The sequence below is a fragment of the Lolium rigidum genome, chromosome 7 (genome assembly GCF_022539505.1).
Source record: "Lolium rigidum isolate FL_2022 chromosome 7, APGP_CSIRO_Lrig_0.1, whole genome shotgun sequence".
In the NCBI taxonomy this organism is placed as follows: Eukaryota; Viridiplantae; Streptophyta; class Magnoliopsida; order Poales; family Poaceae; genus Lolium; species Lolium rigidum.
Genome location: NC_061514.1, coordinates 277,998,096 through 278,070,184, shown reverse-complemented (window position 1 = coordinate 278,070,184; position 72,089 = coordinate 277,998,096). Strand labels below are relative to the sequence as shown.

The 72,089-nt window shown below is 45.1% G+C and overlaps 1 protein-coding gene across 1 annotated transcript; it reads right to left on the bottom strand.

Annotated features, from left to right (window-relative positions):
* Positions 1-22,835: 22,835 nt before the first annotated feature.
* Positions 22,836-63,271, bottom strand: LOC124675628 (probable trehalose-phosphate phosphatase 3). The gene is made up of 10 exons (XM_047211694.1): positions 63,026-63,271; positions 62,796-62,936; positions 62,614-62,705; positions 48,175-48,250; positions 24,258-24,311; positions 23,967-24,068; positions 23,736-23,881; positions 23,496-23,568; positions 23,265-23,357; positions 22,836-22,922 (listed from the first exon to the last, which is right to left on the bottom strand). Exons 1-10 carry the CDS (start codon positions 63,269-63,271, stop codon positions 22,872-22,874), a joined length of 1,074 nt encoding a protein of 357 aa, XP_047067650.1. The 3' UTR covers positions 22,836-22,871.
* Positions 63,272-72,089: the final 8,818 nt, after the last annotated feature.

Below are 72,089 nucleotides of genomic sequence, written 5' to 3'. Positions count from 1 at the left end.
AATGGCGAGAAGAAGAGGAATCCGAGCTGGTCATCTAATCTTTAGTCCCGGCTGGTGGGTGCAACCGGGACTAAAGGTGGTTTTCTATCATCTAATAAAGCGTCGGTGGCATAAGGACGTGCAGGTAAGCTTTAGTCCCGTGGTGGGTGCAACCGGGACTAAAGGTGGTTTTTGTGTCATCTATGAAAACTTTCGGTGGGATAAGGATGTTTGGGTAAGCTTTAGTCCCGGCTGGAGGTTGCAACCGCGACTAAAGATGTCGACAGGATTTTTTGATATATTATTTGTATTTTTAACATTTTGAATTGGATTGGTTTTATTTTTATGATTTTTTGATATATTATTTGTATTTTTAACATTTTGAATTGAATTGGTTTTATTTTTATGATTTTTTGATATATTATTTGTATTTTTAACATTTTGAATTGAATTGGTTTTAATTTTATGATTTTTTTGATATATTATTTGTATTTTTAACATTTTGAATTGAATTGGTTTTATTTTTCTGATTTTTTGATATATTATTTTTAACATTTTGAATTGAATTGGTTTTATTTTTATGATTTTTTGATATATTATTTGTATTTTTAACATTTTGAATTGAATTGGTTTTATTTTTATGATTTTTTGATATATTATTTGTATTTTTAACATTTTGAATTGAATTGGTTTCATTTTTATGATTTTTTGATATATTATTTGTATTTTCAACATTTTGAATTGAATTGGTTTTATTTTTATGATTTTTTTGATATATTATTTGTATTTTCAACATTTTGAATTGAATTATTTTTATTTTTCTGAATTTTTTGATATATTATTTGTATTTCTAACATTTTGAATTGAATTAGTTTTATTTTTATGAATTTTTTGATATATTATTTGTATTTCCAACATTTTGAAAATAAAAAGAAATTTTGAAAAGGACCTTTAGTCACGGTTGGCCTGGCCAACCGCGACTAAAGGTTATTTCCGCGGAACGCTGGAATTCGGGCGAAAATGCCTTTGGTCGCTTCGATCTAACACCAACCGCGACCAAAGGTCGCTTCCTATAAATTTCGCGCCCGAACCGCCGCTCCCATCTCTTCTTCTCCGCCGCTTCGATCTTCTTCTTCTCCGCGCCCGAAGCCCTGCCGCCGCGCCCTGCCGACGCCAACGCCGCGCCCGAGCCGCCGACCGCGCGCCGCCCCGTTCGACCGCCGATGCCAACGACGCCGTCGCCCCGCCCTTCGACGACCGCCGACGACGTACGTGCCGCATGCGCGCGCCACGCCCCGCACGCGCCGCCGTCGTCCCCGCATGCGCCACCGCGCCCCGCACGCGCCGCGCGCCGCGCGCGCGCGCCGCCGGCCGGAGGCGCGCGGCTGGCCGCGCCGGCCACACGCGTACGAGAGAGAAGGGAGAGGAAGAGATAGAGAGGGCCGCCCGCCGGATTTTTTTTTCTTTTTTTTATGTTATGTTTGTTATTTTTAATTTTAACTATACTTAACAAAAAAAACTTAAAATTTTGTAATTAACTATAACTTCATATATAAAAACTTAACAAAAAAACTTAAAATTTTGTAATTAACTATAACTTCATATATAAAAACTTAACAAAAACTTAAAGCTGCGGGTAAGTGTGTGTCGCGGCATCGGCCGTAGAACGAGCCCGGCCTCCGCGCCGTCGCCGTGCGTGTCGCGGCATCGGCCATAGAACGAGCGCGCCCGGCCTCCGCGCCGTCGCCGCTCTTCCGGCAAGTGGTCACATCCGCCTGCCGCACGACGAACGGCGTGCGCACCGCCGCCCGCAGCTTTAGTTGTACGCGGCCGAGCTTGGCGTGCAAAGCAGCATCGACACGCGCACGACGGCGCCCACCTCGGCATGGGAACGCGCTGCCGCGGTGACCAGCTACCAGCGCGCGCGAGGCCCTCGGAATATTTCTCGGGCTAAAACATTCACAACGCATCCCTGGTTCCTTGGGCCGATTCATCGATTAGTACCACCTCGCGGATTTGCGAACGATGGTTTGTTGGGAAGAGCTATAAGGAGGAGTGTAGCTCGTCTGCGAAAGAACTCAAAATAACTAAAATTTGACTTAACCACCGCGCGTATACGGAGGGGGCCGGCAGCGCTCGTCGCCTCCTCCGTATACGCGCGGTGTTTTTTTGGGATCGAGAGGGCGGCGAGGGTTATGTGTCGTCGGCACCGCCACCGCCCTTTCGCCACCGGTTCGCCACCGCCACCGGTCTCTCGGTCACGAGGTCACTGCGAGGTCGATCGTCCGCATATAACACGCGTCCCCCCTCTCGCCTCCCTCGTCGCTCTCTCTCTTTATATGTAGAAGAGATGTGATAATGCTGGCATATACACAATTAATTTGTTTTTACTACATGTTTTCAGGACTGACATATGGCGGACGATAGAGCTGACCCGATTATGGCCAGCTATGATCCGGACGCTGAAGACCATATGTTCGGCATCATAAACGGCGATATTATATATGTGCCGACCGAACAAGAAGAAGATGATATCTCTTCTTATCTGAACCTTGACGGTCAAGATGAAGGCCGTCAGCAAGATGATGCCGAACAAACGTCGATAAACGACGATCTTCAATTGGAAGTAGCAACCACCTCCGGCGCCGAGGTATATATATACATTGAGCCTCTGGTGATACAAACTAACTGATTTGAATAAATATGTGTGTACTAACGCGCGCGACTCTCTTTCTTATTTTAGCCCTCGGCCGGATCGTCGAAACAATCGAGTACGTCGTCAAAGCGTGGCGCAACCAAGACGATGAAACAAGGAGAAACATGTACCATCGAGGTTGTCGACGGTGCAACCGGCAGGCCGCTGGAGCCCAGCAAGAACGCCACCAAGTTTATCAACCAATGCGGAGCCGTTGTTAGAGAAAAGGTCTCGATCACCGTTCAGGAGTGGAATGAGCCAAAGAAGGCACAAATTGGTTTCACTTTTGTCGATAAGAGAAAAAAAAAAGATTGCTTCAAAAAGCTTATGGAACATTTCGTTCTACCTCCGGAATACAACAAATTCGATGAGGAGGGTAACAAGATTGAGGAAAACAAGGAGAGGAGGAGGCTAGTCAAACAGTTCGCTCTTCATAAGATGGCCGGCGCATTCCGGAAATTCAAGCAAAATCTAGCCCGTGACTATGTCAACGAGAACAAGACTCCGGATTTCAAAGGACAATATGAGAAACTGAAACATGATTGGCCAGAATTTGTGAAGCAAAATAAATCGGAGCAGTTCATTCAAATATCGAAAAAAATAAGGAAAATGCGGTTAAGAAGGAGTACAATCATATTATGGGGCCAGGAGGGTATCGCCTTTGGGAGCCTAGGTGGGAGAAGATGGAGAACGAGCTGAGGGCGCGAGGAATCCGTCCAGGTACGGAGGGATGGGACCCAAGGGCCAAAAGCTGGTGGTACGGGCATGGGGGAACGCTGAACCCGGAGACAGGGGAGTGTGTTTAGAGGGGCAAAATAATTAAACCCACCCAAGCCCTTATTGACGCAATGAGGGATGCTCAGGAGGGGAAGATCAAGTTCAACAGAGAGAACGACGCACTGACAAAAGCCCTCGGGAATCCTGAACACAGAGGACGTGTACGAGGCATGGGGCACATTCCGTGGAAAATAGGGTTCTCCCAGAACGATGACCCGTACGGTTACAGAAGCCATAAGAGAAAGTGTAGCGACCCGAACCTGGTAGGGTCCGAATCTCTGTGCTTACAGTGCTATCCCTGGATCATAGCTAGCACACACAGTAACAAATGAATATCAAGATATAACATACGTCATTTTATTAATCAAACGATGAATCCAGAGTTTAATTACATCATTGCACAGTATAGTGGCTGGCTTACATAACAGCGGAAACATAAGCATAACATCAAACTTGGGCTCCATCAACGCCACATGGCTTGTTGAGTGTAGGCCCTGCGATCCTATCGTCCTTACTCGTCATCTGCAACAGGTAAAGTTACAGCCAAAAACATTTGGTCAATACTTTGAATGTATTGGCAAGTTACACAAGTTGCAAAGTGGTTTATATTTTTATACATGCAAAGGTATGTCAAAGGAAGGCTCATGGTTTATTTTGCGTAAAGCCAATTTTGTTTTGTAAAAATCTTTTTAGAAACTTTCTTGTCTTTATATATTTTTAAAACAAAATAATATAGGACTAGACAAACTCAAGGAATCCACCAAGGTTCACCATCCTACATCCCATCCCCAAAACAAGCTAAACTAACTCCAGAGCCACTCACTGGATAGAGTTAGCATGCAATAAGTTTTTAGGCAACACTAAATTCAGAGCCACTCACTGGATGAAAGTAGTAATTGCAAAACAGTTCGGACAATCCTAAGTTCAGAGCCACTCACTGGATAAGCTTAGCATGCCAAAACAATTTTTGAAAAGGTTTTGAAAACATAGGAGATCCTTCATCCGCTTCAATCTTCAGTTGCTCAAATTGCTCATATCCGGGAGCACGGCTAATCGATTAGATCATACACTCTGCAGAGGTTGTACACTTTCCCCACATGTCACAATCCATCCTTTTTGTTGTATCCTTCATTTGGCTTAACCGTGCATGGATCATGACGAAGTTTTCCATAGAAGCCCCCTATACATAATCCCAGTCCGCCCGCAACTATGATCCGAAGACCCCTCTCCAATGGCGGTACCGATGCAAGGGTTTCCCTCTATGTACGACTAAGCCAGAGCCCATATAGCATGTGGCTGTACTGGAAGCTTCTTTAACTGAAACTTTGAAGATCTCTTTGACCCTGGGCGGCGGTCCCCACCAAAACCTGAGTCTGCAGAGCCACTCACTGGATGCAGCTCTTGTAGACGCTCCCAACATACCACTCCGCCCAGAGGAAAACATTTTGATAAGTTTTTATTTCAAAACTATTTTCACCATACCACCCCAGAATGGGCGCATGTCAATTTTCATAAATGGTTTTGTTCTTTGAAAACCCATATCCCACGTCTACCAAGCAATTGGCTAAGCACTCATATAATATACGCATTTTAATAAAAGGGCTACAAGGAACATGGTAAGAAATCCTATGGCTCTCTACTAGGATAGCAAAGCATAATTTTCCTACACATGCATATCTACAAAAATATTTGTAAAACCATGCATATCAAAAATAGTAGGACAAAAGTCATGTGTAACTTGCCTTTAATTGATGAAGAATAATTATCTTTGTCAACACCAATATTAATTTCTTGACAATTTGTCCTCGTCACTCGTCGTGAAATCTATCGCAACGAAAAGACAAACAATACTATACATAAACGTACAAACACAAGCATAACATTCCAAAATGAAAATAATTCGGCGATTATGAAAACATGAAAAATATGCATAAACTCCAAATAAAACATCGAATCATTCCACAACAACCAAAATAAAATAAGGACTAGATTATGAAATATATAAAACAAACACATACATAAGCTATTTTTCAATTGGTTATTTCCAAATTTTAACCATATGAAACTAGGGTGATTACAAGTTAATATAAATATTAAGTTATTCAAATTGGTTTTAATAAAAAAAAATGACAGTACTAACATATGGTTATTATCATCAAATTAAAAGCGTTTGTAGAATTTAAACTATGGCCAAATTACTCCGTTTCTTTATTTCACAACTTGACTAAACAAAACTTTGCCAGAAAGAAAAACTGAGTGTTCCAATGTATTCTACTCCTTCCAAAGTTTCCAGAGATATTTTATTTTCGAAATTTGGCCAAGTAGAACTATGGTTACGAATTTCTGAATTTTCACGTACAGACTGTCTGGAAACGAAAATCTGCTGTAACTATCTACACGTGACTCCGGTTCAGACTAAACTGTTTAACTGAAAGCAAATTATGTGAAAACGAACCTTGCTAAAACTATACTGCCGGGTTCATATTTGAATGCCGAAATTGAAGTATGTTCACTGAAATCCTGATGAAGCTATGATCTATGATGACCTGACGAGAGCATGCTGCGCTTCAGAAAAATAAGAAGGGGAATAGAGAAACAAGTGCAGCTCACCGGCCGGACTTGACGGAAAGATTGCCGGGAAGCTGACAACGGTGATGGCAGGCTCAGTCAGAGATGCTGTCGACGATGTGGGTGTACCCGGAGAAGGAAAAGTATCATATGTCGTTCCTCTCTTCACGCTGAAGACGGCGTGCTGCTCTTCTGCCGAAACTCGTTAAGACGGTGACGGACGGTTGCAGTGTCGCGGCGTCGGGTGCTCGTCGTGGTTAACCTTCGGCTAGGAAAACGGGCGATGAGAATATTCAGCAAGTGCCAACGGAAGAAAGTAACAAAGACATGGGGAGTAGAATGAGGTCCTGGTTCCCAGCGACTACCTCGCTACGGACCTTGGTATTGCGGCGGCCGGCGGAAATTTCGGAGAAGAAATCCTGCCGCAAGAGGGGCAGAGCTTGGGCGTGGTTTGAAGGGAGGTGTGGGGAGAATGGAGATCTCTTTCTTGCCATTTATATGCCGGGGAGGAATTTGAGCGACGGGAGCCGGAGTGAATGGCTGCGGCCGTTTCTCGTGAAACTTGATGGCAAATTGTGGCGATTTAAGGTGCACTGATCTGGAGTTTTAATACCCTGAATGGAATCGTGGTTGAGTGGGCAAAAAATTCGCATTCATAGCAAGACGTTTCGAGGTCTGGAACGTCCTAGAGACGGTGGGGAACACAGGACAGCCATGGCCATTACTGCTTTTGTTCATGTACGTACTGCTTCTGTTCGTGTACGTATAGGTGTAGGAACAAGATGACTCGCTCCTGGGCTGCCTAGTGTTTTCTATTTAAGATTTGATTCTATATGAGCTCAAACAAAAATCCAGAAAATCTAATAAAACAAAATAATATAATGGGCATGAAAATATATTTTCCACCCCATTTTTGTTTTGCAAAATAGTGTTCGTTACAAAACATATGAAGAAAATATTTAAATCATTTCCAACTCAATATTCAAGGATGTCATGTTATCCCCGTCTCATATTCCTTTGTTTTATTTTGGAAATGAAATAAGATATATATAAAATGCAATAAATGTCAAATAACACCACAAATCGAATACTTTCCAGAGCATTTATATATTTTGGAAATGTCATGTTATTTCCTCTCTCTTGGGAAAGTCATATTATTCCCTCTCTAAATAATTCAACATGGTTGGGAAAATGTTTTATACGCCACTTAGATCCACGTGTTAAAACACAACACACAAATCAGATTTGTTTAAAATTTCCTCAACCAAGATTTATAATTTGGATAGTCATATGTATCCGCTCATGTATAATGTTTTGAGCATGGATGAGAAAAGTTTAAACAAGTCATAAAAATTTCAATTTCATCGAAAGTTTCAACAAAGATAAAAAGTTCAAACAACATATTTTATTTTATTTAACATTCCAAAATTTGGAAAATTTTGGGATGTTACAGAAAGATGGATCGGGAAGTAGATGTTGTGGCGCGGTTGGCATCGGAAATGGTTGTGATGAAGAAAACCGTGAGTGTACTAGTAGCCGAAAGAGATGCAGCTCGGGCGCAGCATGAAGATCATCCATTGGATCTCGGAAGCCAGCAGCGGAGAAGCAGCGTGGCTTCCACGGAGGCCCCACCGGCTAGTGCACATGCACCGACGATCGAGATTACTGCACCGGAGCCACGTCGCTACCCCGTGGATGATGTAAAGGAGATGAAAGAATGTCATCTGTATTATCCAATTGGGAACATGTCCATGAAGGTAGCCATCGGCAGTGGTTTACCATGTGAACCTGGAGCACTCCACCACAACAAGCCCATTCAAGATGGCTATGCTCGTGTCACGGTGGAGGACATAGTCCCAGGGTTTGAGGACCTGGAGATTGACATTGCTACACCTGAAGGGGAGAGAAGACTTGGAGATGTGAAGCGCCATTTCATTCGATGGCAAAAGAAGTTTATCAAGTTTCCAGGCGAGGCGCCAAGGCAAACAAGTCCACCCCCCTACGGTGGTGGTGGTGGTGGCGGCGGTGGTGGTGGTGGTGGTGGCGGCGGTGGTGGTGGTGGTGCTTCACCTACACCTCCTTCACGTGAGCCGACGCCGCCCCCCAATTCACCTCCGGCGGGTAAGCAGCCCCCGCCCCCCAGTCCGCCCCGGGCGGGTAAGCGCACGCCGCCCCCAATCCACCTCCGGCGAAGAAGCAGAAGAAGTCCTGGACTATCAACCCGGACCCTTATGTACCTAAGACGACAAAGGTACCGGAGCCATCACTGAAGCCTCTCCCCAGAAGGCCTTGGGAACGTAGTGCCGAGGAAGTCAACGCGGCCGCGACTGCTGATTATGAGAAATGGAAGGCGGAGTGCAAGAAGAAAAGAGAGCCCGAGCCCAAGCCAGTATTTTCTGATGAGCAAAAGAAGTGGGCTAAGTCATTTTTGAGCACACCGTCCCAAGCCGCGAAGAATCTGCCTGACAACTATGCACGTGAATTTCGTAGGCAGGCACTCATGTTGAAGGATAAGAAAGAGCGGGCGGAGAAGCAGGAGAAGAAAGCCTTGGAGGAGGCCGAGAAAGAATTAGCAAGTACAAAAAGCGGGAAACGAGTTGCCCAGCTCGGGGAACAAAGTAAACAATCGATTGCCCCGCTCATAGTGAAAGCCGCCGGTCCGGATGCCCCCGATATCATAGCAGCTGCGGCAGCACAGGGATTGACTGTAACGAGTGCCAGAGAACAAGCGGCCAACTTAGGTATGACTCTTCGTGCAGTGTTAGGCCTTGATGAGGCGCCAATGAGTAAACCAGTAATTACATATGTGCGGAATGGGCCCGCGTCGAGCCTGCGCAGGAAGAGGATCTACCTCAACAAATGAAAAATCTACTAAATTGGTACAAGCGTTACATAAAAAATAAAAACGCCAAAGAATATATTTATGCGGAAGTTAGACATGAGCATCACTTCAAACATTACTATGTAACAATTCATTTGAGTGAATTGTTCCAGCTTCTCAATCTGCGCGAGCTCGACAAATCTATCATCAGTTGCTACGTTCTTTCTACGTTCTGTAAGTGATTTATTTCTACCCCATCTCGTTCATTGCCTGCACTATATATATGTCCTAACTATATTTTTCTGTACTCTATAATGCAGAATGAAGATCAAGGAATGCGAAGTAAGGAACATCCATGATGTTGGGTTCATTGACCCACACATCGTTAATGGATATGTGTTAAAACATCACCCCGCCGACGTGGAGGAAGACCTGTGGCGGTTTCTTGATAAGCAGGAACTCAAAAGTGATATTCTATTTCCTTACCATTTTGGGTGAGTGTTTCTGTCTTGAGCACATTCTCTTTTGTTTACTCCATGCATGGTATGTGGCTAATAGATGAGTTATGCATGACTGTGCATGTATCGTGTCCGCAGGTTCCACTGGATTCTGCTAGTAATTAAATTTCACGACTTCACAGTTCTCATCCACGACTCTCTGAATATGGATGGAAAGCTTTGGACCGACATGAGAAAAATGATGCAGAAGTAATTATTTTCATTCATTTGCGCTCTATATCGATCGGCCTATTTCGTTCATTTCCTAATATCAAGTAACTAATAACTCTCTTGTTCATTTAATTTTCTTTGCCTCGTAGGGTTTGGAGACGGTTCGTAGATGCCAAGGTCGGTGAGTTCAAAAAAGAGCTACATTTTATGCGGTCAAAGAGTGGGACCGGGGATATTCAGCCACCGGGGACCAATCTATGTGGATACTATGTTTGTGAGATGATCCGGAGATACACCTCTGAGCGGGTTCCGTGTGATAACAATGTCAAGAGGAATAACCTCCGGAAGATGCTTACTCCATAAGCTCGCTTCCGACCACTTCAAGAGGAACTAGCTGGATGGTTCGTGAGGGAAGTCGTCGATCCTAAAGGAGAACACTATGTAGAGGACGTAGAACTTTATATGCACTAAATTGTGTATGGAAACTTGTTCAAAATTGTATATGTTGGTCATCCGATATTGAATATATATTGTATATTCCTCTTGAATTCTTTTTGGTTCTAATTTCAAATTTGTTTGAAATTGTACATTCATATGCAGGTATGTAGTACCGTAGAATATGTGAAACTCCTTCAAAATTAAAACCCAAAAGAAACAAAACAAAACAAATTAAAAAGAAACATGGTTTAGGGGGGGGGGGGGTGATGCGTGTAGTTGACACGTCCGTTGGGAACCCCAAGAGGAAGGTGTGATGCGCACAGCGGCAAGTTTCCCTCAGTAAGGAACCAAGGTTTAATCGAACCAGTAGGAGTCAAGAAGCACGTTGAAGGTTGATGGCGGCGGGATGTAGTGCGGCGCAACACCAGAGATTCCGGCGCCAACGTGGAACCTGCACAACACAACCAAAGTACTTTGCCCCAACGAAACGAGTGAGGTTGTCAATCTCACCGGCTTGTCTGTAACAATGGATTAACCGAATTGTGTGGAAGATGATTGTTTGCAGAGAAAACGAGTAAAACAAGTATTGCGAGCAGATTTGTATTTCAGTATTAAAAGAATGGACCGGGGTCCACAGTTCACTAGAGGTGTCTCTCCCATAAGATAAAAGCATGTTGGGTGAACAAATTACGGTCGGGCAATTGACAAATAGAGAGGGCATAACAATGCACATACATGACATGATAAGTATAGTGAGATTTAATTGGGCATTACGACAAAGTACATAGACCGCCATCCAACTGCATCTATGCCTAAAAAGTCCACCTTCGGGTTATCGTCCGAACCCCTTCCGGTATTAAGTTGCAAAGCAACAGACAATTGCATTAAGTATGGTGCGTAATGTAATCAACAACTACATCCTCGGACATAGCGCCAATGTTTTATCCCTAGTGGCAACAGCACAACACAACCTTAGAACTTTCTGTCACTGTCCCAGGTGTCAATGCAGGCATGAACCCACTATCGAGCATAAATACTCCCTCTTGGAGTTAAAAGAAAAAACTTGGCCAGAGCCTCTACTAGTAACGGAGAGCATGCAAGATCATAAACAACACATATGTAATAACTTGATAATTAACATAACATGGTATTCTCTATCCATCGGATCCCGACAAACACAACATAGAGTATTACGGATAGATGATCTTGATCATGTTAGGCAGCTCACAAGATCCAACAATGAAGCACAATGAGGAGAAGACAACCATCTAGCTACTGCTATGGACCCATAGTCCAGGGGTGAACTACTCACTCATCACTCCGGAGGCGACCATGGCGGTGTAGAGTCCTCCGGGAGATGAATCCCCTCTCCGGCAGGGTGCCGGAGGAGATCTCCAGAATCCCCCGAGATGGGATCGGCGGCGGCGGCGTCTCGGTAGGTTTTCCGTATCGTGGTTTTTCGCCTCGGGGGTTTCGCGACGGAGGCTTTAAGTAGGCGGAAGGGCGAGTCGGGGGGCTGACGAGGGGCCCACACCACGGGCGGCGCGGGCCCCCTTGGCCGCGCCGCCATGTGGTCCGGCCACCTCGTGGCCCCACTTCGTATGCTCTTCGGTCTTTTGGAAGGTTCGTGGCGAAATAGGCCCTCGGGTCTTTGTTTCGTCCAATTCGAGAATATTTCGTTACTAGGATTTCTGAAACAAAAAACAGCAGAAAACGAGAGCTGGCACTTCGGCATCTTGTTAATAGGTTAGTTCCAGAAAATGCACGAATATGACATAAAGTGTGCATAAAACATGTAGGTATCATCAATAATATGGCATAGAACATAAGAAATTATCGATACGTCGGAGACGTATCAAGCATCCCCAAGCTTAGTTCTCGCTCGTCCCGAGCAGGTAAAACGATAACAAAGATAATTTCGAAGTGATATGCCATCATATCCTTGATCATACTATTTGTAAACATATGTAGTGGATGCAGCGATCAAAACAATGGTAATGACATGAGTAAACAAGTGAATCATAAGGCAAAGACTTTTCATGAATAGTACTTCAAGACAAGCATTAATAAGTCTTGCATAAGAGTTAACTCATAAAGCAATAAATCAAAGTAAAGGCATTGAAGCAACACAAAGGAAGATTAAGTTTCAGCGGTTGCTTTCAACTTGTAACATGTATATCTCATGGATAATTGTCAACATAGAGTAATATAACAAGTACAATATGCAAGTATGTAGGAATCAATGCACAGTTCACACAAGTGTTTGCTTCTTGAGGTGGAGAGAGATAGGTGAGCCGACTCAACATAAAAGTAAAAAAGAATGGTCCTTCAAAGAGGAAAGCATCGATTGCTATATTTGTGCTAGAGCTTTTATTTTGAAAACATGAAACAATTTTGTCAACGGTAGTAATAAAGCATATGAGTTATGAAAGTTATATCTTACAAGTTGCAAGTCTCATGCATAGTATACTAATAGTGCCCGCACCTTGTCCTAATTAGCTTGGACTACCGGATCTTTGCAATGCACATGTTTTAACCAAGTGTCACAATGGGGTACCTCCATGCCGCTTGTACAAAGGTCTAAGGAGAAAGCTCGCATTTTGGATTTCTCGCTTTTGATTATTCTCAACTTAGACATCCATACCGGGACAACATGGACAACGAGATAATGGACTCCTCTTTAATGCATAAGCATGTGGCAACAATTATTATTCTCATATGAGATTGAGGATATATGTCCAAGACTGAAACTTCCACCATGAATCATGGCTTTAGTTAGCGGCCCAAAGTTCTTCTCTAACAATATGCATGCTCCAACCATGAAGGTGGTAGATCTCTCTTACTTCAGACAAGATGGACATGCATAGCAACTCACATGATATTCAACAAAGAATAGTTGATGGCGTCCCCGAAGCATGGTTATCGCACAACAAGCAACTTAATAAGAGATAAAGTGCATAAGTACATATTCAATACCACAATAGTTTTTAAGCTATTTGTCCCATGAGCTATATATTGCAAAGGTGAATGATGGAATTTTAAAGGTAGCACTCAAGCAATTTACTTTGGAATGGCGGATAAATACCATGTAGTAGGTAGGTATGGTGGACACAAATGGCATAGTGGTTGGCTCAAGGATTTTGGATGCATGAGAAGTATTCCCTCTCGATACAAGGTTTAGGCTAGCAAGGTTATTTGAAACAAACACAAGGATGAACGGTACAGCAAAACTCACATAAAAGACATATTGTAAACATTATAAGACTCCATACCGTCTTCCTTGTTGTTCAAAACTCAATACTAGATGTTATCTAGACTCTAGAGAAACCAAATATGCAAACCAAATTAGCAAGCTCTAAGTATTTCTTCATTAATGGGTGCAAAGTATATGATGCAAGAGCTTAAACATGAGCACAACAATTGCCAAGTATCAAATTATCCAAGACATTTTAGAATTACTACATGTAGCATTTTCCAATTCCAACCATATAACAATTTAACGAAGAAGAAACTTCGCCATGAATACTATGAGTAGAGCCTAAGGACATATTTGTCCATATGCTACAGCGGAGCGTGTCTCTCTCCCACAAAGTGAATGCTAGGATCCATTTTATTCAAACAAAACAAAAAACAAAAACAAACCGACGCTCCAAGCAAAGTGCATAAGATGTGACGGAATAAAAATATAGTTTCAGGGGAGGAACCTGATAATGTTGTAGCTTAGACGCTTGAGTCTTCTTAAAATATGCAGGGGTGAACCACCGGGGCATCCCCAAGCTTAGAGCTTTCACTCTCCTTGATCATATTGCATCATACTCCTCTCTTGATCCTTGAAAACTTCCTCCACACCAAACTCGAAACAACTCATTAGAGGGTTAGTGCACAATAAAAATTAACATGTTCAGAGGTGACACAATCATTCTTAACACTTCTGGACATTGCATAAAGCTACTGGACATTAATGGATCAAAGAAATTCATCCAACATAGCAAAAGAGGCAATGCGAAATAAAAGGCAGAATCTGTCAAAACAGAACAGTCCGTAAAGATGGATTTTATTAGGCCACCAGACTTGCTCAAATGAAAATGCTCAAATTTAATTAAAGTTGCGTACATATCTGAAGATCATGCACGTAAATTGGCTTAATTTTCTGAGCTACCTACAGGGAGGTAGACCCAGATTCGTGACAGCAAAGAAATCTGTAACTGCGCAGTAATCCAAATCTAGTACTTACTTTACTATCAAAGACTTTACTTGGCACAACAAAACTCAAAACTAAGATAAGGAGATGTTGCTACAGTAGTAAACAACTTCCAAAACTCAAATATAAAACAAAAATACTGTAGTAAAAACATGGGTTGTCTCCCATAAGCGCTTTTCTTTAACGCCTTTCAGCTAGGCGCGAAAGTGTAACTCAAGTGTTATCGAAGGGTGGTGCACCTACAGCGGGGTTTGGAGTTTTCTCAACCATGCATAGTATATTGGATACATAAGTTTCAGCGTCTCCTTTCTCATTAGTCTTGGGCTTGCTACTCTCATCGAACAAATTTTCAGGAACAAGCCAAGCATAATTATGTTCTAGTGCATCATTCATAGCTAGGAGTTTACATGGTATTGGTGCTTTGATCTCCCCACCATCATTAGCATTATTAGTGTACCTTATTCTATCCATACCCATTTTTTCAAGGAGACCAACAAAATTAGTATGAGAACCAAGCATATTAAATTTAGCAAAGATCTTTCTAGCCTCTCTTGCTAGACCACCAAATTCTCTAAGAAGGGTTTCTAAAACAAAATCTTTCTTTTCCCCTCTTCCATATCACCAAGTGTAAGAAACATGTGTTGGATTATAGGATTGAGATTAACAAATTTAGTTTCCAACAGGCGAACTAAATGCGCAGCAGCAATTTCATAAGTAGGAGCAAGTTCTACCAAGTGTCTATCTTCAAAATTTTCAACGGTACTAACATGATTGAAAAATTCTTCTATATTGCTTCTCCCAATGATAGACCCGCGTCCTACCGGTATGTTCTTTGTGGTAAAATTAAAAGGAAACATGATGAAATAAGTAAAGTAAATGCAAGTAACTAATTTTTTTTGTGTTTTTGATATAGAGTGCAAGACAGTAAATAAAGTAAAACTAGCAACTAATTTTTTTTTGTGTTTTGATATAATGCAGCAAACAAAATAGTAAATAAAATAAAGCAAGACAAAAACAAAGTAAAGAGATTGGGAAGTGGAGACTCCCCTTGCAGCGTGTCTTGATCTCCACGGCAACGGCGCCAGAAATTTGCTTGATGCGTGTAGTTGACACGTCCGTTGGGAATCCCAAGAGGAAGGTGTGATGCGCACAGCGGCAAGTTTCCCTCGATAAGAAACCAAGGTTTAATCGAACCGAGTAGGAGTCAAGAAGCATGTTGAAAGTTGATGGCGGCGGGATGTAGTGCGGCGCAACACCGAGAGATTCCGGCGCCAACGTGGAACCTGCACAACACAACCAAAGTACTTTGCCCCAACGAAACGGTGAGGTTGTCAATCTCACAGACTTGCTGTAACAAAGGATTAACCGAATTGTGTGGAAGATGATTGTTTGCGAGAGAAAACGGTAAAACAAGTATTGCAGCAGATTTGTATTTCAGTATTAAAAGAATGGACCGGGGTCCACGAGTTCACTAGAGGTGTCTCTCCCATAAGATAAAAGCATGTTGGGTGAACAAATTACGGTCGGGCAATTGAAAAATAGAGAGGGCATAACAATGCACATACATGACATGATAAGTATAGTGAGATTTAATTGGGCATTACGACAAAGTACATAGACCGCCATCCAAGCTGCATCTATGCCTAAAAAGTCCACCTTCGGGTTATCGTCCGAACCCCTTCCGGTATTAAGTTGCAAAGCAACGAGACAATTGCATTAAGTATGGTGCGTAATGTAATCAACAACTACATCCTCGGACATAGCGCCAATGTTTTATCCCTAGTGGCAACAGCACAACACAACCTTAGAACTTTTCATCCTTGTCCCGGTGTCAATGCGGGCATGAACCCACTATGGAGCATAAATACTCCCTCTTGGAGTTAAAAGCAAAAACTTGGCCGAGCCTCTACTAGTAACGGAGAGCATGCAAGATCATAAACAACACATATGTAATAACTTGATAATTAACATAACATGGTATTCTCTATCCATCGGATCCCGATAAACACAACATAGAGTATTACAGATAGATGATCTTGATCATGTTAGGCAGCTCACAAGATCCAACAATGAAGCACAAGAGGAGAAGACAACCATCTAGCTACTGCTATGGACCCATAGTTCAGGGGTGAACTACTCACTCATCACTCCGGAGGCGACCATGGCGGTGTAGAGTCCTCCGGGAGATGAATCCCCTCTCCGGCAGGGTGCCGGAGGAGATCTCCAGAATCCCCCGAGATGGGATCGGCGGCGGCGTCGTCTCAGTAAGGTTTTCCGTATCGTGGTTTTTCGCCTCAGGGGTTTCGCGACGGAGGCTTTAAGTAGGCGGAAGGGCAGAGTCGGGGGCCGACGAGGGGCCCACACCACAGGGCGGCGCGGGCCCCCCTTGGCCGCGCCGCCATGTGGTCCGGCCACCTCGTGGCCCCACTTCGTATGCTCTTCGGTCTTCCGGAAGGTTCGTGGCGAAATAGGCCCCCGGGTCTTTGTTTCGTCCAATTCCGAGAATATTTCGTTACTAGGATTTCGAAACCAAAAACAGCGAGAAAACGAGAGCGGCACTTCGACATCTTGTTAATAGGTTAGTTCCAGAAAATGCACGAATATGACATAAAGTGTGCATAAAATATGTAGGTATCATCAATCATATGGCATAGAACATAAGAAATTATCGATACGTCGGAGACGTATCAGGGGGCTAAAACCCTAAACCTGCGGCGGCCTTTAGTCGCGGTTGGCCAGGAGAACCGCGACTAAAGGTCCTCCGCCCCGACGGACTGCTGGCGGCCACGTGGACGTGCCTTTAGTCGCGGTTCGTAAGGAATCGCGACTAAAGGGGGGGGGGGGCCTTTAGTCGCGCTTAATTGGTCGCGGTTGCGCAACCGCGACTAATGGAAGTTGCTAACCGCGACCAATGGCCATTTTTCTACCAGTGCAGTATTCCTAAACTTTTACATGGTATCAGACCAGGCTCTTCCGCCTCGTCTAGCTGATCGCAGCTTCGACGGATTTTTCATCCCCTGTGCCGTTCTAGGATCGGCATCGCCCTCCACCTACCCCGTTGCTATCCTTCAGCTCGATAGCCATGGTGTCCTCGAGCAGCTTCACCCCGATCAATCTCGGGAACCCTCCGTCTGAAAAGCTTACCAGGAACAATTTTCCCCTGTGGCGCTCCATGGTGCTCCCTGCTATTCGAGGGGCACAGCTCGTCGGCCTTCTAGATGGTTCCGACCCAGAGCCACCAAAAGAACTTGCGGCAACCGCGGCCGAGAAGACCGCAGATGATCAGGCGAAACCGGTGCCCAATCCGGCATACGCAGCCTGGCTTGCACGGGACCAATCTGTCATGTCCTATCTTCTCCAATCTCTCTCCCTTGAGATCTTGCCCCATGTCCACCGGATTGAAAGCGCTGCCGGTGTCTGGCGAGCTCTAGCGGAGATGTTCGCGGCTCAGAGTGAAGCCCGCGTCACCAATCTTCTCGTGGCGCTCGCGAACACCAAGAAGTTGCAGATGACTACTTCTGAATTCCTTACCAAGATGCAGGGTTTCGCTGACGAGCTTGTCTCCACCGGTCACCCCCTGCAAGATCGCCAGCTCGTGTCATATATCCTCGTCGGGCTTGGTGGCGGCTACAATTCTCTTGTCGCCGCTCTGGGTGTTGCTACAACACCGATCACGCTGAGCATGCTTTACTCCCAGCTTCATGCATACGATCAGCGCCAAGAGATGCTCAATGCATCGCCATCTGATGAGTTTGAAACTTCTGCCAATGCCGCATCACGCCAGCGTCGCCCTCAGTTCTTCTCCAACTCTGGTTTTGTCAAGCCTCGTGATCGTGGTGACCGACGGGACGACCGCCGTGATGAGCGCCGGGATGGGCGCCGTGATGACCGTCCTAGTTATCAAGGCCGTGGAGGTGGCCGTGGCCCTCAGGGAGGGGGTCGAGGACGTGGCCGTGGTCGCCGCCGGACTACACCATGGGTCAATGTCACTTGCCAAATCTGCAATAAGGAAGGACATTATGCAAAAGACTGCTGGTCCCGTTATGAGGAGGATGATGGATATGGTGAGAAAGAGATCAACGCCGCCTATGGGGTGGACACTAATTGGTACCAGGACTCTGGTGCAACTCATCACATCACTGGAGAGCTCAATAACCTGTCTACGAGGGACACCTACAAGGGCTACGACAAGGTCAACACTGCCAATGGACAAGGTATGACTATTTCCCATATTGGTCAATCAATAGTTCATAACCATGCTCGAAATTTTCATCTTCGCAATGTTCTATATGTTCCCAATGCATCTAAGAATTTTCCTTCCGTTCATCGTTTCACATATGATAATAGAGTGTTCATCGAGTTTCATCCTTTCTTCTTTTTGATTAAGGATCAGGTCACCAAGAAAATAATTCATAAAGGACGGTGTGTTGGTGGACTTTATCCCCTTATTCCCTCATTGGAGTCATCAAGTTCTCAGAAGCATGCCTTTGTTGCCACTACTCCATCTCAGTCTCGGTGGCACAGTCGTTTAGGTCATCCCTCGTTCGTCATAGTTAGGCATATTGTTAGCACAAATAAAATTCCATGTATTCAATAGTCTAGTCATGAGTTAGTGTGTGATCCTTGTCAGCAAGCTAAAAGTTATCAGTTACCCTATCCTATATCAACTAGTGTATCTACAGTACCTCTTCAGTTAGTGTTCTCTGATGTATGGGGTCCTGCACCTACTTCTGTTGGTCGTCATGATTACTATGTAAGCTTCATTGATGATAATAGCAAGTTTACTTGGATTTATTTGCTTAAGAAAAAATCAGATACATTGGCTGCTTTTGTGAATTTTCAGAAGCTTGTTGAACGAAAATTTGGCAGAAAAATTCTTACAGTACAATCTGATGGGGGGGGGGGGAGAATACATCAAACTCAACTCTCTCTTCCAAACACAGGGAATTTCCCATCTTATGTCCTGTCCCCATGCTCACTAGCAAAATGGAGCTGCTGAACGAAAACACCGCCACATTGTTGAAGTTGGTCTATCTCTTCTCGCTCAAGCTGGCATGCCCTTAAAATTTTGGGATGAAGTTTTCCTCACTGCCACATACCTCATAAACATGCTCCCAAGCAAAGTTATCAATAATGACACACCTATGCATCGTCTCCTAGGCACACATCCAAATTATTCATCTCTTCGAGTTTTTGGCTGCGCATGTTGGCCAAATCTTCGTCCATATAATAAGCGTAAACTCGCTTTCCGCTCTACACAATGTGTCTTCCTAGGTTATAGTCCATGATGGTCGAGTCTATATATGTCGTGATGTTGTCTTTGATGAAACTGTTTTTCCCTTCAAAAATTTACATCCCAATGCTGGTGCTCTCCTTCGAAAACAGATCCTTTTGCTTGATCCTTCACTTCACAATTTTCATGCAAGGGCAAAACATATTGAGATAGATTTTCATTTTGTCAGAGAACGAGTAATGAAGAAGCAACTAGAGATTCGGTTTATTCCCTCAAGAGATCAAGTTGCAGACGGGTTCACAAAACCACTTCCTTATCAAGCCTTCGAGAATTTTAAACATAATCTCAACTTGACCAAGTTGTGATTAAGGGAGGGTGTTAGACGTTAGAGGTTTAGTCAGATACGATCTGTTAGTTGTAATCGTGTCTGTCTCTTATAAGATCCAATCTGTAACCTGTACCAATATAAATATGAACCACCAGGGGCTAGGCAGATTATCCGAGTAGACCCTAATACCAGTATTCCTAAACTTTTACATTACATACTACATGCCGTAAATTACATTGAACAAGCATTCATGTAACCCTACCAAAGGAACAGAAACTTGTTATGAGTCGTGGACAAGGGCTTTCTCACGGTTGCTCACGGTTGGCATTTGCATAGCTCCTCATGATCACGTCATCAAAATTTGTAAGAGATGTTTTTCATCTCTAGCAGAAACATTATTATAGACTGCATGTTTTAGTAAATTGTTACAGTATGAAGATAAAAGTTTTGCAGGAGGCACAAATACATATTTGCCGTTGGTGTCTCCTGCCATACCGTGTATCTTTGTGTTGCCGTATACCTAGCTGCGCGACAGAAGCCAGAGGTTGCCTTTTCCGTGTTCCACGGTTTTTGGTGCATGGGAAAGATCCCTATATATGGCAACGTTGGATTTTCCGGTAGTGATTGATACAATAAATAGGGATTTGTATCTTAAATCTTAAATTTACTAATTTGAGACTCCCAATCAGCATCCACGTTAATCCTCATGATTAACAAAATTTAGCCATACGATTTACCAATGATTTATCTACAACCATTGGCTGAACTTAAACTTTAGAATCCGGATCAATCGTTAATCCGGTTTAGAGATAGCACATTATGGCGTTTTCGCCATAGTCTTGGCCTACCGGGGGCCATCCCCACGACACGTAGCATCATCTACCACCCCATTAATTCACGCGTACCCATTAATTCACTTCACCTCTCAACTTCCTCGCCCCTGGTTAATAAGTAGTGATCATCAACTTCATCTTCTTCATCTTGCCTCAAACCCTCTCCTCAAAACCCGGGAACTCAAAAACCCTCGCCCTGCTGCCATGGCCCCGCCCTACTCCCCGTTTAGCACCTCCTCCGACGAGGTTAGCGACGAGGATAACCACCCAGAGAGGCGCCATTGGTGGGAGCGCGCCGGAGGAACCTCCCCGCCGCCGAAGGCGAAAGCGACGTACTGCCGCCGACTCTGACACCCCCGACGAGTTGGTTGACACCTTCGTCCACCGCCCCGACCTCGACGAGGTCCAGTGGCTCAGCAACCTCTCTGACGCGGACGTCGAGAGATACTTCGCCAAGGCGATGAAGAAGGAGGAGGCTGCTGAGGGCGACGCAGATGAAGTAGCGTGCCGAGGCGAGGAAGCAGGCCGAGCTGGCGGAGAGGGCGGCGAGGAATGCCCGGGTCGAGGCCTAGGTGGCGAAGATGGCAACGGCGGCGGAGAGGAAGGCCCGGAAGTCGAAGCAGGCGAGGGTTAGATTATATATAAATGTATTATTAACTATTACTATGTAAATATTAGGATGTCCACTAAATTTGACCTGCAAATATATTGCGTTTAAGACCCAAACCCATTTGCCCACCTCGACTAATGACCCTTTTCTGAGCCTAACTAACGAATGTTGAGCTATTTTAACTAGCAGACGCATCGCATGGGAGCCATTTCGGCGAACAACATCATGTTTCAGTCTATTCCCTCAACGGTGTCCCACAGAAGTTATTCGCCCCACAACAGTAGGGGGGGGGGGGGTAGACCCCACCACGATGATCAGTCACTTGTAGCGCCTCCAGAAACTGTTACCGTCTAGTGATTGAAAATACTCCCTCCGATTCATATTAATGGACTTCAATATGGATGTAGATACATCCATATTATAGTCAATTAATATGAACCGGAGGGTATGTTTTCACCGTGGAGAAACACGCACCTACCGCCCCCCAGCTAGGCTAGCCCGTGACCGTGATTCAAGTTAAAAGTACCTGGCGGGAGGTAGATGTATATATAGGTCGGTGATGCATGTGTAGTAAACGGCCGTCGTAGTGTACGTGGACGTGTCGGACTGGTACTCCCAAAGACATGAGGCGGCTGGTGCGCTCGATCGACAGAAGCATGGTCGCAGGCTGCCATAGCTTTCCTTGCACCGGCCGATCGCCGAAGTTAATGAGACACTGCAGCAGCCTGCCGCGACAGATCGAAGCGCGCGCGCGGTGCCGTGGGGGCGAGCCGGCATCGGCATCAGCGCACTGTCTCAGCTGCGATCTGCTGCATGCTCGTCGTCTGCCTTGCGCGCTCGCCTTCAATGAGGAGAGGAAAACTACCGGCCGGTCTCTTCTTTTCCATATGCATGCATGGTCCCTCTTTCGTAGAGCTCGGGCGATCAGAAAGTTTCAGTCGCCCCACTATATATGCATGTGGATCCTTGCTGTTTCTACCCATCGGAATCCATGGAAAAGTGGTGCGATCCAACAAGTACCTACACCTCTACTCCTCCTTTCGACCAATGGAAACGTACGTTTTGGCACCACCCCATTGATGATCGACAAGGAGAGCGAGTTGCGTTGCATGCGAGATCCGCCTAGCTTCTCGGTAATCGGTCGTATGTTCCGTCAAATTTACTCCGGCACCGGCCGGCCAGCCGCCTGCCTGCCTGCATTGATCTGAAGCTGTACAGCAGGCATGGCCGTACCGGGGCAAGCAAGCAAGCCGGTGCAGTCTAACTAGCTCTGACTTCTCACACATGCGTTCATCAGTCAACTAGGTACCTCGCATGCCATTTTTTAGGTTCACTAAACTGCAAGATTTTGCACAAACCACAGTAATTCCGACTAAAGTATACACTATACAGTAATAGATGATGGGCACACAATGCAAGCAAGAACATTTCTTTTATACTAGTGCGGGTGAGAAAAAGGAGGGCTACTTTGTCACTCCCATTTCTGTCATAGCTAGGGAGGCTAATTACAAGACCTCGGCAGAAGGATACAATAATAGACACCTTCAGAGCCAAGGCCTTAAAAACTTATATGCCCATTCCAACACACACAGATGCATGCATTCTTCTACGAATTAACAAGAGACAAACAAATACTCCAAAAAAGAAACAAGACTTGCTCTAGCATAATTATATAGCTTGCTCTCCATTTCGAGCTATCAGATGGTTGATGATGCATGAATTAGCCCTTTGTCACACTGCTCTTCACCAGCTTACGCAGGAAGTCTTTCACCTGCAATCATGTGATACAACCCAATGAGTAACAAAAAATTAATTACATTTTTTTCGATAAAGAAAAAAATCTATGACTAGAAGAAAAGTTATCTCAACTAGCTTTGCATTGCTTTATTTCTTCGAACAATAACCTTTACGGTGAAGCTGTTCGAGAGCATGCATATATGGCATGCACCTACCTCTACTGCTCCCACAGTGACTACAACCTATAGTTGCTTTCAATCCATGCTAGCTAGACACGAGGCACTCCACAAGAATAGGCATGCAGCTAATATATTCCCTATGCATGCAACAATGCATAATTAAAGTAACATATATTTGTGTTCACAGGTATATGTACCTCTGCAGGCTCACGCAGAGAGTAGGATGCTGTGGTCTCCTTTGGAAACTTGGTGACAAGGACCCCGATTCCCTGTCCCATGTCGCGCAGCACCTATAATTTCATTTTGGCAAAAAGGTATATATATATAAGCATCAGTTCATGGTTCCTAGATCTGCTTTTATTTTCCAAGTAGCATCAGAACAAAAGCTAAGGTGATTTATATTGTGCAGGGCGCACTAGACGTTGTACCTTGAAGGCATCCTCATCGGTGCGGTCATCACCGATGTATATCAGGAAAACATCTCCACGTCCCGCATAGCCGTCAAGAAAAAATGAACCAAACAAATATGTTATTAGCACCTCTACTTAATAATAGCAATAACAACAAGCTAATTAATTTTTTCTCAACAAAATAAAGAAATGAATAGCAAGTAATTAAACATGGACTAGCAATTTTTGCATATGTGTATGTGATGTAGTAACTCACCAAGAGACTCGAGCAAAAACTCGAGGGCGTTGCCCTTGTCCCACTTGATGGATGGCCGAATCTCTAGGACCTTTCTCCCCTTGGTGAGGCAGAGATCCGGGTAGCCTTCCAGCACCGCCCTCACCTCCTCGCCGAGAACATCCCATTCCTGCACGCATAAGCCAAAGTTAGGCAAAGTTAATCAAGGCGATTAAAACGTGTACATTTGTATTTTCTTCATTTAATTACTTCACCTTCTCGTCGACGCAACGGAAGTGCACGGAGAGGCAGAACTTGTTGTTCTCCACCATGGCGCCCGGGATGGACTCCATCTTAGCCGTCAGCGCCTCATACACCTGAACATATATGAAAGGGAACTTGTCAGCAAATCGTATAGGAGTATCTTGCTTTCAGTATTTTACTCAAGTATTTTATGTCGTAGTACTCTAGAAGTCTAGGAGTAGTGTGGACTGCTTTGCAAGAAAGTTCACCAATTCAAGATTGAAAATTCTCAGGAAGACAAATAATGATCTCATGCAGCCTACCTCCTGGATGACAGGCAGAAACTCGGTCGCCGGTTGGCACAGAACTTCGTCAGCCTGCGTAGACAAAATCAAACAACCACTAAATCATCAAATTGGCAGCTTATACAATATACAAAAATGCGTGCAAATCATGACCAAGGAACAGTCTCTTTCATCATCTTTTTTTCGATAATATGCTTTATTACTTTTGAGAAAGCAATTACATCCAGCCTCTGCATAACCATGAAGCACACAGCCGTTTATATGTTTCAAGTCAACAGTTGGAAAAAAGAGGCGAAATACATATCGGAACAATGAAACATATGACGCCTAGAGTGTGGGTGGGGCTGCAATCTGTAGACTATGTTGCTACCCATGTAGGGAAAACGTATCTCTCGCCGTAGCCTCCAACCGTGTACAGACCTCCGTAAACAGGTCTCGGTTCTCCACTCGCTGAAGAGGTAACTATGAACGGAGAATACTTGTACATCTGTAGATGACCTGCAAAATGGAACAGTTTTTATCATTAAAAATCTTGTCATTTCCACATAGCCAAAGCGCCCATATAACTGCTAGCGTCCCCACCCTAAGGAGCAACTTAACTTGAATCGATACCATGAAGCCAATTGCCGAAGACATTGGCTACACTAGTCGGAGGACTACTTGGATGACCGACCATATAGATCTCGCAAATTGGCATTGGAAGAACAGGTGTTTAATAGTTTCATCATGATGACAGAAAACACACCGTGTACTCTCGTGCCAATTCCGCTTAACAAGATTATCTTTGGTGAGAATAACTCCTCGATGAAGATACCATCCAAAAAAAATTAATTTTTAATGGTATTATCATCCTCCAATTTTTTTATGAGTGTGGATTTGTTGCCACCGGGTGGTAATGCCCCCCTACTGGCTGCCATCCGATTACTTCCTAGAGATTTGGTCTGATGTTTGTCGCGTTGCAGCAAGGACCGGACGAATCCTAATATAAACTGAATTAAGACCTAATTATACGTTGATATGCCAGACAACCAATAGAGATGTGCGGCGAAAGTTTCGGCTAGCTGACCCCCTCATGTCAGCTCTTGCACATGCATGCGTTTAAGAGAAAATACTCATGGCGCGCCGTACAGGCGACTTGCATTCATGGCTGGCCACGCTAAGCTGCCGAGTACTGCATGCATGTCAGACTGCATACATGTCACGTTACATTGTTCATTTCGCCAAAACTTACGCGGTGCTGCCAGTTTGGTTCGGAGGCTGCGATGCTCACATATATTGTCCCAGCAGTGTTCTAGACGTGTTAACAACCCATTTCGATGCAACGGGTCGCGTTGTTTGAAAACGAAGTCGACGTGTGCCATGGCCCAGGGATGTATAGAACTGAAAATTTAACTCATTCACGGTTTTTCCAAATCACTACTCATTTTTGCTGCCGTGCATTGCATTTTGCTTATTTTATTTGGAATACATACACGTATTTCTAAAGAAAAACCACGGAGCATCTCCAACGGTCCAACTGAAACGGAGGCACACCGAGCGTTTAAAACCACCGGTCAAAAAATGCGTATGCATCCAAAATCAGCGATCCGACACATAGTAGCTGGCCAGTCTGTCGAGGCGCAAACGTGGCCTCCGCCCTGGCCTTCTCCACCTCCATCGTAGATGTAGCCTCCACAACCTCCGCCACCTTCGTCGCCGCCTCAGCCTCCAGCTGCTCGGCTAGGAGGTCATACGTGGTCGTATGCTCCTCCGTGAACATCTTTGTCGTGTGGAGCGCGGCAAGGTCCGGATCATCCTGGTAGGCGCAGGCGCAGTGGGCCATCTCAACAAAGCGAGCCCAGATGTGGTTGCTCTCGGACATAAATTAAAGTGTGCCGTTCTCGCCCGCCAACGTCAACTTTATGCCATTACCGGGTGGGAAACGTCGATCGCGCGCTACCCGCTTCCCGCGCGCGTGGGACCGAGTACAACCCTCTAAGCTCCGACTCGCCATGCCCTGATGCCCCGGTCCAAGGCATTCTTCACTTCCCAAAAACAATTAGTTGCCGTGGAGAAACTCAGTTGCATGCACATGCGAATTAGAATTAGAAGTGAGAGAAAAATGGTTGGCCCCAGAAGAGCGCGTGATAGCAGGCTCAGAGAGTACCTGATTAGAGCCCATGCACATTTAATTTCTTACCTGGGTATGCATGCCTCGTTTTCTACACTACTTAAAAAGGAGGAAGATGTTCCCTATTCTGCCACTACAACCAACCTTTCATCGTCGCTCCGTCCCGCGAGCGGACGCATATATGGGCCAAGCCCAGAAACAAAATGATGGACGTCTAACTCAGGGTCTATTCCTCTTCCTTCACTCCAATCGAACATAATCCACACCCAGGGTTTCTCTTCCCCTCTACCGAACCGCCGCAGGTTGATCTCCCGTGGCACCGACGAGCCCTTATCCTCTCTCGCTCCCAGTCTCCCTCCCCACGCACACCTCTCCGCCTCGCCGGCGACGGTGCCGAGCGCCCCTGCTCCAACACCGCCCCTCTGACCTGCTGCGTCGCGGACTCCTACGCACCCTGCCACCTCCCACTGTCCGCGCCATTCTCTCGCGCAGATTCCGCGTCCACGAGCTCCGGCCGCCGCTACGCGGAGCGCTCATGGCGGCCGACATCCCGCTCGGTCCTACTACCAGGTGCGCCATCAGGCCCAGATCGATCCAGTGGACAGAGGAGGTGGAGCGGGTGATGGGATGGTCAGATCGATCTAGGTGGAGGCGGAGCATATGGCTGATGTAATTATCCTTATTTTTTCTCCATATTTTTTCAGATTTTTATCTCAGCGTGCATGAACTGAACTATTGGTTGGATTTCTATTTCGGTAAGTAACTTTGTGAAGTATGTGGGCAGAAAGATACACAACTGAAGCTTCCTTGTGCTTCGCTGCTACCGCATGTGTCAATTTATACATGTATAGGTGCTTATCTTTTAGTGAAATTGATATGTTCATGTTCCTTCTGGTAAGTCTCACCAGTTTGCTCGATGAAGTTTGCACGTACGCTAAAATGCTAACCAGTTGTATAAAGTAGAACATGTATACCCAGTGCAAAGCACGGGCCTTTTCATGTTACTAAAAAAGATCCACTGTATTCTAACTTCTAGATCCATTATGGAAGCGATTTCACACAGATGTACGTATTTTATTTTGGCCTCCACTACTATAAAGTATTCCTTCTGAAATACTTTACAGTGAGCTCGGTAATATATTTTAGCAGCTTGTTGAGATATGACATTAGGAAAATCTTCATTAGACAATAGGTTATCTTCCAGGTAAGTATACAGTAATTTTCGGATTCCTCATTTTGGTGATAAAGATCAGCGAGGTGATTAGCCTACTACACTCAGCAAGCGAGGTGATTGCTGGAGTATTAGGCCTATAGAAGTGGCTTGACTCCATTTTTATTTTTAGCGGATTCATGCCTTAATGGTTACTTCAGTTTGTGGTTCGACCCTTCCAGGTATATCTCATGGTTACTACAAAATCTTATTTATAAAAACCAAACTTGCATATTCTTGTGTACTTGTATTGTTTTTTATGTGTAACAGTACCATGTGTAATATGTATGGTGGCATGAAAACTAAAATCTGGAGAGAATCTTCGAGCTCGAGCGCCACACTCTCAATAAGTGCCAATGCGATTCTTCTGTACTGGCAACTGCGCTAGAAGATCTGAAACTACAGCTTATACTTGGTTCTCCAGTTGTGAGGTCTTAGCTTGTAGGAGAGAGAGGTAAATACACCGGCACATGAGATGGAAAGATAGGAAGCCAAACAAGCAGCATATAATGTTTTAGTTTATGCCCGGTAAATGCCATTGATATTAGCATTATTACTGCACTTCATCATTTTGATGGTGCTTAAAATTAGAGTTGCTACTTGCAGTTTTTCCCTCTGGATTACCGAAAATTCTTAGATGTTTAATGTAAAGATTCTAAGTATATTATACTTCAGTGGAGGGCACTATGGCAGTTAGTTGCCATCTATAGAGGATTTTCTTGAAGAACAATGTTTGTTCACTTTCCAGGGTGATCTCCGTGGATCATCTCCTTCATGTTCGGTTTCTGGGAGAACACTATGAGCCAGCAGTGTATATATATGGCATATCGTTGGCAGGTCAGTTGCTATACCCCTAATGAAGTATTTTCTCTAAGGGAAAGTGCTCTTCTCTTCATGATGGTACCAATTAGAGAGTTCTTGATATTGACCATTCTAATGGCGGCGACTTGTGTACATGTATAAAACTGAATTTAATTAATATCGTGAAAAATTTCCCTTTGAGGCTCACATACTTTTTCCTACAGAAGTTCAAATATTCAGCTGATATCCCCCAAAACTCTATTTGCTGAATAAAAGTACCGAAAAACCTATGTTGATCCCCATTCTTTTATTATGGACAGTAAAAATACAATGGTTCGTTTGTGTAGAACCAGTTGCATTTTAGAGTGGAGTATGCTCAAGGTGTTCCACTTTTGGTTTTTGCATGTACATGTCAAATTGGGAGTGTCAAGAAAAAGATGTAATGTTGTGTAGGAAAAATAAGCATTAGCACCACGCCTTTAGTTGGCCAATTTGTTAAATTTTCCAGAACAGATCTAAATAGACATGTGATACTATAATTTCCATCAAATTGTTGGCAATTTCATAAAATAAGAACATAAATATGTAAGAAGCAGAACTTACAAAAGGGAATATTGCAGAAATGATTGTGTATCTGATTTGTGTAACTTGCTTATTAACTATTCCCCAATAGTCCCACTGGTGTATGTATTAACTATTGCATGTCATCTGCTTCTACATAGATATGTTCATTTTAAGCACTAGCAGAAACTCTATTTGATCTGATGGCCGCACTCAGCTTTAATTTAGGGTTCACAAGATTCGGTTGTACACCATTTTCTCTGATAATTTTGGGCATTTCGATAGATTTTTTTACTTAGTAGTTACTCAAAAGGCTTCCGGGTTTTTTTTGTATTAAAACAGTTCGATGGATTTTTTTTTACCTCCTGACTGATTGGAGCCCAAATATGTATCTCTCCTCCTCAGGTAAATCATGCGGATATGTGGCACTGAAGCAGATCTACCTCAGGTTGATAGAGGATCGGTGTAGTACCAGTTAACCCCACCGACGATTCATGCTCTTCCTTCAGTTGACAATGGCACATGGCAGCGGCATTAACACTATGCAATGATGGCCTAGCATACACTCTAATTTGTGTTGAAAGGATTTACAGTTGTCAATAAGTTGTGTTATCACCTAGAGAAGGCCCTGCAATGCTATTCTCACTCGGCGCCCATAAGTTTGATTCTGCTAATTTCTTTCAAGGTGATCAGACTGATTGTTGGTGGGGTTCTTTTGTTTTCCTGTACAGTTTGTACTAGGGATGTACCGAGATGGCAATTAAAAGTAACTACATGGTCTTTTAATGTGATATAGCATGTACTTCTTTGTATTCATTGGTAAAGTTATTGCACGCTTTGTTTCTTCTGGAATTATTAGGGTTGCCACTCAATTCAAGACTTAGATAACTAGGGAAGATTTGGTAGCATGTTAGCTTCCTAATCTTGACACAGTTGGGAATTCATATGCCAAATGTTTAGTCCTAGACCTACTGTCTCAAATCTCCTCAAATATATTTCTATTATGTTCATCTGGTATAGCTTCAAGATAAGAAAAGAAAATAAGAAAGCCAAGCTATTTATTAAGATTTTACTTTGGACTTCAGAACAAGAGATATCTCTACTACTTAAAAAAGGGCGAATTCCCTCTATTTCATCCAACACTTTTTCAAATACCACCATTTTGCCTTCATCCTACTTCTCCTCAGCCTCGCCTCAGCTTCGGGGCTCTATTCTCGCCTCCGGCCGGGCCACCTCTGCATCGCCATTGTCGGGTGCTGCTATGGCATGTACCTCCCACAAAATCCATTGCCGATGGGCCAGCTGGCGTCGTGGAGTCTGCGGGTCAGGCTACGAGCGGCACCTCCTCCATTGTCTTCCGCGTCCCCAATCTCGCCCCGCAGCTCCGTTCCTAGGCTCGCCTTGCATTGCTTTCGCAAACACCCCATCAAGCACACAAACGTCCTTGTAGGTCAAAGAGACCAGTGGTGCCACACCAGTCCCGCAGGAACAAAAAACCGAGACACGCCGTCCCCCGGTAGTCTAGGGTGGCCGGAGGGAAATAGGAAGGCGATGACGATGACCGCCACTGCACCATTGGAGCACCCCCTCCCAACCACCGATCCCCACCACTCTCCAGCCAGAGCAAACCAGACATGACACCTTGGTCCCTGCAGGCCTGGTCAGTCGCCGGCGACGGCCTCGACCCTCTAAATCCTCTGCCCTCGGGGGCACAGGGCAACACCCTGCTGCCCAGGGACTAGACCCCTCAGGCCAATCCAGCCCGAGACAGTCCAAATCCGGCCCAGACCTAAGCCCGCCAGCCTAGATCTAGGCCCGCCGCCGCCACCCATATTCCTTCAGCAGGCGGAGGAGGGCTGCTGATGGCCGCCGCTGTCCGCAGGATGCACAGGTAGCACGGCGCAGGAGAGACCAATTCTTGGATGTTACAAGATCCAGTTATATGGATTGAATATGTGAATGGTTGGTAGGTTGCTACTCTGACGATGACATGCAGTGCATGACGATGAGTCCCTAGATTGGGCGGTGTCATGCGGTGCATGTTGACGAGTCCTTGTGTTGGGCGGCGCATGGGAGAATTTGAGGAAGGGGATGGGGTGGTGCCACATAATTATAAAATGGGGCGGAACAAGGGGTTGGTGAGCAATATTGTGGCGGGATTCTATGTTGGTGGCACGAAGACGAGGTGCGGATAAAAACGGGTTGTTCGCTATGATAATTCATGTGTGGTTGGTAGGGCGAAAGGAGTAGATGACTGATTGCTATTGATTTGTCTCTTCGTAGTAATCTATATCTTATAATAATATACTATACAACACATAATTTCTTTTTTCGAGGGTCACACTATCCTTATTATCATTGTGTAATTAAACATTCTAATATACCCTTTACAAGATCACACGAGGATAAATACTCTCATTCTCGTAATAAATACTCCACAGCTCTTATAGGATACATCGCTGCCAAAACTAAATACTCTCCAGCTCTTATAGGGTACATCGCTGCCAAAACAATTAGCATCCGCACCACCGGCCTGCTGACGAAGTTTTTTACCCTAGCTGTTATTGAAAATTTGCTAAGCCCTTTTTATATGTTGAACACAGAAGGCTGCGATTTAGGGTTGTCTCCAGATATTTATGAATATCAATGTGTTGTTTGATAGTTATGACTGTCCAGAACAAAGGTGTGGGACTTGCCGCGGAAGAGTAACGAGAAGATCTAGAACTTGGAACCACGTAGATGCAAAACAATGTTTATCTTGTTATCGTGTTCGGTATTATCATGATGTAGTACATTATGATATCTCTGATATATTTTTAAATTTTATTGTAAATTATATATGCATTGAGAAATAAAATTTGATTACCCGTGGCAACGCACGGGCATTTGTACTAGTCTCTCCACTTAATTCTCTCGCTCCAGGACCCATGCATGATGCAAGCTTAACACAGGAAATGGTTGTTCACTGGCACAAAAATAGTCAGATAGATTTTGACTAAACGGTCCACCTCAGGACAGCCTGCCGCTCTCTGGCCCCTTTTCCGCTTGCAGCGGGCGTTAACAGTGCCATAGGCTGCAGTTTGGACAGATGTTTTGCAGGTAGTGTATCTGATTAGAGCTTGACAGGTTATACCTCATTTGCATCCAAACCGAATCTACATGATGGATCAGACGGCATCCAGATGGGGGGCATTGCCACCGGGTGGCAACAACATATTTACCTTTTTTTATTATTATCAACTGGTATCACTGGTGGAAAAACAGGCTTCGGGTGAGCCCCATAAGTCGCGAAGGTAAAGGAACCGCGACTAATGGGGTCTTTAGTCGCGGTTCGTGTGGCGAACCGCGACCAAAGGCCTGGGCCCAGGGCGCTCGGTGGCCAGCCGGTGCACGTGGGGGGCTTTAGTCCCGGTTGGCCGGGCCAACCGCGACTAAAGGTGCCCGAAGGCCTTTAGTCGCGGTTGGCCGAGCCAACCGGGACTAAAGCCCCTCCCTATATATACCCACCCAGCAGCCAACACTTAGCCATTTGGTGCCATTCTCTTCACAAGCTTCACAAGTGGGTGTTAGGTTTGCTTTTGGTTCCTCTTATGCACATAAGGTGTTTGATGAAATGCCCCAAGAGCATGAAACAAACATGATATGAAGTGTTGGAGCCACACTTGAGCTTTCTCATTTATTTTTTCCTCCTCGATCGCGGTTAGCAACTTGAACCTTTGATGTGTCGTTGATAAAATGTGCATGTGTGTGTAGTTCATTGTTTAATTTATATTGTTTATAGCTAGTTAGTTTAACAAATGCATGATGGTTAATTATATATTTTATATTATAATAATGCAGATGAATCGACAATGGATGTACGGTAACCGACTCTCCGGCGAGTTCAGTGCGGGTTTGAAATATTTCCTCGTAGTGGCCAATGCGAACAAGCAGTGGGGGTTTTGTTATCTGTCCATGTGTTAAATGTAAGAATCGGAATGGTTACTCTTCCTCAAGAGATGTTCACATGCACCTGCTTCGGCACGGTTTCATGCCAAGCTATAATTGTTGGACCAAGCATGGAGAAAGAGGGGTTATAATGGAAGAAGATGAAGAAGGGGATGATTTCAATGATGAAAGCTATCTTGCTCATTTCGGTGATACTTTCATGGAGGATGTCGAAGGTGAAGGGGAAGGTGAAGGGGAAGGTGAAGAAGAGGCACGTGATGATCCCGTTGATGATCTTGGTCGGACCATTGCTGATGCACGGAGACGCTGCGAAACTGAAAAAGAGAGGGAGAATTTGGATCGCATGTTAGAGGATCACAGGAAGGCGCTGTACCCCGGATGCGATGATGGTCCGAAAAAGCTGGGCTGCACATCGGATTTGCTGAGATGGAAGGCACGGGCAGGTGTAGCTGACTCGGCATTTGAAAACTTGCTGAAAATGTTGAAGAATATGTTTCCAAAGAATAACGAGTTGCCCGCCACTACGTACGAAGCAAAGAAGGTTGTCCGCCCTCTAGGTTTAGAGGTTCTGAAGATACATGCATGCATCAACGATCGCATCCTCTACCGCGGTGAATACGAGAATTTGAACGAATGCCCGGTATGCACCGCATTGCGTTATAAGATCGGAGGCGATGACCCCGGTGACGATGTTGAGGGCCGTAAACCCGGGAAGAGGGTTCCCGCCAAGGTGATGTGGTATGCTCCTATAATACCACGGTTGAAACATCCGTTCGGGAACAAAGAGCATGCCAAGTTGTTGCGATGGCACAAAGAGGACCGTAAGTCGGACGGGGGGTTGAGACACCCCGCGGATGGAACGCAATGGAGAAAGATCGACGAGAGAGTTCAAAGATTTTGCAGCTGACGCAAGGAACATAAGATTTGGTCTAAGTACGGATGGAATGAATCCTTTTGGCGAGCAGAGCTCCAGCCATAGTACCTGGCCCGTGACTCTATGCATCTACAACCTTCCTCCTTGGTTGTGCATGAAGCGGAAGTTCATTATGATGCCAGTGCTCATCCAAGGTCCGAAGCAACCCGGCAACGACATCGATGTGTACCTAAGGCCATTAGTTGATGAACTTTTACAGCTGTGGGGCAGACCTGGTGTCCGTGTGTGGGATGAGCACAAAGAAGAGGAATTTGACCTACGAGCGTTGCTTTTCGTAACCATCAACGATTGGCCTCGCTCTTAGTAACCTTTCGGGACTCGTCAAATAAGGGATACAATGCATGCACGCATCTGCTTACATGAGACCGAAAGTGTACATTTGCCAAATTGTAAGAAGAACGTGTACCTTGGGCATCGTCGATTTCTTCCGAAAGGTCATCCAAGAAGAAAGAAAGGCAAGCATTACAACGGCAAGGCAGATCACCGGCCGAAGCATGCGGAACACACTTGGTGCTGAGGTATTTGATATGGTCAAGGGTTTGAAAGTCATCTTTGGAAAGGGTCCTGGCGGACAATCGGTTCCGAAGGGAGCTGACGGGCACGTAGCCATGTGGAAGAAGAAATCTATATTCTGGGAGCTAGAATATTGGAAAGTCCTAGAAGTCCGCTCTGCAATCGACGTGATGCACGTTACGAAGAATATTTGCGTGAACATCCTAAGCTTATTGGGCGTGTATGGGAAGTCAAATGATACAAAGGAAGCACGGGGAGGACCAGCAAAGTTTGAAAGACCCTGATGACCGGCATCCGGAACGGTTTCAAGGTCGTGCCAGCTACGCTCTGACCAAAGAAGAGAAGGTCATCTTTTTTGAATGCCTGAGCAGTATGAAGGTCCCGTCAGGATTCTCGTCCAATATAAAGGGAATAATAAACATGGCGGAGAAAACGTTCCAAAACCTGAAGTCTCACGACTGCCACGTGATTATGACGCAATTGCTTCCGATTGCTTTGAGGGGCTCTGTCGGGAAAATGTTCGAGTAGCCATTGTGAAGCTATGTGCATTCCTCAATGCAATCTCTCGGAAGGTAATCAATCCGGAAGTTCTACCACGGTTACGAACGATGTGATCCAATGTCTTGTCGATTTCGAGTTGGTGTTCCCGCCATCCTTCTTCAATATTATGACGCACCTCCTGGTTCACCTAGTCGATGAGATTTCCATTCTCGGTCATGTATTTCTACACAATATGTTCCCCTTCGAGAGGTTCATGGGAGTATTAAAGAAATATGTTCGTAACCGTGCTAGGCCAGAAGGAAGCATCGCCAAGGGCTATGGAAATGAGGAGGTAATTGAGTTTTGTGTTGACTTTGTTCCCGACCTTAAGCCGATTGGTCTTCCTCAATCGCGGCACGAGGGGAGACTAAGTGGAAAAGGCACGATCGGAAGGAAATCAATGATATGTATGGACGGCCATTCTCTTACCGAAGCACACCACACGGTTCCGACCAATTCCAGCTTGGTGGCTCCGTACTTTGAGAAACACAAGAATATTTTACGCTCGGACAACCCTGGGAAGCCTGAATCCCGGATTAGGAAGGCCCACATGGAGACTTTCGGCAGTTGGTTGAGAAAACATTTAATGAGTGACAATAAGGTTGTAGATCGGCTGTACATGTTGGCCAAGACACCATCTTCGACTATAACGACTTTCCAAGGGTACGAGATAAATGGGAATACATTTTACACGATCGCCCAAGATAAAAAGAGCACCAACCAAAACAGTGGTGTCCGCTTTGATGCAAGCAACCGAGAATGGGCAAAAGGTCACATATTATGGTTACATAGAGGATATATGGGAACTTGACTATGGACCCTCCTTTAGGGTCCCTTTGTTCCGGTGCAAATGGTTCAAGCTAACAGGAGGTGGGGTAAAGGTGGACCAGCAATACGGAATGACAATGGTGGATTTCAACAATCTTGGTTATCTTGACGAACCATTCGTCCTAGCGAAAGATGTCGCTCAGGTTTTCTATGTGAAGGACATGAGTAGCAAACCGAGGAAACGGAAAGATAAGAAAACGATCGAGTACATCATGCGATGATCCAAAGCGCCACATTGTTCTTTCAGTGGAAAAGAAACATCGTGGGAGTGGAGGACAAGACGGACATGTCGGAAGATTATAATATGTTTGCTGAAATTCCGCCCTTCAAAGTGAACACCGACCCAAGCATTAAGTTAAATGATGAGGATGCTCCATGGATACGGCACAATCGTAAGCAAGCGGGGACACAAGGGAAGAAATGATGTGTAATAATTTATTGTACCAAACTTTGTTGAATGAATCATGTGAATTATATTACCCGTGATGTGTTTGGTGTCCATTTTCGAATGATTCAATTGACTCAAGATAGCACCGATGATACATGAAATTTGGAGTGACTAAGTCATACTCCTGCATACATGAAATTTGGAGTGACTAAGTCATACTCCTGCATATAGGAAATTTGGAGTGACTAAGTCATACTCCTGCATACATGAAATTTGGAGTGATTTAGTCATACTCCTGCCTAGGCGTATAATATGCATACTCGTAGTCTTCATAGCCGCCGCCGTTGTACTCGGTAGTCGTCGCCTTCTAAGTTGCCGGCGTCGTCGTCGCCGCTGTCGTCGCTGTCGTCGGGCGGCGCTCGTGGCTCGAACCGAGGGTAGCGCAGGCGGGGGATATCGCCGGCCGTGATGTAGTCCATGATGCTCGCGGAGTCCGGCCGTACCACCATAGCCGACGGCCGGCCTCGTGGAAGTTTCCGGGAGGCAGACCGTCCTCCTCATACCCGGCGAGCGCCCTCTCACGCCGATTGATGAAGAAGGCGTCCCAAGTATGCTCGGTTATCGGGATGCCGGCGGGGATTCATCCGCTGCTCCGGCGTGAGGTCGAGGTAGTAGTGGTTCGTGATGGCCGCCCGGCGCGCGCACCCCGAGGGACGGGAGGGACCGGCACGCCGCCGGCGCTTAGGCTCCAGCCGGCAGGGACGCGGTAGCCCGGAGGGCAAGGCTAGTTCGAGGCGCAAAGCTCCTCCACTCGCCGGTAGGTTAGAGTGGGTGCGGTGGAAGCCATGAGAGAGTGATGAGAGATTGTAGAGATGTGATGTCGGCCAAGCCGGGCTACCTATATGTAGTGACAAATGGCGGGAAAAATGGGAGCGGGAAGACAGGAGGCGGGAAGAAAGAGGCGGGGAGAAAGTGGCGGGAAGAAATTGGCGGGAAAAAATTGGCGGGAAGAAAGAGGCCGGAAGAAATTGGCGGGAAACAATTGGCGGGAAGAAAGAGGCGGGAAGACGGGGAAGAAATGGCGGGAAGACGAGGAGGGAAGAGGGGGTCGGCGGAAAGAGGCGGGAAGAGGGGGCCAACGAACTTTTGAATTGAATTAGTTTTATTTTTATGAATTTTTGATAATTTGTATTTTTAAATTTTTGAATTGAATTAGTTTTATTTTTCTGAATTTTTTGATATATTATTTGTATTTTTAAGATTTTGAATTGAATTAGTTTTATTTTCATGAATTTTTTGATATATTATTTGTATTTTTAAGATTTTGAATTGAATTAGTTTTATTTTTATGAATTTTTTGATATATTATATGTATTTTAAACATTTTGAATTGAATTAGTTTTATTTTTATGAATTTTTTGATATATTATATGTATTTTTAACATATTGAATTGAATTAGTTTTATTTTTCTTAATTTTTTGATATATTATTTGTATTTTTAACATATTGAAATGAATTAGTTTTATTTTTCTGATTTTTTTGATATATAATTTGTATTTTTAAAATTTTGAAATGAATTAGTTTTATTTTTCTGATTTTTTTGATATATTATTTGTATTTTTAAGAATTTGAATTGAATTAGTTTTATTTTTCTGATTTTTTTGATATATTATTTGTATTTTATGATTCTGAAATGAATTAGTTTTATTTTCTGAATTGAAAAAGAAAAGTAATTTGAAAAAAGACCTTTGCCAACCGCGACTAAAGGGTCCTTCTGCGCGGGAACGAAAAACCCGGCGAAAAAACCCTTTAGTCGCGGTTGGTCTGGCCAACCGCGACTAAAGGGTACCCTTTAGTCGCGGGTCGCGTCCCCAACCGCGACTAAAGGGTCCTCCCTATAAAAGGTCGCGGCGCGAACGGCCCGCTCATCTTCTTCCTCCGCCGAACAGAACGCCCAGACGAACCGACGAAGACGACGCGCCCAGACGCCGTCAGGCTGCCCAGACGCGCCCTCGCCGACCGCCGACCGCCGACACCGCCGCCCCCGCCGAACTCGTCGTACGTCGCCGCGCCGTCGGCCGCCGCCTCCTTCTCTTCTTTCCCGCGCGCGCGTCGCGCGCTGCTCCGGATCCGAAAGAAACCGCCGCCGGCCGCTGTGCCACGCCCGCCCCGACTGTGCCGCCCCCGGCCCACTCCTCCCTCTCGCCCACGGCGCCGCCGCCGCCTAGCTCGCTCGCCCGCCGGCGCCGGCGCGCCTGCCGCGCGTGCACGCGCGCGCCCCTCTCTCTGTTGACAGAGAGATCGTGCAGTGTGGGGCGCCGGCCGCTTTTTTTTTTAGTTTTTTAGTTTTTTTTTTTAATTTTAACTAGTTAATTAGTTTTAGAAAACGGTAAAATTTGATAATTAACAAAAAAGTAAAACTTGACAAAAAAGTAAAACTTGACAAAAAAGTTAAAAGTTAAAAAAAGTAAAACTTAATTGACATGCACCCCGCGGGTATACGGAGAGGGGGCAGCGAGGGGGGCGGCGATGCGCCGCCCCCCTCGCCGCCCCCTCCGTATATGTGCGGGCTTTTTTTTGTTTCGCAGCGACGGGGCGGCGCCACCGCCACCGCCGCCCCTTTCGCCACCGCCACCGTGCCGGTCTCTCTCTCACCGTCCGTGCTCCTTGCCGCCCTCCTCCTCTCCCCTTCCCGCGCGCCGCCGGCCGGCCCTCTCTCTCTCACCGCGCACGCGCCGGCCTCGCGTGTAATATGTAACAAATATGTAATATGTAACAAAATTTAACAAAAATTTACACATGTAATAGACTTAATGTAACTAAAATTTTACTTAACAAAATTTAGACTTAATGTAACTAAAATTTTACTTAACAAAATTTAGACTTAATGATCAAAATTTTACTTAAGAAAAATTAGACTTAATGATCAAAATTTTAACTTAAGAAAAATTAGACTTAATGATCAAAATTTTAACTTAACATTTTATTTGGTATCGAGAGGGGGCGGCGAGGGTTATGTGTCCTCGGCACCGCCACCGCCCTCTCGGTCACCGCCACACCGGTCTCTCGGTCACGAGGTCGATCGTCCTCATATACACATCTAATACACGCGTCCCCCCTCTCGCCTCCCTCGTCGCCCTCTCTCTTTATATGTAGAAGAGATGTGATAATGCTGGCATATACACAATTAATTTGTTTTGACTACATGTTTTCAGGACTGACATATGGCGGACGATAGAGCTGACCCGATTCTGGACAACTATGATCCGGACGCTGAAGACCATATGTTCGGCATCATAAAAGGCGATATTCCATTTGTGTCGACCGGAGAAGAAGAAGATGATATCTCTTCTTATCTGAACCTTGAGGGTGAAGATGAAGGGCGCCGTCAGCAAGATGATGCCGAAGAAACGTCGATAAACGACGATCTTCAATTGGAAGTAGCAACCACCTCCGGCGCCGAGGTATATATATATATACATATTGAGCGTCTGGTGATACAACTAACTGATTTGAATAAATGTGTGTGTACTAACGCGCGCGACTCTCTTTCTTATTTTAGCCCTCGGCCGGATCGTCGAAAAAATCGAGTACGTCGTCAAAGCGTGGCGCAACCAAGACGATGAAAGCAGGAGAAACATGCACCATCGATGTTGTCGACGAAGCAACCGGCAGGCCGCCGGAGCCCAGCAAGAACGCCACCAAGTTTGTCGGCCAATGCGGAGCCGTTGTTAGAGACAACGTCTCGATCACCCGCCAGGAGTGGAATGAGCCAAAGAAGGCACGTGTTGGTTTCACTTTTGTCGATAAGAGAGAAAAAAAGATTGCTTCAACAAGCTTATGGAACATTTCGTTCTACCTCCGGAATACCGCAAATACGATGAGGAGGGTAACAAGATTGCGGAAAACAAGAAGAGGCGCAAGCTAGTCAAACAGTTCGCTCTTTCTAGGATGGCCAACGCATTCCGGAAATACAAGCAAAATCTAGCCCATGACTTTGTCAACCAGGGCAAGACTCCGGATTTCAAAGGACAATATGAGAAACTGCAACATGATTGGCCAGAATTTGTGAAGCAAAAGAAATCGGAGCAGTTCCTTGAACTATCGAAAAAAATAAGGAAAATCCGGCCAAGAAGGAGTACAATCATAAAATGGGGCCAGGAGGGTATCACTTTTGGCAGCCTAGGTGGGAGAAGATGGAGAACGAGCTGAGGGCGCGAGGAATCCGTCTAGGTACGGAGGGATGGGACCCAAGGGCCAAAAGCTGGTGGTACGGGCATGGGGGATCGCTGAACCCGGAGACAGGGGAGTGTGTTTACCAGGGCAAAATAATTACACCCACCAAAAAGCTTATTGAGGCAATGAGGGATGCTCAAGAGGGGAGGATCAAGTTCAACAGAGAGAACGACGCCCTGACAAAAGCCCTCGGGAATCCTGAACACGGAGGACGTGTACGAGGCATGGGGCCCATTCCGTGGAAAATAGGGTTCCCCCAGAACGATGACCCGTACGGTTACAGAAGACGTAAGAGAAAGATGGATCGGGAAAAAGATGTTGTGGCGCAGTTGGTAACGGAAATGGATATGATGAAGAAAACCGTGAGTGTACTAGTAGCCGAAAGAGAGGCAGCTCGGGCGCAGCGTGAAGATCATCCAATGGATCTCGGAAGCCAGCAGCGGAGAAGAAGCAGCGTGGCTTCCACGGAGGCCTCACCGGCTGGTGCACCGACGATAGAAATTACTGCACCGGAGCCTCTGGTGGTCGAAATTACTGCACCGGAGCCTCCTCGCTACCCCGTGGACGATATAAAGGAGATGAAAGCATGTCATCTGTATTATCCTATCGGGAACATGTCCATGAAGGTAGCCATCGGCAGTGCTTTACCACCTGGAGCACTCCACCACAACAACCCCATTCAAGATGGCTATGCTCGTGTCACGGTGGAGGAGATAGTCCAAGGGTTTGAGGACCCGGACATTAACATTGCTACACCCGAAGGGGTGAAAAGACTTGGAGATGTCAAGCGCCAGTTCATTCTATGGCGAAGAAATTTATCAAGTTTCCGGTGCGAGGCGCCAACAAGTGCACCCCCGTACGGTGGTGGTGGTGGCGGTGGCGGTGACGGTGGCGGTGGCGGTGGCGGTGACGGTGGCGGTGGCGGTGACGGTGGCGGTGGTGCTTCGCCTAATACACCTCATTCACGTCAGCCGACGCCGCCCCCCAGTCCTCGTCCGGCGGGTGATCAGACACCGGTACCGCCCCCCAATCCACCTCCGGCGAAGAAGCGGAAGCAGTCCTCGGGTTATTAACCCGGACCCTTATGTACCTAGAACCACAAAGATACCAGAGCCATCACTGAAGCCTCTCATCCCGAGGCCTTGGGAACTTAGTGTCGAGGAAAATGCAGCGGCCGTGGCTGCTCAGCATGAGAAATGGAAGGAGGAGTGCAAGAAGAAAAGAGAGGGCGAGCCCAAGCCAGTATATTCTGACAAGCAAAAGCAGTGGGCTAAGTCATTTTTGAACACACCGTCCCAAGCCGCGAAGAATCTGCCTGACGACTATTTACGTGAACTTCGTAGGCAAGCACTCGCGTTCAAGAGGAACCAAGAGTTGGCGGAGAAGAAAGCCTTGGAGGACGAGGCCGAGACAAAATTAGAAAGGGGAAAGAAGTTGCCCAGCTCGGGGAACAAAGTAAACAATCGATCGCCCCACTCATAGTGCAAGCCGCCGGTCCGGATGCCCCCGATATCATAGCAGCTGCGGCAGCACATGGATTGACTGTAGAAAGTGCCAGAGAACAAGCGGCCGACTTAGGTATCACTCTTCGTGCACTGTTAGGCCTTGATGAGGCGCCAATGAAGGACGTAGTATTTACATATGTGAAGAATGGCCCTCTCATCGAGCCTGCGCAGGAAGAGGATCTACCTTGACAAATGAAAGGTCTGCTAAATTGGTACAAGGGTTACATAAAACATAAAGACGCCAAAGACTATATCTATGCGGAAGTTAGATATGAGCATCACTTCAAACGTTACTGGGTACAAATTCCTCTGAGTGAATTGTTCCAGCTGTTCAATCTGCGCGACCTCGACAAATCTATCATCAGTTGCTACGTTCTGTAAGTGATTTATTAATTTCTACCCCATCTCGTTCATTGCCTGCACTATATAGGAAGCTCAAATGGGGCACCAAGGAGCATGGGCACCAAGCATCCTCACTGTAGATCAGGTATCAAGATTGTGCCACTCTAATGGGTATCAGATTGTTGGGTCGACCCGTTAGCAGAGATTGTTGTAGAAAAAATTGCATGCATGATATACTATAGGAGAGAGAGAATGATCTTTCCAATTTAAAATATTGTTGCCTTGTTTGTCGTTCACTAGGTATTAGGACGCTGGTTTCCTTTTTTTAAAAATCGCCCATGATCACTATGATACGTAATTCAAGGTATGTGTCAAATTCAGCCTTGAAGAAAGGTGGAATGTTTAGTCATACCGATACTATTAAATGATTGTTAATCTTTTAGCCATATGAGCTGGTTATTAATGAGACGTGACTGACAAATAAAATGAGGTGATTATGTTCGTTTGAAAACATCTGACTGGGTATGTTAATTAATTTACCTAATTCATAAATTTTCACATACCTAATTTTGCATACCTCATTATGTTAAGTAAGCATAAAAATGGATACCAGAATTTTCGGCATGATGACAATATTGATCGTTCGGCCATATTAATTTGACATAAACCAACCTAATTTAAGGGTGCCAGATTATTGAGCTTTAAGACGTTAGTTAATGGCTGATTGGTTTTTGGTCTTTAATATACCGTTCTATGAAAAAATAAATTATGAAGTTTGTCAATGAACGTGTCTACCTTCTTCCTATCATTGCATCTGAAAAATTTAAGTATAAACAGGTATAGGAAAAAACAAGTTACTAATGTGTTCAAGAAATCAGTCACTTAAATGCATTAGAGTTCCTTTCGCTGCCTTGTTCTGAGCATCGATATCTTGACTATAGTTTTAATCTGGGTATATGGGTATGTGATACCTGTTGAAATGTTGGTAAAAGATAGTATATCTCAAAACCAAAACAGAAATTGCGTCAAATGGTTACCATTTCCAGGTATCGACATTGCATACTCAGGTCGTATGATACCTAGTCGCTTAATTATTAGATGAATTCAACTATCGATACTTGAAGGATTTGCATAGGTAAACATACCTGGGGATAAATTTTGTCGGAAGTGCTTGTCCTTGTCATGCTGATTTTAAGGTATTATGGTGAGGTATGCTTACATTTACGAGGTATTTTCATCGGATACATTTCTAGGTACAAGGTATCGATATCACATACTTAGGTCGTATGATTAACGTTCCCTTTGCATGATGATGAAGACTTATGTCGTGTTATACTGGCTGGGATTCGATCATGCACACCCATGTTTTTTCCGACCGTTTTGTTCGGGAGGACTGAGAGTCAAGGTACCGGTATTGTCCGAGGAGTATGAGAGTATTTGTAGGTATCGTGGTATTGTCCGAGGAGTACGATAGCTCATGAGGATACCGCATGGTATCCAGGTCTCGAGGTATCGAGGTATTGAGGAATTCTCCAGGGATACCAAGAGGTATGAGCATGTGTTGGACATACCGATATCTAAATTTGGAGAATTGTCATTAACTTTTTTCATATCATACTTAAAGTACCAGCATCAAGGTATCCAAGGTACCGGTATGTGAGTTATGAGCATATCTAGGTACCTGAGTTATGAGGTATCTAGGTATGATGATACCGACACCTAACTTTTGTCATATCATACCTTAGGTATGAGGTATCTAGGTATGATGATATGGACACCTAACTTTTATCATATCATACCTTAGGTATGAGGTATCTAGGTATGATGATAAGTTTGGATATGTAGTATATAGTTTTCATTTTATTTGTGAAAAATAAGCGTGTCATGTGCTCGGGTATCTATGGTAGCTAGTATAGTTGGGTATGATACCTCGGATATCTATATCTATTTTAATTGGATAATCTTAGGTATATCTCTATGAGAACCATAGAAATATGCTATCAAATCATATCTATGATAGAATGACCGGGTATGTGATACAATATAGTTTTCGTTTTATTTGTGGCAATTAGTGTGTTTTTTCTCGGGTTTCGGTGGTAGCTAGTATAACTGGGTATAATACCTCGGATATCAAACCTTGGGTATGTCATTTTTTATGGAAAAATCTTAGATATATCTCTATGACAACCATATAAACATGTGGGTATACTTCTACAGCAAGGTATATCTCTACCTCTAGGTATGATACCTCTATAACAAGGTATATCTCTACAGTTGGGCATGTCTTCTTTATATATAAAAAGTTGGATTTATCTCTATGAAATATTTAGGTATCCTAGTTACGTGCAATATGGAGAGTCTTAGTTTCTCTAACGGTGCTCCCTATTAGGGCGCCAAACATGAAATGAGCACTAGCCTCCCTCCCAATAGGATGTCGAACAACGGTGTGGCCTAATAATTTGTCTGCCACTATATTACGCCGATGTTGACCCATTGGAATCGGAATGGGAGTCCCAGACAGGCGCGGCAAAATGTCGCTACGTAGGATTATGACTGGCGGTACCACACGACAATGACCCAGACGTTCTCCCCACCCTACCACGTTTCTCCCGTGCCAACTCCTACCACACTGGTCACCAAACACCGTCGTCCCTATTTTTGATATCGACAGTTAGGAGGCATCTACCTAGCAGCAACGTGTAGCCCTCACCCGCTTTGGTTGCCGCTCTCGACGTAGTTTAGAATAGCTTTGAGCTGGCGCTCTTGCCAGATGTCGTTGGAGATGCTCTTTAGGTTCTTTTCAAGTGTATATGAGATACCTAACAACAAAAGTGTATGCAAACTCTTATCTGGGTATGATAAATGTTAGACATATCGTTATCTAGGTGTTGGATAGCTTGCTAGATTGTTTGGTGTTTACCCTAGGTATGGGATACCCACCGACGAAACACATGTATGGGGTATCTTCATTTATACCTTATATAGGCATATACTTGGGGTATCTGTCTCTATTTTAATTATAGGTACAGGTATGTCTCCAGTAAGGTATATACTTGCATGAAATTTCATATTTTAGGTATGCCAACTTAGGTATATACATATACGTACCAAGAGATATCTATGATATAGATACATTTTTTTTTGCGCAGTAGGAAATGATAATATTACTTGCAAGACCTATTACTTTATCAAAATAGTAATGGAAAATGCAATGTTTATTTTTTTGGCCTTTCTAGAGATGTTCACGAATAATTTGGACAATATTGCAAATACATGAAACAAGACGATCCGATCTCAAAAACTGAGCACTTGTGTTACAGTCAATTTCACATGATTTACACATTAACCTCGCCACAACTATAGTGGTAACAACTTCTTCTAAACAATTCTATCTGTCGTGGTGCCTGCACAACAATGGACTTTTAACCTGCAGATGGTAGAAAATAAGTTCAGTACCTTCCGGTTACAAATCAGTTTAAAAATTCAGCGCATCATGCTCACATAAGATCAAAGAAATTCATCGAGTCTATAAATACAAGAAATAAAAAAACATGCATGGTTCAAAGATAGAGAGAAGTATGCTTGAGTTTGCAGATTAGATGAAAGTGTGGGTCGATTAGGCTCAAGATTTTTTTTGGAAATGCAGCATACGTAGCTGGTTCAAAATGAATAAAGATATTGTTTACATCCATCTTTCCCAAGGATTGATTAATTTATTCTAGGACATACCTGATCCAGCAATTAGCACACCTTATGAGCACGAGTACCATGAAACCTGCATTAGAAAGACAGAATATTCGAGAGATATTTGGGGGTGACTAGTTCCTGTTTTGACACCATACCACGAGTTAGGGCGACCGCCGAAGGAAGGACATCAATGTCGGCAACCGCGAGTATGGCGAGAAACGCCACAGCTTCCGACGACCATGATTCCACGAGCCGCGATGATGATGATAAACTGCTCAAACGAACAAGACAACACAGCCACTTCTAAATCAGAGTACGCACATCCGGAGTCGCTGCTACGGTCAAAACACACACTACGATGTTTCAGAAAAGCATGGCCAAACAATCACAGCCCCAATACATACCTCGGCCAAGAAGAATTTGGAGACATTTTGAGTCGTCCTTCACTCTGTCTAGACAAGGATGTGATGCAAAAACGTGGAGCATGAATTACGTTCCTTATTGGCACCTATTAAATAGCGAGGAGATATGAGTTCAAAAATAACCAGAAAAGGCAAGAGATCACTATCCTTATTGGCACGAAAATCATGGCTGATTGATAAACAATAAACGGGCCGGCATGCTTTTTGTATGGCAAGAGATCACTATCCTCATTTTTTCATACCGGGTATCTAAAATCTGCAATAACGGTGCATGCATGCAAAACCGAAAATGGAAATATTTTGGAATCATCCATTGGAGCTGCCATGCAAATCAAATATGGAAATATTTATAAATTGCCGGTTCATGCTACAATGTTGGGTTCATTGACCCACACATCGTTAATTCATATGTGTTAGAACACCACCCCGCCGACGTGGAGGAAGACCTGTGGCGGTTTATTAGAAAACAGCAACAGAAAAGTGATATTCTATTTCCTTACCATTTTGGGTGAGTGTTTCTGTCTTGAGCACATTCTCTTTTGTTTACTCCATGCATGGTATGTGGCTAATCGATGAGTTATGCATGACTGTGCATGTATCGTGTCCGCAGGTTCCACTGGATTCTTATGGTAATTAAAGTTCAGACCTCCTCAGTTCTCGTCCACGACTCTCTGAATATGGATCCGGCGCTTTGGGGCGACATGAGAAAAATGATGCAAAAGTAATTATTTTCATTCATTTGCGCTCTATATCGATCGGCCTATTTCGTTCATCATTTCCTAATATCAAGTAACTAATTAATAACTCTCTTGTTTATTTAATTTTCTTTGCCTCGTAGGGTTTGGAGACGGTTCGTAGATACCAAGGTCGGTGAATTCAAAAAAGAGCTACATTTTAAAATGGCAGTGCGGACGACCGGGGATACTCAGCCACCGGGGACCAATCTATGTGGATACTATGTTTGTGAGAGGATCCGGAGATACTGCAATGAGCGGGACCAGAACTCGTGAGAACAACATCCTGAGGAATAACCTCCGGAAGACGCTTAGTCCAGAAGCTCGCTTCCGACCACTTCAAGAGGAACTAGCTGGATGGTTGGCGAGGGAAGTCATCGATCCTAGAGGAGAAACCTATTACGATGACGTAGAACTTTATATGCACCAGAATTTGTAACTAACTTGTTCAAAATTGTATATGGTCATCCGATATTGAATATATATTGTATATGGTCATCCGATATTGAATATATATTGTATATTCCTCTTGAATTCTTTTTGGTTCTAATTTCAAATTTGTTTGAAATTGTACATTCATATGCATGTATGTATACAGTACCGTAGAATATGTGAAACTCCTTCAAAATTAAAACCCAAAAGAAATAAAATAATACAAATTAAAAAGAAACCAGATTTAGGGGAGGGGGGCTAAACCCTAAACCCCGTGGAGGCCTTTAGTCGCGGTTGGCCAGAAGAACCGCGACTAAAGGTCCTCCGCCCTGGCGCTCGCTCGCGGCCCACGTGGACGGGCCTTTAGTCGTGGTTCGTAAGGAACCGCGACTAAAGGGGGGGCCTTTAGTCGCGCTACTTTGGTCGCGGTTGCGCCACCGCGACTAATGGCAGTTGCCAACCGCGACCAAAGCCCCTTTTTCCACCAGTGTATATTAGAATGAAGGATCGCATTGTATAATGATTTTACTGAGAAAGTACCATCTACATGTAGATTCCATCTGAATTTGTCCGGTCACGTCGATAGTTGTATATCTTCTAACCGGTGAATTAAGGAATTCTATGCCACTAGCCTTTGCCCAAGTAAAACTCGTCTGAACATCACATTCGAAGGTGAGCTAGCCAAAGATAATAGTAAGTCAAGACAAAAGTCTAGAGAGAGCGAGAGATGGTGACTAACTGACCTTTGCCTTGTGGTTGGACACTGTGGTGGGGCGCTTGATGTCCATGCCGTGGCTCCCGGCGTAGTAGAGTTCCTCGGTTAAACACCTGTGTGTGTAGTAATCATGGTCATAAATTCAGACAATCAGTGTATTTTTTCGTAAGGTGGAATGTGCACATTTAAAGTACTGGGAAAAAGAACAGCAAGCAAAGGGTCTCTGACTTTTTTTTTTGTATCTAGACGCGATTTATTTTTTGATGTAAAGGTATCTACTCCCCAGCTCCATTTCATAGAAAATAAGCCTCCAAGTTTCTTACAAATCTAAAGAGTTACTACCAGTAAGCAAAACAAGTTTAACACATAAACCAGAGTCTAAGAACGAGAACCAAAACGCTACTACATAAAACAGCTGCCATTTTTTAGTGTATAGATGTACTCCGCATCTAAATCTAGACAAATCTACAACATCATATTTAGGACGGAAAGGGAGTGTGTATTTTTTTTGTAGGGAGAAATAAGAGTACGGGCACATTTAAAGCACTAGGAAGAAAGAAGAACAAGCAAAGGGTCCCTGCCTTTTTGTAGGCTCCCTCCTGCTGCCACCAAAGTACAACAAGAAACGGTTATTAGAGTATCTCGAGTCGCGTCCCCCAAACCGTCTCCCAAACCGGCCGCGTTGGACCAAAATCGCTTCCAGCCGCGTCACCCAAAGCCGGCGCGGTCCGATACGGTGTCCGGCGCCCCGAGCCCGTCCCCGTCCCACAGGGGACGCACCGGGAACGCCGGACATAACGAAAAGCGAGGCAAAGCGACGCGGGCCCGACGCGTCAGCGACTCATTCAAGTTTGGACCTAACCGCCGCCTACCTCGCGACGGAAGTTATTCGCGTGCAGTGACACACGACGGCATCTTTGCCTTTATGGCGACGGAGGGGCAGGCGAGACGTCTCGTCGGTGCTGCCGAGCCTCCACGCGTCGCTGGCGTTCGCACGCCACCGCCCGTTCCCGCGCTTTCTTCCCGTCTCTTCTCGCCTCTTCCCGTGTTTTCTTCCCGACGCCGTAGTCTATAGAAGACCCTCCCGGCTCAATGGCAGCCACCACTGCCGCCGGCACCCCTTTCTCCACCACAAGCACAGTCCTCGTCGCTCCACCGTCGTCTCCTCCACCACCAGTTGGCAATGGCGAACCGCCCTGGCGATGCCCAGTTCCCTCCACCGTCATCTTCTCCAGCACCACCTCCACCACCGGATTCGCAGTTCGGCATCGATGTTGCCGCCCGTGAAGAGCGGCGGCGGCGAGGGATGGAGAATTGGCGTGCACATCGTCAGAAGCGGCGTGAGGCGGCGCACGTGGTGGATGTAGCGGCGTTCGCCGCCCCTGGCCACGCAGCTGCCGAGAGCGCGGCGGCAGCAGCGTGGCAGGAGGAGGCGCTAGCGGACACCATTGCGGCGTTCGATGCCTCCATGGAAGAGGAGGCGCGGCGGCGCCGGACGGAGGAGATGAGCCGGCGGTGGGATGATGAGCGCCGGCGCCAGCGCGAGGAGCGCGAGGCGCAGTACCGTGAACGGCGGGTGGCGATCCAGCGCCGACGGCGGGAGTCGCTCGAGCGCCAGCAGCAGCTGGCGGCGGAGGAGCGTCAGCAGCGGGAGGCGGCGCTGGCGGCAACGGAGGCGGCCTGGAGGAGGTGGGCGGACGAGTTGGCGGCGGAGACCGACGCGTTGGTTGTGGCGATAATGGAGGCGCCAACAGATAAGGAGGAAGCGCCAATGGAGGAGGAGGAGGCCGAGGCGGAGGAGGAGGAGACCGAGGTGGAGGAGGACGAGGACGACGAGTTCGAGTGGTCTGATAACCCACAAGTATAGGGGATCGCAACAGTCTTCGAGGGAAGTATTACCCAATTTATTGATTCGACACAAGGGGAGACAAAGAATACTTGAAAGCCTTAACAGCGGAGTTGTCAATTCAGCTGCACCTGGAAACAGACTTGCTCGCAAGAGTTTATCAGTAGTAACGGTTTTATAGTAGTAGCAGTGATGAAATAACAGCAGCAGAGTAACAAAGACAGCAGTAGTGATTATAGTAAACAGCAGGATTAAAATACTGTAGGCACGGGGACGGATAACGGGCGTTGCATGGATGAGAGAAACTCATGTAACAATCATAGCAGGGCATTTGCAGATAATAATAAAACGGTGTCCAAGTACTAATCAATCAATAGGCATGTGTTCCAATTATAGTCGTACATGCTCGCAATGAGAAACTTGCACAACATCTTTTGTCCTACCAGCCGGTGGCAGCCGGGCCTCAAGGGAAACTACTGGATATTAAGGTACTCCTTTTAATAGAGTACCGGAGCAAAGCATTAACACTCCGTGAACACATGTGATCCTCACATCACTACCATCCCCTCCGGTTGTCCCGATTTCTGTCACTTCGGGGCCATTGGTTCCGGACAGCGACATGTGTATACAACTCGCAGGTAAGATCATAAACAACGAATATCTTCATGAATCAATAACATGTTCAGATCTGAGATCATGGCACTCGGGCCCTAGTGACAAGCATTAAGCATAACAAGTTGCAACAATATCATAAAAGTACCATCTACGGACACTAGGCACTATGCCCTAACAATCTTATGCTATTACATGACCAATCTCATCCAATCCCTACCATCCCCTTCGGCCTACAGCGGGGGAATTACTCACACATGGATGGGGGAAACATTGCTGGTTGATGGAGAGGCGTTGGCGGTGATGGCGGTGATGATCTCCTCCAATTCCCCGTCCCGGCGGAGTGCCAGAACGGAGACTTCTGGCTCCCGCGACGGAGTTTCGCGATGTGGCGGCGTTCTGGAGGGTTTCTGGCGACTTCGACTTCTCCCCCGGCGTTTTTAGGTCGAGGCGAATAAGTAGTCCGAAGGAGGGCGTCGGAGGCCGGCCGAGGGGGCCACACCACAGGGCCGCGCGGGCCCCCCCTGGGCCGCGCCGCCCTATGGTGTGGGGCCCTCGGGCCTCCACTTCAATTGCCCTTCTGCTCCGTTAGTTTCCTCGGGAAAATAGGGCCTTCTGCATAAATTCCGAGGTTTTTCCCGAAAGTTGGATTTCCGCACAAAAACGAGACACCGGAGCAGTTCTGCTGAAAACAGCGTTAGTCCGTGTTAGTTGCATCCAAAATACACAAATTAGAGGCCAAACAATAGCAAAAGTGTTCGGGAAAGTAGATACGTTTTGGACGTATCAACTCCCCCAAGCTTAGCTTATTGCTTGTCCTCAAGCAATTCAGTTAACAACTGAGCGATAAAAGAACTTTCACGAACACATTTGCTCATATGATGTATATATTCTCATGATATGGCTAATACTTGAGCAGTTCATAATGAGACACATGCAAATAAGATCATCTAACAGCTATGTCAATCATGGAGAGGTACCAACAATTAATAATAAGCATCATGAATCATGTATATAAGCAGGATTGCAATGTTCATAAGAGAGCATGATAAAGTGGTATCTCGCTTGCTCGTATTTGATTGGCAAAACATAAATGCCCGGGCACCTTTGAAGTTCATAGAAAGACTAGAAGTAGTGATTGTCAAAGATAAAAGCATCAAAGTTATACCACGATCAATCATATTTCGAGACAAGCATATTATACTAAGAATGACAAGTTGTGCTCTCAAGAAAGTGCTCAAAGAAATAATGGAGACACAACATAAAAGTAAAAGATTGACCCTTCGCAGAGGGAAGCAGGGATTAACATGCGCTAGAGCTTTTCATTTGTAAAGTAGGAGTAAAATTATTTTGAGAGGTGTTTGTTGTTGTCAACGAATGGTAATGGGTACACCAACTACCTCGCCAACCGGACTTTCAAGAGCGGCTCCCATGAATTATTGCATATTTATGTGGCACTCCTTCCAACCTTTCTTACACAAACCATGGCTAACCGAATCCTCGGGTGCCCGCCAACAATCTCATACCATGAAGGAGTGCCTTTTTATTTTAGTTTTATTATGATGATGACACTCCCCCAACCTTTGCTTACACAAGCCATGGCTAACCGAATCCTTCGGGTGCCGTCCAACAATCACAAACCATGGAGGAGTGTCTATTTAAGTTTAATTAATTCGGGACTCGGGAATCCCATTGCCAGCTCTTTTTGCAAAATTATTGGATAAGCGGATGTGCCACTATTCCATATGAGAGTCCGTCAAAAGTAAATGACAAGGTTGAAAGCTAAACACCACATACTTCCTCATGAGCTATGAAACATTAACACAAATTAAGAAGCATTTTGAAGATTTTAAAGGTAGCGCATGAGAATTTACTTGGAATGGTTTGAAATGCCATGCATAGGTATTTATGGTGGACACTCGGGAATGACTTGGTTTTCATGTGTTTGGAGGCACGAGCAGCGTTCCCGCTCAGTACAAGTGTAGGCTAGCAATAGACTAGGGAGCGACAAATCAAGAGAGCGATGAATCGTCATAATCATGCTTGCGGCAAAATAAATTAACAGAGGCATAAAAGTGATACAAGAACTCGAAGCAATATAGATCATCGAGGCTTAATTGACTTTTTGTTCAGTCATATGCATGCGTGAGCATGTGCCAAGTCGATATAAATGAATTATTCAGAGGAGGATACCACAATGCCATACTTACTTATGAATAAAACAATGCAAGCAAACATCCATGACATGCTACTCATATTAATAGATTGGAGCTAAGCATGAGAGATCATAAACTACTAGACTTTCTCAAATAACATATACCTCACATGAACCAACTAAGCATGCTCACATGGATGAGTATATGTACAAAAATGAAAACAAATAGAGTTCATACCAGCCTCTCACCACAATCAAATTGTCGTAGATCGTCATTATTGCCTTTTCACTTGTGTAGCTTGGATAATATGAAATGAAAACCACGCTCCAGCCACCGAAGACCATTGAACTCATAAAGAACTTTACAAACCAAAGAAGAACAGCAAATATTTTTGGTGTTTTCAAATTGCAAATAAGAACAAGAGGAAACAAGCAAACAAAGCAAAATCTTTTTGGGTTTTCTTATAGCAAACTAGCAATAGCAAATAAAGCGAAACAAATGCAAGAAACCAAAATAAAGAAATGGTGAAGAGAAACAACAGAAATATTTTTGGTCTTTTTGTGTTTTGGGAAAGAAACGAAGCGAAAGCAAGAAATAGCAAACTAAAAAGAAACACAGAAAAGCAAGATGGCAGAAATCTGCCAAAACTTGACAGCAGTACATAAATCGATTTTTACAAAAATCTTACGTTGCTCAGTTCGAAAAGTGCTCAACTAATGAAAGTTAGATAACAACCTGGGGAACATGCACAAAAATTTTCAACTCAAAATACTGTTCTGGCTGGGCACACGAATTTTTACGGTAACAGCCCAGAATCTGTTTTCAGGCAGCACTTCCCCAAATATCATCTTCCTCTCATTGGAAAATCACTCAAACAAACTAAACAAGTATATACAAGTATCCAGCAATCATAATATGCAAAGAATGAGTGATGCCGGTATACCTCTCCCCAAGCTTAGGCTTTTGGCCTAAGTGGAGTTCAATCCCATCGATCCCATGAAGTAGTATCTCCGTAATATGAAGATGGGTCGTATTCCGGGTATGTGCTAGAAGAAGCACCCGGATATGTGCCGGTGTGGTCGTAGGAGGTCCCGACGTCCTCGGAGTCATGTTGCTGGTGGAACTCTTGTATCTTCATATGCTCATCCACCTCCTCCTTAGTGCACGACCATGATTGCCTGTCAATACTTAACAAACCAGGTTGGGGAAGAGGGATTTCCTTCTCCTCCCCGTCAGAAAACAACATTCTATATACCATATTATCTAAAGTAGAGTCAGTTGTAACAAAATGATGACTCTTCATAGAAGTAATATCGAGTCTCCTAGGGGCCAATGGCACATCATTAGGATCAATAGGAAGATTAAGAAATGTTAAAACACGCAGTGCAATGGTTCCTCCAAAAATAGGCCCCCTGGTAGACAAGCGGCGAGCAATAAGAGCACCAAGGTGATAGGATGTTTGTCCAAGTAAGTGCAATGTTCAAGAAAGCAAGATGGTAGCTAGAGATATTACTAGTGTTCTCCCTACCAAGAATGCTAGTAGCAATGTAGTATGCAAAATATTTAATGGCGGGGAGTTGGATCTGTTCCTTATCTTGCCCCGCTGAATGGTGCGACAATCATCATCGGTGATCCCTCTGTAGAGCTCCAGCAAGTCCCGGGGGTTGTCATCAATCCTACTTGATGTACCTACAGGGGCAATATCCAAGGCACAACAAAAATCCTTCAATGGCATAGTCACAATATTACCATAGATCCTGAACGCAACCGTTGGCTCATATTGTTTGTTGTTGAACTGGAAACTCTCGACGAAGGTCTTGGTGAGCAAGTAGTATTGCTCCCTTTCATCGCCCATATAGGTGGTTAACCCTGCCCTGTTGACAAGTGTTAAGAAGTCCTCCAATATTCCTGCATTCCCTAGAAAATCATAGCATGGAAAAGTAGAAGCATTAGGAGGCCCGTTGTCCTCTTCGGGCGCGAAGCTAGGCGCGAGGATGTCCTCGTTGTACGACCGCCTAATTTGGGTGGAGGACCTAGAAGGCCTCCCGGTGCTGGTTGTTCCCTTCTTGAACAATTCTCCAAATTTGAACTTCTTCATTTTCTGAAATTTCAACAACCAATATAAAAATTTGATTTGGTGACATATAATTGAGGGAAACTACCATAGGAACTTGCTAGAGTACTAATCATGCATCAAAACTAATTTCTACCAATTAGAACAAGCATGAAAGCTCACCAAACATGTTACCTACAGCAGCAAAATATTCAAGATATACTCAACCAAATAAAATTCTACTTGGATGGGTGGAGGAGTCACATACCGAAGAGCAAATGTGCCAAATTTCAGACAGAAATCTGGGCTGAGCAAAGAGATCGAGAAATCTGGAGCTCTGGAGCAAAAACGCGAGAGAGATGAACTTGGTACGAGTTTTTTCGGGAGAGAGAAGGTGCTGGGAGGAAGAGATGGCAAAGTGGGGCAAAGAGGGGCCCACACCACATGGTGGCGCGGCCACCTCCTTGGCCGCGCCGGCCTGTGGTTTGGCGCCCTCTGGTGCCCCACAGGTCATCCTCTGGTGCTCCCAGGTGCCTCGTCGAAAAATAGGACCAACGGTATAATTTTCGCGAATTTTTGAAAACTTTGAAAAATGCACATTTTCTGGGTATTAAGTTTATTATTACTGGCCAGGAAATTTTTTGAAATCTCAAATCAACTAAGAAACTTTGCAAATTAAAAGAGCTACAGCAACTAAAGCAAGTGGAGAAAGAAAGAGATGTTGTTTACCTCCTCTATGCATATAAAAGGTATTTGTTAACAAGGTTGATCAAGTCTTGCCACCAAATAAATTTTATATAGCATATGAAGGAATAAACCTCAAATCAATCATGTTACCTTGAATTGTATTGATATGGATCCAATCACAAGAGTTTGATATTCTTCTTTAGGCTCATATATAGGACAATCGATGGTTCCCACTTTGATAGTTCTCACATGAGAGATAGTATTAACTCCGCACGCTTTTTCAATCCTCTTGGGGAAATAGACGGTGTGTTCCTTATCATCAACATTGAAAGTAACCTTTCCTTTATTGCAATCAATAACAGCCCCTGCGGTGTTAAGAAAAGGTCTCCCAAGAATAATAGACATATTATCATCTTCGGGCATTTCCAACACAACAAAATCAGTTAATATCAAGCAGTTAGTAGTAACTTGAACAGGGACATTCTCACATATACCAACAGGAATAGCAGTAGATTTATCAGCCATTTGCAAAGATATATCAGTAGGTATCAACTTATCTAAGTAAAGTCTCTTATAAAGAGAAAAGGGCATAACACTAACACCGGCTCCCAAGTCACATAGAGCAGTTTTGACATAATTATTCTTAATAGAACAAGGAATAGTAGGTATACCGGGTCGCCCAACTTCTTTGGAATTTTGCCATTGAAAGAGTAATTAGCAAGCATAGTAGAAATTTCCTCATTGGGGATTTTCCTTTTGTTAGTAACAATATCTTTCATATACTTTGAATAAGGAGGCAATTTAATAGCATCAGTTAAAGGGATTTGCAAGAATAAAGGTTTCATCCAATCACAGAATTTATTATAGTGTTCTTCTTCCTTTGATTTTAGTTTCTTAGCCGGAAAAGGCATTTGCTTTTGCACCCAAGGTTCTCTTTCATTACCATGTTTCTCAGTAATAAAATCTTCTTTAGTATACTTTTTATTTTTAGCATGCTTTTCGAGTTCTTCTTCAACCTCTTCTTTATCGGGAGTATCAATCTTATCATTATCTTTATCATTATCATGTTCATTACCACTTTCGGTTTCAGCATCGAAATAGAAATACTATTAGGATCATTAACGAGTTCGGAGGATTCTACAACATTTTTATGTTTCTTCTTCTTTTTCTTAGAATGAGCTCTAGGTTCAATACGTTGAGAATCTTGTTCAATTCTTTTGGGATGCCCTTCAAGATATAGAGGATCCTGGGTAGAGACACCACCTCTAGTTGTTACTTCATAAGCATGTTTCTCTTTAGAATTATTCCCTAACAAGTCATTTTGCACTTTAGTGAGTTGATCAATTTGAGTCTGAATCATTTGAAAATGTTTGACAAGCATCTTAACATCATTGGAGGTTCTCTCCACAATATCATGCAATTGACTAATAGCTTGAGAATTTTCCATTAGATGATTCTCTACTCTCATATTAAAATTTTCTTGCTTAACAATATAATTATCAAACTCATCTAAGCATTGCGCAGGAGGTTTTGAATACGGAATATCTTCCCTAGTAAAGCGTTGAAGGGAATTTACCTCAATCATGGATGAAGGGGGAATTATCTCACATATATCTTCTATAGGAGGTAGATTCTTCACATCTTCGGATTTAATACCTTTCTCCTTGAGAGACTTCTTGGCTTCCCTCATATCTTCATCATTCAATTTAATTAAACCCCTCTTCTTCACTATTGGCGTTGGAGTTGGTTCGGGCGTATTCCAATCATCATAATTCCGGCCTATTTTAGCCAATAATTCTTCGAGCGTCGTCTGGAGTTCTTTTCCGAAAACACAACCAGCACAACTATCCGGGTATGCCCTAGACTCAATGGTTAGTCCACTATAAAATATATCAAGTAAATCATGCTTTTCTAAATCATGGTCGAGGCAAAGCTCTAATAAGAGAGCAAAATCTCGCCCAAGCCTCGGGCAATTTCTCCTCATCTCCCCGATCAAAATTATAAACTCTCCGCAAAGCGGCATGTTGAGCACTAGCAGGAAAGTATTTCCGAAAGAAAACAGCAAGTAATTCTTTTGGACTTTTAATAGAACCAGGTGGCAAACTATTATACCAAGTTTTAGCGTCATCCTTTAAAGAGAATGGAAAGATTTTAGCAACAAAGTAAGTACGCTTCTTAACATCACCAGAAAACAAGCTACTCAAAGTAGATAACTCAGTCATGTGTTCAACAGCACTTTCTTTTTCAGTACCACAAAATGGTGTTTTCTCAACAATAGCTATATGAGATAGATCAAGAGAAAAATCATAATCTTTATCCCTAATGTTTATAGGAGATGTGGCAAATTTAGGATCAGGAGACAGTTTATATCTAACAGTGTGTTCTGCAAGCAACTTTTTAATTTTTCTTGCATCAGTAGTAGCATTGCATTTTTCAATAAAATCATCATCAAGCTCCACATAATCTTCCTCAAGGTCATCACTAAAATAATCAAGTTCAGGTGAACTAACAGGTGTAGTAGCATTAGGAGTTTCAGTATTTTCAATTTGTCTAGATTTAGCAATTGTAGCATCTAGAAAAGATCCCAATGAACCACTATCATCAAGCACAGCAGAAACATTATCAATATTATGAGAGTGTTCAGATTCAGCAGATGTACCCGCATGCGAAGCATGTGGCGGTGAAACGAGTTTATCAATCACAGATGGTGAATCAAGTGTAGCGGAGGTACTCAGAATTGTACCTTTTCTTGTAGTGGATGGTAATATGGCGATCTTAGTATCGCGAGGTTTACCCATGATGGAGAATTTGCAGCGAACAATATTAATCCAAGTGAACTTCCAAATAAAGCTATGCTCCCCGGCAACGGCGCCAGAAAATAGTCTTGATAACCCACAAGTATAGGGGATCGCAACAGTCTTCGAGGGAAGTATTACCCAATTTATTGATTCGACACAAGGGGAGACAAAGAATACTTGAAAGCCTTAACAACGGAGTTGTCAATTCAGCTGCACCTGGAAACAGACTTGCTCGCAAGAGTTTATCAGTAGTAACGGTTTTATAGTAGTAGCGGTGATGAAATAACAGCAGCAGAGTAACAAAGACAGCAGTAGTGATTTTAGTAAACAGCAGGATTAAAATACTGTAGGCACGGGGACGGATTAACGGGCGTTGCATGGATGAGAGAAACTCATGTAACAATCATAGCGGGGCATTTGCGGATAATAATAAAACGGTGTCCAAGTACTAATCAATCAATAGGCATGTGTTCCAATTATAGTCGTACGTGCTCGCAATGAGAAACTTGCACAACATCTTTTGTCCTACCGGCCGGTGGCAGCCGGGCCTCAAGGGAAACTACTCGGATATTAAGGTACTCCTTTTAATAGAGTACCGGAGCAAAGCATTAACACTCCGTGAACACATGTGATCCTCACATCACTACCATCCCCTCCGGTTGTCCCGATTTCGTCACTTCGGGGCCATTGGTTCCGGACAGACGACATGTGTATACAACTCGCGAGTAAGATCATAAACAACGAATATCTTCATGAATCAATAACATGTTCAGATCTGAGATCATGGCACTCGGGCCCTAGTGACAAGCATTAAGCATAACAAGTTGCAACAATATCATAAAAGTACCATCTACGGACACTAGGCACTATGCCCTAACAATCTTATGCTATTACATGACCAATCTCATCCAATCCCTACCATCCCCTTCGGCCTACAGCGGGGGAATTACTCACACATGGATGGGGGAAACATTGCTGGTTGATGGAGAGGTGTTGGCGGTGATGGCGGTGATGATCTCCTCCAATTCCCCGTCCCGGCGGAGTGCCAGAACGGAGACTTCTGGCTCCCGCGACGGAGTTTCGCGATGTGGCGGCGTTCTGGAGGGTTTCTGGCGACTTCGACTTCTCCCCGGCGTTTTTAGGTCGAGGCGAATAAGTAGTCCGAAGGAGGGCGTCGGAGGCCGGCCGAGGGGCCACACCACGAGGCCGCGCGGGCCCCCCGGGCCGCGCCGCCCTATGGTGTGGGGCCCTCGGGCCTCCACTTCAATTGCCCTTCTGGCTCCGTTAGTTTCCTGGGAAAATAGGGCCTTCCGCATAAATTCCGAGGTTTTTCCCGAAAGTTGGATTTCTGCACAAAAACGAGACACCAGAGCAGTTCTGCTGAAAACAGCGTTAGTCCGTGTTAGTTGCATCCAAAATACACAAATTAGAGGCCAAACAATAGCAAAAGTGTTCGGGAAAGTAGATACGTTTTGGACGTATCATGGTCCGACGACGACGGGCCGAACCCGGACGAGACGGCCGATCAGCAACGCGCCCTCGTCGAGTCCTTCGAGTCGGAGAAGAAGCTCCAGGACGACGCCCGTGCCCACGAAGAGGCGCAGATTCGTCGCACCGTCGAGCTCTGCCTCCAGGCGGCGCAGCAGGGGAGGGCGGACGTTGACCTGCTGCTGGAGCAGCGGTGTCTGGCCACCGCCCTATGCACGGAGAGGCGGCACGCGCAGCAAGAGCTGCGTAGGAGGGGAGGCGACAACAGGGCGGGGCCGTCGAACGCACCGCCGGGCAGTCAGTAGGCTAGGTTTAGATGAAATCTAGCCGTTTTCATTCAAACTTTGTAATATATAATCAAATTTGAATGAAAAACCTTTATTTTTGTGCACCAATATTCATTTTGGGGAGGGCGTTTGGGGGACGCGACGTCCCCCAAATGCGGTACGAACAAAACACGTCCCCCAAACGCTCAATCCGACACGGTTTGGGGGACGGTTTAGGGGACGCAACTGAAAATGCTTTTAAAACGCTTGCTATAGGGGCCCTTTTGCATGTACTGTTTTGTCTATCTCGTCTAGGTTCACGCTGGCAGCCAAGAAGGCAGCATGTGGACGGTAAAATAAAAATAAAATCAGGTGAAAATATTGCAAAAGGGAATCCTATAAGATTCCTTTTCAGCTCCATGGTTTGTAACAATGGAAGGGGGCCGGAGAAAAAAATGCTTCTGTTTAGAGCATCTCCAGCCGTTGGGCGCTCGCCACGACCAAATCCGGCGTTAAATAGTGTTGAATTGGACGAAAGTTTCGACTGGGGAGCGCCGAAGTTCCAGCCGTCTCCCTGGTAGACATCCGGTGTTCGGCGTTTTTTCAGAAAAAAATGTCCCTGGAAACGACCAAAATCAAATATCCAGCATAGTTCGGCGAATTCGACCAGTTTTGCTAATATTTGGTTTATTTTTACAAATAAACGTTATATTTCAACAAAGCAAGACAAGTTTTCAAACAAATCAAATGGAAACTAGTTGGTGTTGCCTCGAAGCGTCCATATGTGCTCCAACAGATCATCCTGCAGCTATTGATGCATTGTGGAGTCTCGAATCTCCTTACGCATAGCGATAAACGCAGCCCACGATGCTGGCACCTGGTGGTTAGGCTGTGCAAGAGGATCCTCTCTGTCATATAGTGCAGCTTGTTCGCTCAGAGGAACCGGATACTTCCGCTCATGGTCGATAATCATGTTGTGTAAGCACACACAACAGTTCATCACCTCCCACATCTGATCTTTGGACCAAGTCAAAAGCGGGGAACCGGACTACAGCAAATCTCTGCTGGAGGACACCAAATGCACGCTCGATGTCCTTTCGGCAACCTTCTTGTTCCTTGACAAACTCCAGCTCATTCGGGAGGACGGCGCCTGAGATAGTCTTCTCAAATGTTGCCCACTTTGGATAGATACCATCTGCAAAATAGTTCCCTTGTTGTAGTGTCGGCCATTAACCTGGGGAGAATGACCCTCAACAAGCTTGGAGAAGATCGGCGAGCACTGCAAGACATTGATGTCGTTGTTGGATCCCGGCATACCAAAGAAGGAGTGCCAAATCCAGAGATCATGGGTAGCCACTGCCTCAAGTATCACAGTGCAGTTTTTTTGTAACTCTTGTACATTCCCTGCCAGACAAACGGACAGTTCTTCCATTTCCAATGCATGCAGTCAATGCTTCCAATCATCCCTGGAAATCCTCGAGCTTCATTGACAGCGAGGATCTTAGCAGTGTCTTCGAGAGCGGGTGATCTCAATTAGATGTCCCCGAACACTTCTATCACCGCCCTGCAGAACCGGTAGAAACAATCAAGGGCAATGGACTCCGCCATCCGAATATAGTCATCGGCAGAATCACCAGGAGCTCCATATGCCAGCATCCGCATAGCCACCGTGCATGTTTGGAGGGCGGAAAACCCTGCCGTGCCGGTGCAATCCAACTTGCATCTGAAGTAGGAGTCGTACTCTCGAAGGGCATACACAATTTTCAGGAAGAGCTTCCGGCTCATCCTGAAACGACGCCTAAAAACAGCCTCACCATCGGCAAAGTAGTTGGCGTAGAGCATGAAGTAGTCCTCCATTCGCTGCATCGGCTTGCACTTCCGGCGACCTGGTGTCGACCCACCACGGCGACCAATGGTCGACTCGGCGTACAAGCCGGACAGATAAGCTAGGATCAGCAAGTGCTCCTCGTCTTGGGCGGCGGCTGCCATTTCTTCTTCAAAAAGCTCGGCGAACATTTGCTCCTCCTCCTCATCGGAGTCCATGTACGGCCAGGCAATTTCACGAACACCCGTCGGGCGTGTCGTCGAGGAGCGACATGAGGGAGCTGCCCGACGACGGAAAATAGGCAGAGGGCACGACGGGTGGCAGAATATAGGATGCTGGGTGGATGAACGACGGAGTTGAGGCAAACGGCCGGCGGATTGGCGAGGGGTGGTGCCGGCGGAGACAGAGCAACGGGAGGGGAGGGGGGATCTGCGTCGACAAAGTGGTGGGGTTCGTGTGTTTTCTCACCGACAGAGCGGGCCCATCCTCGGTTTTCTCTCGTCCGGAGTCCCCGAGCGCACCCCGGGGGCCCGTGATGGCCTGGACTCTTCAGATGGATTAAAGACCAAATCCGAGGGCAAGACGAGGAGCCGGGGATGTGGATGGGCCGAATAACGCCGTCTGGATGTAAAAAACGGCTGTCGGGGGTCTCGTCGGGGAGACGGCTGGAGATGCTCTTATAGCAGCAAGAAAACAACAAAAATCTAAAGCAGCAGCAGCAAGAAGACACAAAAATTTGGTGGCAGTAGAATGTACCTTGTCCCTGCCTCTCCCACTCACGATGGCGGTCGGAAAATTCTGCGACACGCTCCTCACTGCGTCTCTCATCTGCAATGGGTTACCACAAAAATAAATTTACCACGCGGTAAAAATTTATCCAGATAGCCTGTGAATAGAACAGAGGAAAAAGAAACTGACGTCTTCGGTCATGATGGCGCTTTCGGGGTCCTCCACAATCGGCGACAGGGTGCCGTCGTAATCCAGGAACATCACGATCTGGTTCCCCTTCGCCGCCGCCTGCACGGCCTCGAACCACTCTAATGCCAACGGGTGCTTCTCCTGCGATTCAGGCCTCCATTAATTCTTTGTTTTGAACAGAAGGAGAGCGTAGCCATGTGTATATACTCTGTAGTTGCATCTCCACTTACCATCCAGTCCTCGTGGTCGGCGGCGGCGGCGAACTTGGCATAGCGGGGCGACGAGGCCTTCATGGAGTCCACCAAGGACCCTTCCCTGAGCACCCCGGAGGCGGCGAGGTCCATGCGTCCCAGGGCGGCCTTCTTGCAGTCGCTCGCCATCCTCGGTGGGAACAACGAGAAATGGAGACTTGCCTGCGCTGGCGGCGACACAGCGGTGACCGCGTCCTCGGCGGCGAAGGCAGCGTGGTTCGTCATGGGGAAGAGTGGCGGAAGGAAAGAAACAAAGTGGGTGGGGTACCGCGGAGAGCAAAGCAAGAGGGAGAGGAAGATGCGATGGCGATGGTTTGGGGAGTGTTGAGGAAGGAGGCTAGAGGGAGGTGGTTTGATGGCTCTGGGCAGTGGAGGCCAGTGTTATATAGAGGGAGTGAGGGCTGGCCCACCTGGATTATCTGATATGGAAGTGTCAAAAAAAATTTCCTTGAGAATGCCTTGGGGGCTTGGACAATCAACAAATAGTCATTTTGTCTCCAGAATTTTAAGCATTTTAATATCATGTTAATTTTGTTGCATATGGGTATTGCATACTTTCTCGAGGTGGAAGTGTAGTGATATACTTGTTCCGACAAACAAACGTGTTGCGCAAGTTTACGTGTTTTGCGCGGCAACGCCATATCAGTTTACAAACTAAGATATAATAATGCCGTCTAGCAGTATCTTTTACGCGGTGCACCGGATGGTGTTTTGGTGAGATACTCAACCAAATGCGGTGTACTATCCTCCAGTGTCATGCCCACCGTTAATCAGTTGAGTTAAATGCGCAAGTAAGGTCTTTCCGGAGTTTAGAAACGAAGCTCTAGATTTTGATCCGGACGCATGACCGTTCTTCTTGGTCGCATAAGTAGTTTGCCCTCGCACCTCGTGATGGGCATCATAATGAGCAGAGGATGATGTGCTCGAGGGTGGCTGTTATTTGGTCGTGGGGTGGTTCATACATGCCAAATTAAGCTCTCGCATCATCCTAAATATTGGTTTGTTCTACTCTCTTATCGATTTCCCCCCCCCCTTAAATGCGCAAGTAAGGTCTTTCCGGAGTTTAGAAACGAAGCTCTAGATTTTGATCCGGACGCATGACCGTTCTTCTTGGTCGCATAAGTAGTTTGCCTTCGCACCTCGTGATGGGCATCATAATGAGCAGAGGATGACGTGCTCGAGGGTGGCTGTTATTTGGTCGTGGGGTGGTTCATACATGCCAAATTAAGCTCTCGCATCATCCTAAATATTGGTTTGTTGTACCCTCTTATCGATTTCCTCCCCCCCCTCCCCCGTCTCTATAGATTTCATAGCATCTCCGTAAGCCATGTCATCTTGTAGACCCCATGGATGAAACATTTTTTCTGGTCCAACGTTTTTTTACCTCCTTCCCGTTAATTAATGGCTCGAATTTAAGCTCTCCAGGGGGAATTTCCATAGTGCCAAAGACAAGGAAGGTCTTAAAGACAATTTAATGGCTTCGTAATTGAATATATACTTGTAAACATAAATTGGATAATTTGTGACCAGTATATAAATATTAGGCATGCAATTAAATGCCTGAATACTCTAGATACAGTACGCAACATTTATTGATGAAGATTCTGTACATTGTACTCCCCATGGAGAGCATATATTCTTTAATGTGCTGCAATTATTTGGAACCAACTGACGTGGCAAGCCGATGGAATTATGTTCGATACCATTTGATCCTGGAAATCTTGTTTAATTTCTGCATTAAACCGACATAATATACGTTGTGAGTCAAAGAGGTCTGCTATCAGTATCTACAATCGTTTAACAGTTGGCAACTTGGCATCCTGGATTCTTTGGTGTATAAATCATTTATTTAGATGGTGCACAAATCATCATGTGTACTCATGCTGAAGCCGAGAGAAGCCACAGCAGTGTGGGTGCAGCGGGGCTCAGCGGTCGCTGGTCAGTCGCGTGAGACAAGAGCCCATATGGGCCCACGAACTGCTAGCTGGCCCGCCGGACCAGGTGCGAAAGGGACCACGTGTTGGCCACGGCCCAGGCACATATGTAAGCCCTCTAACCCTCTGCTGCCTGTAAAAGCTCCAAATCCTCCATCCAACGCAGTGTATTCTACGGAAAGTTATTTTTAGCTAAGGTACACCGGTGCTCTAAACATATTAGAAAATTAGGAAACTTATATTTAGAGGTTTCAAAAAACTATAAACAAAATTCCATAAACAGCAAATGATATATCATACTAAGGGCAAATGATATATCATACTAAGGCTTGTTTGGTACTAGTTTTTGTGGGGATTAGCGGAGATAATCCCCACCAAATTTCAAATCAACACTCATTAGTGAAACATGTTTGATACTAGAGCGAGTTTAATCCCTACACATCCCCCGATACTCTATCTCTTCCAAGTGGATTGGGATTGAAGTTTTGTGGGGATTTAGTGAAGGTAACAGTTCGCCCAATAATCTAGACTATTATCCCTACTAATTCTCACAAAAAATCTATTACCAAAGAAGAGCTAACGTGCAAAATCTCAATTTCAAATATTTTATATTCTAAGCTACACAAAAAGTTTGTCTTTTTAGAGAGATAAAATCACTATGCTTAGATCTACATATTTGTTATTTAGCAAAACTACACATTTTTTCCAATTGGAAATTTGGTGAGATACATTACTAGCTGCATCATTAATTTTTTCAGAATTTTGTAAAATGTAGGAATATAATTTTTATTTTTTTGAATAAAGAAGTCACTAATACCTATGGACACCAAATCTCCGTACATGCCCTTTCCTAAAATAAAATAAAACGCAGTGCCAATGTCTGATTTGACTCTCACCGCCATCTGGGGCGCCGACAACTCAAGAGTGATACTATTTTTTCTAGTATAAGAGAATCTTCAGCCACGTCCCCAAAGCATCCCCAAAGAAATTTGGGGTGCTCCGAAGGTTTCACCGCCCTGAGCCGCGCGCACCATAATTTTTTTCCATCCGGCCCGACCCAGTACAGTGTTCGGCGCCTCGAGCATGTCCCCGCTACACAGGGGACACTGTGGAAACGCCGAATGCAACCAAATGACGCTTCACGAATGTCAGGCCAGATCTTCAGCGACGCAAAGCAATTTCATTTATCCCGCCACTTCCCTTCCTCCCACCGCTTCTATCATTTTCGCCTCCCTCTGCATGATTCATTTATCCCTCCCGTCACAGATTTATCCTACCTAGACCGTCGCTGCCGTAGACATGCCGCTGAAAAACTCAAAGAACAAGAAAGTGGTCGGCGCAGCCGCCAAGCTACCGGGTAAGGCAGTCGCGAAGAAGAGGGCGAAGGCGCCCTTCATGAATCCGCAGAAGGCGCTACCGCCTAAGACGAAGACGGAGGTGTGGACACAAGGGGATGGGAGGCAAACTGTGTGGGCCGCAAATTCGTGAAGGGATCAGTGACCAAGGCACGCCGAGGTCGTCGTGCTGGACAGGCCAGCGGCGACTCAAGATGTGCCGTTGATGACCCACAAGTACTATAGGGGATCACAACAGTATTTGAGAGAAGTAAAACCTAAATTTATTGATTCAAAACAAGGGGAGATAAAGAATACTTATAAGCCTTAACAGCGGATTTGTCAATTCAGCTGCACCTGAAAAAGTACTATTAATAGGGGTGATGTGAAAGCAGCAGTAATATGGGACAATATTAATAGTAACACACCAGCAGTAGCAGTAACACAGATGCAATGGCACCAGAAAATATTCCAGTGCGTAGTTGACTGTAGAGCAATGATGATAACAGAAGGACCGGGGTTCCCAGCTATCTACACTAGTGGTAACTCTCCAAACAAATAACATGTGTTGGATGAAGAAATTACAGTTGAGAAATTGATAATTGTGAGGGCATGACAATGCATGCTATGATAAAATAAGTTTACTGTAGTATTTAATTGGGCGTTACAACATGATATGCATACCGCTATCCAGCATGCATCTGTGCCTAAATAATCCACCTTCAGGTTAGCATCCGCACTCCTTTCAGTATTAAGTTGCAAGCAACAAATTATTGCATTAAGTAAAGTGCATAATGTAAACAACACAATTATCGTTGGACAAAGCATTGTAATTTTACCCTAGTGGCAACAACACATCCACAACCTTAGAGGTTGATGTCGCTCCCCCAGATTAAATGAAGACTGAACCCACTATCTACCATAGATACTCCCTCTTGAAGATACAGACAACTACTTGATCAAGGTAACCACAAGTACCTGAGAGCATGCAAGATCTTAAATAAACAATAGTATGATAACATGATGAACAATCTGATCACAATTTCACAATTTATCGGATCCCAACAAAAACAACACCAATTACATCATATGGATCTCAATCATGTAAGGCAGCTCATGAGATCATTGTATTGAAGTACATGGGAGAGAGAGTACCAACTAGCTACAGCCAAGAACCCGTAGTCCGGGGGGAACTACTCACAAGCCATCATGGAGTCTAAGTGGAGGCGGTGGAGTCGATAGAGATGGCTCCGGGGGTCGATCCCCGTCCCGGCAGGGTGCCAGAACAGGAACTTCTGACCCCCGAACCTTGTCTTCGATAGCGGCAGAGTTACCGAACTTTTTTGTGGATGGAGGCTCGGGTGTTTAGGTATTTCCCGAGGATGTGAATTTATAGGCGAAAGGGTGATGTCGGTGGGCGCCCGAGGGGCCCACACAACCCCTAGGCGCGGCCGGGGGGGGCGCGCCTATGCATGGTGTGGCCGCCTCCTGGCTCTTCTTCGTCTCCCCTTTGGACTCCGTCTTCGTGACAGCAAAATAGGAACTTCGGCGTTTATTTCATCCAATTCCGAGAATATTTTTTGTACAACTTTTCTGATATACAAAAATAACAGAAAAAAGGAACATGCACTGTGGCATCTTGTTAATAGGTTAGTTCCATAAAATGCATAAAAATGCCACTAAGTGTTAACAAAACATATAGAAATTGGTGTAAAACAAGCATGGAGCATAAAAAATTATAGATACGTTTGCAACGTATCAGCCGTCAACGTTGCCAAACCCCTTCTTCTAGTTATGCTCAATTTCCACCCAAGCCTGAAACATTGATCATGTCGACTATGGCGTCTACTTTATGGCGATGGCAATAGCGGAAACAATTACTTTTGAATGGCGACAAACTTTATTTAATTTTTTCTGCAGTGTTTGGTGGCGATGTTTGGGGGACGCGGCTAGAAAGGGACGCGCCCCAAAAGTTGCACCACCTTGCGAAGTCTTCCGTTCGACCGATCCGGTGTATTTGCCGGACACGATTTGGAAGACGTGGCTGAAGATGCTCTAGGTACCCTGAAATATACTGGAAGATGTTGGACGCAAGTGGGTGCGTGCATTTTGTTTAGCTTTTTCTGCATTGTTTCCGCAGCCTCTTGCCAGTCTACTAGTGCTGGTGCGAAGTTTATGAAGATTATAATACAATATATTTTAGAAAGTTTTACATTGACTAAACCCGAAACACGAGGTAATTGTGTGAACCGAGGGAGTACTCTCTCCGTCCCGAAAAGGATATCGCAGATTTATCTATATCTAGATAAATCTATACCCTAAAATGTGTCTAGAATCGATTGAGGTGTGCTCCCTTCACCCCCATCGACCACCAAATTTGAAGGAGTAAGTTAGTCCAGGAGAGGGAATTACAATGGGAATAATATATGCATGCGCGTGTAGATAAATCTGCGATATCTTTTTCTAGATGGAGTGAAGGTGCACTAGTAGAAAACCTCTCATCCATCTAAGCCTTTAGTACCGGTTCCCTTACGAACCGGTACGAAAGGCGTTATTAATACCGGTTCCAGGGGTGGGACATTTATACCGGTTCGTTATGGACCTTTAATACCGGTTCGTAACACGAACCGGTATTAAAGGGTTTCTGCCCAGTTTCCAGGCGGTGGTGGGGCCAAGGCTGCACCTTTAGTACCGGTTCGTGTAAGGAACCGGTACTAAAGGGTCCATGCCCTATATCAGCGCGCGGCGCGCCCGAGCTCCCTGCATATCTCATTTCCTTCTCATCTCTCACATTTCCAAAAATTTTGCACCTCTCACACTCCAATAATTTTCATTTTTCTCCACCATTTTAACAAGATTAACGACATACATCTATCCAGGGTTAGCAATATCATCCTTCCTTCCGGCGTTTCTAATTTAGCTCAGTTCTTTGGTAGTTTTAACTCGTACTATTTTTGTAGTGCAAACAAGGTGTTCGATGAAATGCCTAAGTTAGTGATTTTATTTTTTTATATGCAATTTGAGCTGAAATTATGGTATGTTTTGTAGGTTTTAATTAGTATCATCCCCGTCCTTACCGCCGTCGATCGCCAGCTTCGTCCCCTAGCCGGCACGGTACCACCTCGGTGAGCCCCTCTTCTTTTTTATAAAAAACAATTAGTTTTATGTGATGAACTTGAATATTAATTAAGTTGGTCACTCATATATCCATGATGTTGTGTATTTAATGATTTTTGATATACATATAAAATGCGGATGAGTCGACAATGGATGTACGGTGACCGGTGCCATCCCGAGTTCATTAATGGCATGCATTATTTTCTCAACGTGGCTCGAGGCAAACAGGCGGTCGAATGGTTTCATGTATTGTCCATGTAGTTCCTGTAAGAATATGAAGGATTACTCTACCTCGAAGACCCTTCACGTCCACCTGCTGGAGAACGGTTTCATGCCCTGCTATAATTGTTGGACCAAGCACGGAGAAAAAGGGGTTATATTGGAAGACAACGAAGAAGAAGAGGATAGTGACAACTATCCCTTATTAACTGAAGACGGTGGTAGTAGAATGGGGGAAGACGAAGTCGAAGAAGAGCACATTTTCGATGAGCCGATTTTTGATGACCCGGATGACGATTTGGGTCGGGCCATTCTTGATGCGAAGATGAACTGCGGAAATGAAAATGAGAGGTTGAAGTTGGAGAAAATGTTAGAGGATCACAACAAACTGTTGTACCCAAATTGCGAAAATGGTCAGAAAAGCTGGGTACCACGCTGGAATTGCTGCAGAGTGGAAGGCGAGAGAATGGTACTTCGACAAGGGATTTGAAAAGTTGCTGAAAATAATAAAGAAGATGCTTCCGGGGAGAACGTGTTGCCCTCTAGCACGTACGAAGCAAAGAAGGTTGTCCGCCCTCTAGGATTAGAGGTGCGGAAGATACATGCATGCATCAATGACCGCATCCTCTACCGCGGGGAGTACGAGAATTTGAATGCATGCCCGGTATGTAGTGCATTGAGGTATAAGATCAGGCGAGATGACCCCGGCGATGTTGAGGGCGATTCCACCCCCGGGAAGAGGGTTCTGCGAAGGTGATGTGGTATGCTCCTATAATACCACGGTTGAAACGTTTGTTCCGGAACAAAGAGCATGCCAAGTTGTTGCGATGGCACAAAGAGGACCGTAAGAAAGATGTGATGCTGAGACACCCCGCCGACGGGTCGCGAGTGGAGAAAAATCGACAGAGAGTTCAAGTCATTTTCGGATGACGCAAGGAACTTAAGATTTGGTCTAAGTACAGATGGCTTTAATCCTTTCGGGGAGCAGAGCTCCAGTCATAGCACCTGGCCAGTGACTCTATGTATCTATAACCTTCCTCCTTGGTTGTGCATGAAGCGGAAGTTCATTATGATGCCAGTGTAGGATAACGTTGCATAGAAAACAAAAATTTTCCTACCGCGAACACGCAATCCAAGCCAAGATGCAATCTAGAAGACGGTAGCAACGAGGGGGTATCGAGTCTCACCCTTGAAGAGATTCCAAAGCCTACAAGATGAGGCTCTTGTTGCTGCGGTAGACGTTCACTTGCCGCTTGCAAAAGCGCGTAGAAGATCTTGATCACGATCGCTTCCGGCGCCACGAACGGGCAGCACCTCCGTACTCGGTCACACGTTCGGTTGTTGATGAAGACGACGTCCACCTCCCCGTTCCAGCGGGCAGCGGAAGTAGTAGCTCCTCTTGAATCCGACAGCACGATGGCGTGGTGTCGGTGGTGGTGGAGAAGTCCGGCGGAGTTTCGCTAAGCGTGCGGGAACTATAGAGGAGAGAGGGGGCGGCTAGGGTTTGGGAGGGGGGCGCCGGCCATCTAGTGGTGCGGCCACCTTGTGGTGCTTGGGGTAGCCGGCTCCCTCCCTTGGCCCCTCATTATATAGGTGGATCCCCAAGAGTTGGTCTCCAAGTCTTCGAATAAGACCCGAACCAAAAACCTTCCATATGGAGGGGAAACCTAGCCAAGCTAGGACTCCCACTAGAGGTGGGAGTTCCACCTCCCATATGGGGGGTGGCCGGCCCCTAAGGGGAGTCCACTTGGGACTCCTCCCCCACTAGGGTTGGCCGGCCATGGAGGTGGAGTCCCGTGTGGACTCCACCTTCCTTGGTGGTTTCTTCCGGACTTTTCTAGAACCTTCTAGAACCTTCCATAGAACCTTCCGCGTCAATTTAATTCACATAAAATGACACCCTATATACTAATCTTATTCTCCGGACCATTCTGGAACTCCTCGTGATGTCCGGAATCTCATCCGGGACTCCGAACAAATATTCGAACTCCATTCCATATTCAAGTACTACCATTTCAACATCCAACTTTAAGTGTGTCACCCTACGGTTCGTGAACTATGCGGACATGGTTGAGTACTCACTCCGACCAATAACCAATAGCGGGATCTGGAGATCCATAATGGCTCCCACATATTCAACGATGACTTTAATGATCGAATGAACCATTCACATACAATACCAATTCCCTTTGTCTCGCGATATTTTACTTGTCCGAGGTTTGATCTTCGGTATCACTCTATACCTTGTTCAACCTCGTCTCTCGACAAGTACTCTTTACTCGTACCGTGGTATGTGGTCTCTTATGAACTCATTCATATGCTTGCAAGACATTAGACGACATTCCACCGAGAGGGCCCAGAGTATATCTATCCGTCATCGGGATGGACAAATCCCACTGTTGATCCATATGCCTCAACTCATACTTTCCGGATACTTAA

Coding starts and splice junctions, on each gene's coding strand:
- LOC124675628 (XM_047211694.1), bottom strand. CDS start 63,271: ATGACGAACCACGCTGCCTTCGCCGCCGAGGACGCGGTCACCGCTGTG. Junction 24,312..48,174: donor TGTCCAACCACAAGGCAAAG/GTCAGTTAGTCA, acceptor TTGTCTACGCAG/GCTGACGAAGTTCTGTGCCA. Junction 22,923..23,264: donor CTCTGCGTGAGCCTGCAGAG/GTACATATACCT, acceptor ACATGATTGCAG/GTGAAAGACTTCCTGCGTAA.